Source organism: Harpegnathos saltator, unplaced genomic scaffold (assembly GCF_003227715.2).
Source record: "Harpegnathos saltator strain DR-91 unplaced genomic scaffold, Hsal_v8.6 scaffold80, whole genome shotgun sequence".
In the NCBI taxonomy this organism is placed as follows: domain Eukaryota; kingdom Metazoa; phylum Arthropoda; class Insecta; order Hymenoptera; family Formicidae; genus Harpegnathos; species Harpegnathos saltator.
In genome coordinates, this window is record NW_020230649.1 from 41358 (window position 1) to 113446 (window position 72089).

The 72089-nt window shown below is 40.9% G+C and overlaps 5 protein-coding genes across 10 annotated transcripts; 2 read left to right on the forward strand and 3 right to left on the reverse strand.

Annotated features, from left to right (window-relative positions):
• Positions 1-1155: 1155 nt before the first annotated feature.
• Positions 1156-58628, reverse strand: LOC105186743 (GRAM domain-containing protein 2B). Of its 4 annotated transcripts, none has more exons than XM_011147279.3 (8): positions 58432-58628; positions 51816-52107; positions 46101-46313; positions 8513-8689; positions 4708-4861; positions 2691-3211; positions 2040-2313; positions 1156-1922 (listed from the first exon to the last, which is right to left on the reverse strand). In XM_011147279.3, the coding sequence occupies exons 1-8, from the start codon at positions 58559-58561 to the stop codon at positions 1809-1811; spliced, it is 1875 nt and encodes a 624-aa protein (XP_011145581.1). In that variant the 5' UTR covers positions 58562-58628; the 3' UTR covers positions 1156-1808. The 4 variants fall into 4 exon arrangements, with proteins under 4 accessions (XP_011145581.1, XP_011145498.1, XP_025162608.1 ...); XM_011147196.3 differs by having other exon boundaries at positions 2691-3232; XM_025306823.1 differs by lacking the exons at positions 51816-52107; positions 58432-58628 and adding an exon at positions 49428-49712 and having other exon boundaries at positions 2691-3232.
• LOC109504063 (uncharacterized) lies at positions 10765-13230 on the forward strand. The gene is made up of 2 exons (XM_019842607.2): positions 10765-11811; positions 12887-13230. The coding sequence occupies exons 1-2, from the start codon at positions 11492-11494 to the stop codon at positions 12942-12944; spliced, it is 378 nt and encodes a 125-aa protein (XP_019698166.1). The 5' UTR covers positions 10765-11491; the 3' UTR covers positions 12945-13230.
• Positions 58629-61709: 3081 nt separating the features above from the next.
• Positions 61710-67141, reverse strand: temp (protein prenyltransferase alpha subunit repeat-containing protein tempura). The gene is made up of 2 exons (XM_025306813.1): positions 66814-67141; positions 61710-63862 (listed from the first exon to the last, which is right to left on the reverse strand). The coding sequence occupies exons 1-2, from the start codon at positions 66891-66893 to the stop codon at positions 62461-62463; spliced, it is 1482 nt and encodes a 493-aa protein (XP_025162598.1). The 5' UTR covers positions 66894-67141; the 3' UTR covers positions 61710-62460.
• Positions 67142-67566: 425 nt separating this feature from the next.
• Positions 67567-69250, forward strand: LOC105186421 (NFU1 iron-sulfur cluster scaffold homolog, mitochondrial). Of its 3 annotated transcripts, none has more exons than XM_011146636.3 (5): positions 67567-67901; positions 68020-68094; positions 68212-68633; positions 68706-68809; positions 68921-69250. In XM_011146636.3, exons 1-5 carry the CDS (start codon positions 67825-67827, stop codon positions 69143-69145), a joined length of 903 nt encoding a protein of 300 aa, XP_011144938.1. In that variant the 5' UTR covers positions 67567-67824; the 3' UTR covers positions 69146-69250. The 3 variants fall into 3 exon arrangements, with proteins under 3 accessions (XP_011144938.1, XP_011145100.1, XP_011145028.1); XM_011146798.3 differs by having other exon boundaries at positions 67568-67661; XM_011146726.3 differs by lacking the exon at positions 67567-67901 and adding an exon at positions 67929-67947.
• A 38-nt stretch (positions 69251-69288) lies between these two features.
• On the reverse strand, positions 69289-71460 carry Rack1 (Receptor of activated protein kinase C 1). Its single transcript, XM_011147002.3, has 5 exons — positions 71219-71460; positions 70585-70793; positions 70106-70312; positions 69775-69885; positions 69289-69654 (listed from the first exon to the last, which is right to left on the reverse strand). Exons 1-5 carry the CDS (start codon positions 71325-71327, stop codon positions 69331-69333), a joined length of 960 nt encoding a protein of 319 aa, XP_011145304.1. The 5' UTR covers positions 71328-71460; the 3' UTR covers positions 69289-69330.
• Positions 71461-72089: the final 629 nt, after the last annotated feature.

A 72089-nucleotide genomic window follows, 5' to 3' on the forward strand; every position in this document is an offset into this window, starting at 1 on the left:
GAACAGTCGCGCACGTGAGAACATAAATTCTCACGTATCTCTGAGTCCATCCAAGGGGGTGCGCAGTTTAACCCTTTCAGTACCTAAATAGACATAGGACAAATCCGTCCTTCTGTTTTCATGGATTCATTCGGTTACCTTGTAACAGGCTTTGTCACGTAATGCTAAGTAAATGTCCTCTCAAAGCGCGATATATGGGATACGAATATACAAATATTAATATTTTAGACGAGAGTTATCGTTCTCTCTTCCGTTTCACTCAGACCTTTCTTGATTTATAATTTGTGTTGCGCTTTAAATTACGCAAGAAAGTGAGAAAACATATAGAGATTTGATTACGTAATGTTACGTAAATTAAAATTAACGATAATAAAACGGTGTTTAGTTTAAGAGAATAAGTGAAAGCACTTGAAGGAATCATTTTACTCGATTTGCAAGTTAAAAAAGAAACAGAAACAACACAGAAGTCGACTTGTTTGTGAAATTAAAATGAGGAATATCATAATCTCTTCTTATTATATTTCTCGTACTATTTACACATTTCTAATTTTATCATTATTTAATTTAGAACACGTCAAGCGATTCTCTTTTATCTCCATTAACAATGTACTCTTGAAACATTGTCTAGTGATAACGGGGAAAATGTAAGCTGAGGATAACCAACATTTTCCACTAAAATTTGGAAACGAACGGGAGAAAGAGATGGGGTGGTCTAAAGTTGAAGTTTTACCGTTATCAAATGCGAATTTGAAGGAGGTACTGAAAGAGCTAATGTGGCGGTTAAAGAAAGCAAATTCCTTTATACCTCGGTCGATACTTATCGAGGATAAAATATCGTTGCTCGACGTATATCGCGAATGCACGCGCTTGATATCGAGATACGATTAATCACGCAATTGAGATGCGCTATGTAATAAGTGTCGATCTTTTAGTACAGCAGCGATGTGAAATACAACAGTGCCCGACTAGCTCGAAATATATAATTAACGAACAAGTTTAATCGCGAAATATACGTTATCATTTTATGTCTGTATGTATAGCTCTATATATATATATATATATATATATATATATATATATATATATATACACATACATACATATATATATATATACATATACATATATATACACATACATATATATATATATATATACATATTTTGCTTCTTTTATTATACCCCGGGACTTAGGTACATACACGTGACTAGTTTATGATGAAAAGAAAAGATAACAAAAACGACAACCTCTGCTCGCCGCGCATTTACCCTCGTCGCTTCGCATAATCATATGTACGTGTCAATTCGTAACACATATATGTGCTGTTGAAGCAGTCTAATCGCGCAAACGCTCGATTTCACCTGGCCATTCACGCGTGCTCGGAGCTCGCTTTCAAATCCGGAAGTTCGTGAACGATTCGCGCGCTCACAAAATCTCGTTTTACGAGCTGTGTGTCGTTTAGCAGCAGATTCTGTCTCTCTCTCTCTCTCTCTCTCTCTCTCTCTCTCTCTCTCTCTCTCTCTCTCTCTCTCTCTCTCTCTCTTCTCTCTCCCTCTTTCACTCTCGTGGGCTCCAAAAGTCTGTCATAATAACAACATGGATAACAACGACCAAGCGCGCGTGATTGGCGCACTGTAACGAATGTCTGTAGAGAAATTGTCTTGTTTCGCCGTGTCGAGACGCGATGGCGACGAAGACGATGACAACGACATTGATGATATTCTTCAAGAGGCAATACCTCGCTCGACAGCGAGGTGACGGAGCCTTGTGTTATTCGGCTGGATTAAGTCGTTTAGCTCGGTTGTGGGCTAACTCGGTGCGTCCTCCGGCTCCACCACGTTGCCGGACATGGTCGGGCCCGTCTCACTGCCTTGGCTCATCGTCACGAACTGCTGCGACAATGTCTGCAGACTCTGACGCACCTACGAGCCAAGCGGATTTGTAAAATAAATGTCAAAGAGAAACACCCACAAGTCGAGAGAGTCGTTTGTCGATAATCGATTGATTGAGCGAACGAATGAACGAACGAAACGTCTCACCTTGATTATTTGATCCAGATTCGTATTAAGATAATGCAACAGTCGATCGTGCGTAAAGCGCTCCGGCGAAACGAGGGGGTGATTGACGTACACGGTGTGCAGATTCTCAATGCGCATCAACATTACAGCCGCCAATACGTAGAGAGCCATCAAGAGAGTCGCCAAGAACACCAGTATCGTTATCAACGTGCCAGGCTTACAGCCGGCGAACAAAGATCTTAGCATACCGAATCGGCCTGGTATCTGCGGCCTCGTTAATATAACGCCCTCTAATCTGCGGATGAGAAGGAAAATGAGATCCCATGAATTCACTTGAATCTAAATTCCTTTATTTATTTAAATAGATTGAAAAATTGCTTTCATATAAGAGAAACCACGATTTTGAATAAAATGCGCATTTTCTTGTTTGAAAAACAATATTCTCTTATTATATTATATTATAGTGTCAAAGTATATACATATGCAGCATAAATAAATATATTATTAGCATTCAACGAATAATTTAATAATTTAATCAACCGTGTCGTATAAAAGATTTTAGCATGAATATATATATATATATATATCATATTCATCCCGGTTATGCGATATAATAAAAAAGATACATTATAGAAATAAAACTTTTCCTTGTGTAGCAGAAAGAAAACTCACCTAGCGACCGGCAAACTCGGTCTGTTCAGGCCCATGGGCGCACCGTCGGTATCGGTGCAGACAGTCGGCGGTCTCGAGATAAGATCGGTGCCGCTCTCAGACATACTCGATTCTTCCTCCTCGGCGTTCACCTCCTCGGAATCGTCCACCAGCAGAGCGTCAGGTGTGAGGAGCTTGTTGTCATTGGCGAGCGACGGCAGAACATTCGGCGTCCGCGGCTCCATCGCCGCGTCCCAGACCTGCTTCATCAGCTTGAAGGTCGAGTCCCTCGAGAGCAGCGAGCAGAAGACGTGACGCTCCTCTTCGGTCGCCACCGCGACCGCATTCGGTATGATACGCGCAGTCTTCTCTTTGCTGATCTTGAGGACCGACACCGTCGGTATCAGCAGCTTGGTCACGTAGCCGAATACATTGCTGTAGAATGCAAAGTAGTTGGGCGTGATGTACAGATGACCCTGCAGCAGGATGTCGCCGACCAGCGCGCAGCTGTAGTAGTTGAGCACGCGTTCGTCCTCCGCCACCTGATCGCGAAATTTCGAAGACTATGCATTAGGTCGATACTGCTCTTTCGCTGACACAATGAGATGAGACACGATACGTGACGAAAAGAAAATTTGTAGCTTTTTTTTAATTCTCGAAATTTAGAGATTATATATTCTTTGTTTCACTTCTTAAATAACACTTCTTGACATTGATTGCCGAATAAAGTCTCGAAGTTAAAATTTACTGTGAAAAGAATTCCTTCTTTTGTATGTCAACGACGAGTTAATTCACGTGGGTTCTTTTTTGCCAAGCGCATTTCTCTCAATAATACATATAATTAATTAGCATATTAAAACAACAAATTTTTAAATAACATCGCAAGCAAAGTTCTCTAATGTCACAACGGTAGTCGAGAAAGCGAAAGAATCGAAATGAATCCGCAAATTTGTACTTGGATATTCCCTTCTTACTCAGCCGATACCTCTCGTGTATTGTGACTTTAGCTATAAGTTATTACACTCTGCGATTGGAAATGGACTTTGTTTCAAATGGATATGTGATATGAAACATATGTGACATGAAACATTCCTTGAACAATCAGGCATTGCGAAACACCCGTGTAGCTCTTGTTCGTTTGTATTTTTATACCCTTTACTTCACCTAATTGATGCAGCGCGATGTCATCGTATGCTACTCTCGATCGACTAAACCAACAGCTGCTTCTACAATACTGGAGAAATTTCAAACCCTTGAGATGTATCTCAATCTCTTGTATTTGTCCTTAGCGTATGAGACAATCACAATCCCGTCAAGTCCACGTTGAATTGTAGAAAGCGACAACTTTCGGAATTTGACAACTTTTCAAGACTCTCTCTCTCTCTCTCTCCCTCCCTCTTTCTCTTCCCTCCCTCTCTCTCTATATATATCTATCTATCTATCTACCTATCTATCTACCTATTTATCTACCTATCTATCTATCTATCCATCTATCTATCCATCTATCTATCTATCTATTTATCTATCTATCTATCTAGCTCACTCGCTCTCTCGTTTGACGAAAGCGGTAGATCTTTTGTCTCTCCAAAGTTCATCGAGAGAACAAGAGAGGTATTTTTATATTGCATACGCAGAAGCAAACGCCGCGTGCTACGAAGCGAAGCGTGCAGTGACGTGCGCGCGTTCACATCCTACATTAATTTAGGAGACGTTAATTTATCGTCCATTGAACGCAGATGGAACAAATGATACACAATAATGGAGTAATTATCGTTCGAATTGTCGTTCGCATTTTCTCCGCGACAAACTTTGATAAAACCTGAACACATAGGAGGAGCAATCACGGCCAGCCAGCAATATTTCTTCGCGAAACAAGATGATTCCAATGAAACTCCCAGAACGACCGAAGTACCGAAACCGTAAGAGTGTCGCGAATCACGCAACAAACGAGATCTTCGTGTGTACCTCGTACAATACACCATTTACGCGCTTTACGAAACATCCTTGCAACATGTGAAGTAACGATCATCGTTCCTACCTGGCTGAAGTGCCTGTGGAATTTTTTCTGTCTCGCGCTGCTAGTGGAGGTCGGTGAGGACCTCGACGAGGATCTGCTGACCTTTGCTGGAGTCTGCGCACCACCGCCAGCTGCCATCGATGGTGTGCTCCTACTCAGCGGCTTTGAAAGGTGACTGAAAGGGGAGCAAAATTACAGGCTGTATTAAACTTGTCGATACCATGAACGAATGTTATCTATTGTATAAACTCCTTGTTTTATAAAATGATACACAAGCTCGATTTTGGGAAGAAATATTAACTTGTTATAAAAAATGTATGAAGGCAAGTAAGAACCGACGCTGCTGTTCGAATAGAAATTCAAACGTGAAGGAAAAATCTGCTTTTACATTTCAGTTCAGCTGGTGTTTGTAATTTACATATTGAGGAGACCCCAGATGATAGAACATTGGCACTGAATGTAAATAAATGTATATACTTTTTTCTTTTATTAAAAGAAAGACATATTAAACGTATTTCGTTCGATTATATCTATACTAGGGAGTTTATTTATTTCGTAATAATTATCATGACATGATATGATAATTAAATTATATAATGATGTGGTGGATACTCGCGGATCAATGTGCACAGAGAGAACGATTTAGTTGAATCTAACAAATGCTTATTTGGAATAGTCGAAATAAATTTTTTGACTGATCGAACAAAATTTTATTTGACGCAACAAAAACATTTCGTTGGAACTAAGCTGCAACAAAATATTTTTGTTGCGTCAAACAAAACTTCGTTCGATCAATCAAAAATTTTAGTTGGACTATTCCAACTAAGCATTTGTTAAATTCAACTAAATCGTTCTCTCTGTGTGTAAAGTTTTTCTTTCTTTTCAAACGATCTCGCTAAAACTGCACTCTCGTCACTTTAGAAGGAAATACAAATCTATCTAATTGTACATGTTTAATAAATCATCGAGCAATTCACATACTTTTCAGTTAAACGCTCCGCAAATTCACTATGCTTATAGGTTGTTTTGCTTATTTTCCTCGGGAAAGTAATGCTCCACAGATCGTTGCCCCACATTTCGTACGATTGTCCCATTGTTGAGTCTATCCTCAAGTTTGTCATAGATTTCAGGTATCCTCGCTCGAATTTCATTCGAAAAATAAGTGCGATACAATGAAATACGGATCCTTCCGCACGGCCCACGCCTCAGACGATTCACCGTCGTGTACAAATTCGAATATTCTGAATTTCGCGTTGAATATCGCCAAGAATATCGCTCCCGTCTTTCAGCTAGCGTAGTCTTCGACTCAAGGGACAACGATCCACGTCTGTGACATTATCCACCAACGGACAACAGTGTTTTTAGACCACCAGTCGCGGTGTTTGCACGACCGATCGGCGCGCGGCATAACGCTTAACTGGTGCACGCCGAGCACCGTCCCGGTAGTTTAAAAATCCGCAGCCGATATCGATAATAACACGTGGGAGGGAATGTCCGGAGCGTCTGCACCATCGGCATCGATTAAGCAGATTGTTAAAACCCGCAAAAGTTCGCAACGATAACCGTCTGTACATGATAAGTACAGATATGCGATAGATAACAACACGTTAGATACAGAGCAGATGAGAAAGATGCGATAAGGCGGACAAGAAGTGAGGAAAAGAGAGGTATTACTGGAAAGAGAGGAGATATATCGATAAAAATGCAGGTGTGAGCAACGGTGGTAGACGCGACGATTCTGTCGACAACGTTATTTCCAGACATTGATGACCGGTCCACGCGCTCGGAAATGACGTCGCTTAAAGAAGAAAAAGTCAGTTTACGCTATAATCGATAAACCTCAAGCTTAAACAACGTCATTCCCCTGGTGTACTCCTTTTTCTCTTTTTGCATGTTAATCTGGATTCTTTATTTCTCGCAACGCGGCACATATAACTACTAATCAGCGACAAAAATAGTCAATAAAATATAATTTTTCCTCTTAAATATCAAAAAAACATCGAAAAAATAGTATTTTTTTTAGATTTTAGATTAAATCACGTAGAAATTTTAAAATAAAAATCTTCGCAAGCCCAAAAAATCTTTAAAGTCCACGAAAACATCATGCGGAAATGGCAATTACACAAATGCTAATTTCTTTCAAGAAATATTTCTGCAAAAATAATTATTCACAAGCGTCATAATGTTGGCATATTTATTCCTGAAATTTATCGATTATCAATTCGCTTATTCGCTTGAAAGATTCCACGTAATTGAATACTCGAAAACTCACTCATACCGTGAAAATACCGCTTTATCGAGTTTGCCAAGTCCTTTGAGTCGATTCGCCAAGACTAGATTCACGGATTTTATCTTATCCGTGATAAAAAAGAAAAGAAAAACAAATCGATATACGATATCGGTTTATGTACATCTGGCATCAATTGCCGGTTTACTAAAACTACTAAAACTTACTAAAACTAGTTCCTTGAAATTAGCCTTGCGTCACTGCTTTCGATCACACTATTAAGATAATTTAAACGCTACGAGAGACGTGTCACTCAACGATAACATTGTATATCAGATGTTACAATGCGTCAATTGCTGTGGGGACCCCCCGCTTCCCAATAGACAAATTAATTACACGCTTTATCTCTCTCGGGAGCAAGTAATATCTTATTTTTCGCGACAGCTTTTCCCTCTTCGTTAGTCTCCCCCACCCCTTCTTCGCTTCTCTTCTCTCTCGCGTTGTATGCCCAGGTGGGCAACGTTATCAACGATGAGTGCTGATAATTTTCAAGAGCCGATAGGGTGCCGATTTCATATACGGACTCACGTCGCAGAAGCAAAGATACAAATGGATTTTACGTCAATGTGGATATTATCAAAAACGTATCGTTGCCGGCAAAGTTACCATCGTTGACCGGGCGTCGTTCTGCTATTAGCAGAATCGTTCGTGGAAAAGCACGGGAGACAGGCATGCTTTCGCTCTTCTCGACGGAAAAATCTGACCGACCCCAACGACTATTTGCGCTGAAGCGCGAAAAGAAACGTACAATCATCGTCAAACTCGCTATATATTTACTCGCGTTGAATGATATAGATACATCATAGAAGTATTTCCATTAAAAAAGGTTAAATGCAATGCATTGCGTCGGTCACGAAATTCAAGCATCGATTTCAAGTCTCGACAGAAGATCAGCCACGATCTTTCATGAAAAAGAGAACGACTATACGGCGACTATATATACATATATATATACATATATATATATATATACATACATACATACATATATATATATATATATACATACATACATACATATATATATATATATATATATACATATATATACGTATAATTGGTTAACATTAGAAGCACCATGTACTCACAAAAAATAATTGGTCCGTAATTTTTACAGAAATTGCTTCAATTCATATGACGATACATTTTATATTCTTAATGGGTGTTGAATAAAACATAAAAGAATAAGCGCATAACATATTTTGTCAAAAACGCTCCGATAGAAGTAAATAGATCGTACTAATCGTCGCTAGTCATATCCTAGTGTTAATGAATAATTTATTTCCATCGAGTGCGATGAAGACAAATTTGATTGAAAAATCTTAAATCGGTTCTCTCGATTGGCCTGTCTTATTAATCTTATAATGTAATATAACATTTCAATCACGAAAGTGTTATCTGAATCCAGGAAAGTAGAAACGCTACCACTGAAAATAACGAAATATGATTTAACATCCTAAGCGTCCTAACGAAAACACACGCGCGGACAAATGTAAAAGGAGTTTCTCGAGGGCTACAAGGACACACGAGGTGTCTCACCTGTCGTTACATCTCAAAGCCGCGTGGCTGGGACTCCTCGGAGGCTGAGGATAGCTGGCGCCGGCTACGGTAAGTTGGGATCCGCTGATCGATTGTTGGCCCGCGGTCTGCGGCCCATCGGGGACAGCTTGTAGAGGTGTGCTTGGTGCCGATCGCGCGCCTATGGACCCCGCAGACCTGCAAATTAAAGTAGTAAAATCATGATAGGGACGTAACGAAAAGAACCGTGTGCACATTAGTGGCGTTATCAACGGCATTTAATAAACTCATCGTAGGTGCACAATGGTGCACAAATCCTTTATCCTTTAATTATCCTTAATTAAATAATTCTTCAAACAACAGCCATACGCGATAGTACCTTGCCCTGGTGAGTGGGACAGAGGGAAAGCAGAGGTCGATCAACGCTCGAGTTTCAAACTCCATCATCGTTGACGTGAGAACGACAATCGTGGTATTGGCAGATATCGTAATCCTTCCATAGAATATTTCTTCCTCAAAAGATATCGAGTATTGAGACAGCTTCAACGGCGGTTGCCAGCCAGTCGGCAATCGACGTGAGCTCGGATCAATCGGACGAAAATCAATAGATGCTGAATGTCTTCGATAAAAAAGATGCTTGCCATAACGTACGAGCGCACAAAAATCAGCTGTATAATCGTACGACAACGACAACAACGATACTCGGCGACGTAAAGGACGGTAATAGCACAAAATCGACGTGATATATTTATTTTATCTGGCTTATAGCTCGAGTTGGGCTATGATTGAGCACCGAGAAGACCGAGAAGATAGTGAGACGGTAGAAGGTGGTAATTGATGGATGAGAATAATAGGAGAACTATGTATGCGCGCGTGTGTGTAGCGATCAACGCTACGGTAAATTTGAAGCGCTGATTGGTTGTTTGGTTGCTCGCCAATTTCCGCGAGAATGAAAAGGAACATATAAAGACCAAACCGCGACAACACGAAAAAAATGTCTTTTGCACTCGACTAGAGAGAGCGAGAGAGAGAGAGAGAGAGTATGTGTGTGTGTGCGTGTGTGTTGAATAGAGGAGAAAAAGGAGAGAAACTATCGATGCGACGTAGACCAAACGGGCCGAAAAAACGCAGCGGTGACTAACGAACCAGTTTTGACCTGTTCGTAGTGCACTGCGAGAATAACCACACCTCATGGGTTCAACGAGCCGCAGCAGGTTGCTTTAACAAGCAGCTGGACCGCAGCAATGCACAATGAGGCGGACGTGAGAAGGGTGCCCCAACGACCAGCCGTCCTGGCCGTGAGAGGATGAGCGGAATTGATCTCTTCAATAAAAACCACGCTGGTATCGATACTTCCTGAAGATCCCTCTTTTGACCTGCCGCCGCCATTTAGCACCTAGCGATTGCAGGACCAGCCTCGCGAGGAAGAAGATATTCATGTTGATGTTGCAGATTCTCTTCGATCGGAAACGACGATCCGAAAGCGGCGATCAAGAACCACTAACCTAGAGGATCTTCAAAGACTGTGGCGAAGTGAGAGCGATCGAACCGAGCCAGCGGTGATCGTCTTGTCACGAAGATGATGAAGAGTCAGTCAGAAAAAGATGAAGAAGAAAAAGAGGAGCGGAGGAATGGAACGGAAAGGATAATGACACAGAGAAGATTCTTTTCACAAAAGAATCGACGAGCAACGAGAGAAGCAACGCGAATCCGGCACTTCCACGGGCCAGCCGGGATGTCAGACTGGCCGCTGTTAGACACGTCAAACTGTCTTTACTCGATGCTCGATTACGCGACCTTTTTCATAATTAACGAATTCCGCGGTATATCTGCGTGGTAAGGCCGTATAAAACGGCCTATAGTAGGCGTTAGAGTTTCGAGTCTAACACTTTCGTTGGTATGCACCGGCGCGACCAAGGCTCGAGAATCGAATATCGCGCACGCGGTGTAATGAGTACGCGCGCACGGAAAAATGACGCTCGAGCAGTGAGACAGCGAATGGTCGCAAAGTGGTATGAGTAGTCGCTAAATGAAAAAAAAAAAATGTCGCTTACTCGTGATAGAAATTTCGGTGAGCGACGATTCGCGTCGCGGACCTTTAAATAAACATCATTCTGGCAAATTGGTGTACGCGGAAACGACGCATGAATCAAATTATCCTCGACGCGACGCGACGCAACGCTTCACCGAGCCGAGAGAAAGGGAGAGAGAGAGAGAGAGAGAGAGAGAGAGAGAGAGAGAGAGAGAGAGAGAGGAGAGAGAGAGAGAGAGAGAGAGAGATTTTCACTACTTTGATAGCTTGAAATTCTACAAAAAATGCGCGCGCTCTTTTGTCTTCCCCGAGTCAGTATCGTTCTCGCCTGTCAAAAACTCTCCAAAGGTTCACGCGTTTCTCCATTTCGTGCGATAATATATGTGATCACGATTTATTCAAAGTTAATTTTGATTTTCGTGATTGTATAGTTATAATCTTGGAATTTAGTCAAGCAAAATTTCAATCGATTAATGATCAACATCTCTTCCAAGCGCGTCTAATGAAAATAATAAATTTGAAAAAGATTCTACTGATAACGGATCAAACAGGAAATATAGCCCGCGAGAGTTTATGATGTACACGCGGATCTTATAATGTACAGGTTCTTACAAATCCTTTATATATGTAATGAAAAAGAAACTACTGAACATTACATTTGATAAAATTCTAATGCTACATATAGTACATGCAACGGCTCGCCCATCCAACTCGTTAATTCGTTAGGAAAATTAATGAGCTGTCAAGATTATTAATCTTCCGAGATGCTCGATTGACTGGCAGTTGCTTTAGCATAGTTCCAACGTGAGCAAAGCGCACGTACGGACTCTACGAATATATAAGCGGCGGAAAAGTATAGTTTCCTATGGTTATTATCTTATACCGCACGTAGCGGTCATGGACATATTCCAGAATTTGATTAGAGGCTTCGTCCGTGGAGCGCGAACCGCGCGATACCGATAAGGAATATGCTCATCGTAGTGTCGCGTTGTCTTGCATTATTGATGACATGCGCCAGATGCGCCACGATCATGCGGAGCCTTGCCGAAGGCCGGGGACAAACGTCACATGACACGACACTCCTAAGTTCCACGGACGACGCTTCAATTCCGGAAGAATATCTGAAAAAGTTCCGTCCCTCTGCCGTCAGACATTGGCAACGCAAACACGCGATACGACAACCGACGGTGTGTCTCCGACCACCCGCGATATCGCACTCGCGAATCGTGCCGTGTGAGCTGCACAGGAGACTTCAAAATCCGATTCAAATACTATTTGGATATATTAGGTATATAATTAATTATAATAATAGTGAAAAGAAAATAACACGTGGCTCTCTGGGGAATATTATAAAAAAAATAATATCAATATACACGTGGCTTATGACAGTCTATCTTCCAAGACGTTTCTTCGTTGTGAGCTTGCATTTACTATAATACATTGTAGAGATGTGCGAGTCAAGAATTTTTATGTCGAATCGAATCGAATCGAATCTCATTTTTTTAATTCGAATTCGAATCGAATCGAATCTATGAAATTTCATTCGAATTCGAATCGAGTCGAATCATTAAAAAATTTAACATGACTATTAAACATGCACATAATGATGGAAGGTTTTAATACGAAAGGGGATATTGATATTGTAATATCATCTTAAAGTAAAATATATATTTAAATATTTAAAGTAATTTATAATTAAGTTATTAATTATAAGTTAAGTTAATTACAAGTTAAGGGTTCAAACATACAGGCCCAGATGTCTCGTTTTGTACTTGATGCATGCAAATATAATGCACGCTAATATATTTGATTCGTAATTGAATCTTCGATTCGAAATTTTCGAATTATTCGGATTCGAATCATAGGAATTCAGATTCGAATCGAATCGAATTACATTAGATTCAATTCGATTCGATTCGAATTCGAATAGTTCGCACATCTCTAATACATTGTTACGTGCGTACGTACATCTAAGATATGCATCTGTTGATTGAATTTAATTTTTGATTCCGATATTTGTTAACTTGTTTCGCGCTACGGACAGTATGCGATAAACTGAAACGTTTCATGTAATTTTGAAAAAAGTTTCCTATTTCGAGAGGAATGTATTAACATTAACTAAGAAAAGTAATGTAATTTCGAAGCGACGTAAATATGACGTCCATTAATCGTGTGACGAGATTTCTCTTCTCCTTTCGGGATTTTTATGGTGAATATTTATTCGCAATAATATTGGTTATGTCTTGCCGACAATGTTCAAATTAAAAATGAAACATTGAACGTATCTCAAAACGTACGCATGTGTCAAATCCTCGTCCAAAGATTAATCCAATTAATTTCGTCTGGTCTGATTTCGGTTCCAGATACCGATCTCGGTTGGCATATAGCAGTATGCAGGAAGAAATTCTTTTCGCACGTTAACTATGAGATATCTCTTATTTAGCAGTCAATGTATTGAGGAGATCTCGATGTAACGATTAAATATATTTTCGGACTTACTGATCAGCGCGAATGTACAATGGTCGAGATCAACCGTGAGAAGCGCGCGATCACGTTTCGTACTGAAAAATATCGTGATATTATTAGATAACGATAAGACGATGCGAAATTTCTGTTATAGAATTCTCCATTTACACGTGGTGTCTTTTATGATAATGGTCGTACCGTGATAAGAAGAAAAAAATCTCTGTAAACCAAAGGTAATAGATAAGCATGTTCGATGGATGGTACTATATTAATATCTCGACGAGATTAAACGAGTATGAGATGGAAAAACAAATCGCAGAGTCCTTCTTGAGACATACGTCTCCCCACCCGCAGAGTTATGTTTTATTTATTTAGTACATGTTCATGTTATGTGCATGTATGTCCATTTGATATACGAATAAGCGAGATTTCATCGCGTCGCGTATACAACGCGCGCCCGTTATCACTCGTTATGGAAGCAACAGTCGACCGACTGCGTATAGAGTATTAATATCCTCTTCGAAAGTGGGAAAGGACCAACGAAAAAATATTCACAACATGTCATGGAATATCTTCTTTCTCGATTGATTGCGCCATTTCTATCGACGAGGTCAAAGAATCTTAGTAGCAGAATTAACGAACAATCCATGTTGAGCCGGAACAACTGAGAGAAAGGCAAAGTGTATGAATGAATGAATGAGTGAGTGAGAGAAAGAGAGAGAGAGAGAGAGAGAGAGAGAGAGAGAGAGAGAGAGAGAGAGAGAGTGTGTGTGTGTGTATGTGTGCGCGCGCGCATGTGTAACAGATTCTCGACTAAAAATGCTACGTATCATCAGAATCATGGAAAAGAATGCTCTCTAACGAGTTTAGTGTCGAGTATCAGAATCTCGACTTTTGATGCAATCATACAAAATCTTTTATATTTTTAATAAGTTTTGCTTTACAATTTTTAATAATTTTAATAATTTCGTAAATGCGGTTTCTGTAGGAACAAGTCAGCGCTAATCATGTCGTACAACTAACTCGTACATAAGCGACTTAAAACCGTTAATCATTAACGAATGAGAATAATTTACGAAGATATATACCTCTCATGTGATATAAACGTTGAGATTAGAGATATGCGAACTATTCAAATGCGAATCGAATCGAATCTAATGTAATTAAATTCGATTCGAATCCGAATAATTCGAAAATTCACGAAGATTCAGATACGAATCAAATAAATTAGCGTTTGCACGCATCAACTACAAAACGGGCTATCTGGGCCTGTATGCTTGAACCCTTAACTTAACTTATAATTAATAACTTAATTATAAATTACTTTACATATTTAAATATATATTTATATTTTTTTTAAGATGATATTACAATATTAATATTCCCTATCATATTAAAAACTCCCATCATTATTTGCATGTTTAATAGTCATGTTAAATTTTTTAATGATTCGATTCGATTTCATTTGATTCGATTCGAATTCGAATGAAATTTCATAGATTCGATTCGATTCGAATTCGGATTTAAAAAATGAGATTCGATTCGATTCGATTCGATTCGCACATCTCTAGTTGAGACGTACGATCGATCCTCATTAACGGAATTTCGTCGAACGAAACATTTTTTTATCTTTCGATTTTCCTTTAATATCCCTTAATCATACACTTGGTTACAACGAGCCTCCGTTAAAGCCAGTTATAAGCCATAAAAGTTTGCATTATGTTTCATTGTACACGCAAACGTATTACATGCCTGTGTCTAATTCGATTATCCGTAAAATTCACTCGACACGACTTTTTCACGATATCGCGGTATCTCGATTTATACTCCTTTAAATCGCGTGCGCGTCTGCTAGATGGAAATTGCCACTTGAAACGCAGATTTACACGGTACGTGGAAGCCAAGACGGCTCACGATACACAGCGGATGAAGAAAGTATAGTAACGCCAAAGTTTCTCCGATATAACATGCTGCGTAATGCCGATCAGAATATTTTTCCGAAGAAGCTCGACGAATTGGCCAAATGATTGATTTATTAACATTTGCTCGAATATTCGAATCACTCTCAAATATGATTTCGCGTGGACACTTTTATTTATGTAAGAAATGCTGGATATATGAACTCAGATTAATATGTACATGTATATGTACCATATATGTGTACAATATAAGACTTGTGACAGACGTAAAGTATTATCTATGACTGTGAAGAAGGGACACGTCGGAGTCGACTAACCTTCGAAAGTAGATTGAAGAGGATCGTCGTAATATACGTTTGTATCGTCGAAATAAATATTTCGACGATACGCGAGTGCATTCAATCTTCGCGATAGACACTCGCTGCTGTTTCCGCACATCAGAATTTCATATTGCTCAATCAGGACTTCCGTATAATTTCGCGCATTTCGATTAAAGAGTCTCACGGTATCAATCTCTTGTGTAATATTTCAGATCGGTAATCGCGTTAAAAAGATAAAGCCTCACGTTTACGATTAATATTAATCAAATCTGTTTGACATATAGACAAAATATATACATACAAAATATAGACATAGACAAAATGTAATCACGACGAAGAGAAGCACAGCGATCACGAACCGGATTCAGAGTTTAAATGACAGATTGGAAAATACTCTTTCTTTCATCGGGAAATTGTGTTTCTTTTATATTTTTTAACGATTATCTGTCGATTGACTGAGACGATTATGTGAGAGATTGTTGATTGTTGATTACACAGTGACTGTGATTGTTACATCGATGTTACGTCGATATGAAAAAAGCACGGATATATAAAATTCCTCTCTCTTCGCGCATAAATACGTAAATAACGCATCTGAATGTTATTACAATATTATCCGGCGTCCGCCAAACCTTATCCTACGAAACATTTATAATTGTCACTGACATACAATCAGAGACCCCGTTCTACACAACGGCGATACACATACATATACGTATGTGCGCGCAATATATAGAATTACACGTATACACGCGCCTGTACTCGACCTCTATAAACCGTTCGATATTCTAACTTGAAATTTTAACGAGTGCCCTCACACATCCTCTTCTTCTCTCGACATCTTCACTTCTCTCTTCCTTTCTTTCTTTCTTTTTCCATTACTTTGCGCTATTCGTCTTTCCGTTCACTATCCCAATTACCTCTTGTTTGACCAACCCCGAATGCATCTTATCAGATCTCAAGTTAAGATTCTGCTGTTACCTATTTTTGATCTTAATTTTCCAATATTCACAATCCCTAGAGAATTACACATCGGATTTAATTTATATGGGAGATTCGAGCTCCTACTCGCGGTTTTCCTAGAGTAAGTAGAAAGTAAAAGAGAGAGAGAGAGAGAGAGAGAGAGAGAGAGAGAGAGAGAGAGAGAGAGAGAGAGAGTCGCGAGATGAAAATTTAAATTAATATAATTGAGGAGAAAGTCAAATTTCCTTCTTTGTGAAAATTCAAATCCAAATAGAATTTGATAGATTTGAACAGAATTTTATCAAGTTAAGTGGGATCGGGAAAAATATTGATCCGGCTGTTCAAAATATGGAAGTGAAAGTTAAATTTCAAACGCAGTGCGGAGAAAACCGAAGTGCAAAGATGAAAAACACATTTCGACTCGGAATATTCAGATTCAGAAAGATACTGACTTTTTGTTTCGTCTTCCTAAGTTGTTACAAGATTACAGAGGATCATAAATTTTGATGAAATTACACTCGAAGATTTCTACCGAAGGAATTTTTTTAAAGGTGTATTCTCTAAACATGAATTATTTCAGGACCTTTCGTTATTCCTCATTGCAGAGGAGGATATAGACACGAAAGAAAGACCACTTGATAGAAAATAGTGTATTTCGATTACATTTCGACGATCTGACTCGCTCCTTCGTAGTATTCGCAAACTTTGAAGAGCCAATAAAATGGCGGCTGATTTCGATGTGTGCATCCACTTTTCACCAAAATCTCGGCAAAGCTCTCGTCGAACTTGTCAAACATGGAGAAATAAACGAAAAATAATTCAGGATAAAAGGATCGCGTGGCATCAAACAAAGAGGTGCATTAAGTAAGGAGGTGATGGCGTAGTCAAAGTTACTTCACGGCAGAAAGTTTTTGGGGGCGCGTGTGACAAACGCATTAAAATATATCGCTCGCAGATTAGCCAGTTACAGAAACTATAACAGGAGTGACATTTCGTTTGACGATCAACGCAAGTTGAATTATCTTTCAGAATCTTTTCTCAGAGAAGATACACATAGTGTGCTTTGTATGCTTGTTTTGTGAATAATTCGTTTTGGACGGATGAGAATTATTAGGTAAATCGGAAAGTTCCGTCCGTTTAGCGACAAGTAGTTATAGCTAGAACTGTCGTTAACCTGTAATGTCTAAACGAAGCTTAATAGTTTGTTTTGACATCTGTCAATAACATTCAGTACATAAAAGTATACGTTTACATCAATAACATTATTTTTCACTGCATCGAAAATGTCGAAATTTGAGCCAAATAAGCGTCATTTACGCGAAGTGTTAATCTTTTGCTTCAATTGGAAGAAAACTGCAGCTGAAGCTCATCGAATGCTTGTAGAAGTTTATGGTGATAATGCCCCTTCCGATAAAACATGCAGAGAATGGTTTCGACGCTTTAAAATTGGTGATTTTGATGTAGAGGACAAAGAGCGTTCTGGACGGCCAAGAGTATTCGAAGACGAAGAATTACAGGCATTGATGGACGAAGACCCATGTCAAACGCAAAAGCAACTTGCAGAAACATTAAATTGTGCTCAATCTGTCATTTCCGATCATTTGAGAACCTTAGGAAAGATTTACAAGGAAGAAAAATGGGTCCCGTATGAACTGAAGCCAAGAGACGTTGAAAGGCGAAAAACCACCTGCGAAATTCTGCTCGCTAGGCAACAAAGAAAGGGATTTTCACATCGTATCATCACTGGGGATGGAAAATGGATTTATTTTGACAATCCCAAACGTCGAAAAACTATTTGCGATCCCGGCCAAACCTCAACATCGACGCCAAAGCGGAATATCCACGGAAAGAAGACAATGCCCTGTATGTGGTGGGATCAGAAGGGTGTGTTGCACCATGAGCTGTTGAAAAGTGGTCAAACAGTCACAGGGGATCTCTACAGAGAACAAATGATCCGTTTGAGCCGAGCATTGCACGAAAAACGACGAGAATATGAAACGAGACAGCATAAAGTGATTTTGCTTCATGACAACGCTCGGCCTCACGTCATAAAATCTGTCGAGGAAACGTTAGAAGCACTTCGCTGGGAAGTGTTACTCCATGCGGTTTATTCATCAGACTGTGCCCCTTCCGATTACCACTTGTTTCGGTCGATGGCACACGCACTTGCTGACGAATGCTTCAATTCTTATGAAGACGTCGAAAAATGGGTCTCTGACTGGATAGCCTCCAAAGATGAGTCATTCTTTCGCCGTGGAATTCGCTTGCTGATCGAAAGATGGGAAAAAGTCATCCCTAACAATGGACAATACTCTAATTGATGTACTTTTTCATTTTGTTTCTTAAATAAAGCCATACGTTTTGCAAGAAAACGGACGAAACTTTCCGATTGACCTAATATATATGGCCAAACATGGACAAATCATTGACAAATAATGTCACGTAAGTTTCATAAAAATTCGCACTTCAGGATGCTATCTTCCATCCTTCGAATTGTTTCAACGATTTATCAATTATTTGCCTGAATTAAATTACCCTGCTGTAAAATTTTAAAATTAACCAATGTCATTCAGAATTCTATCCAATATAATATTATTACATTTAATAAGTAATGTTCAGAGAGAGAGAGAGAGAGAGAGAAAGAGAGAGAGAGAGAGAGAGAGAGAGAGAGAGAGAGAGAGAGAGAATGAGAGATGGAGAGGGAGAAGAAAACGACATGCGAAGGTTAAAGGTCGCAAGTGACTCGTCTCTGGGATCCAATAAGGGTAGAGTATGTTTGCTGATTAAGTTGTATATACATGACAGAGCTCTTGTTTCCGAATAACGACACGTGACTTCTTCCCTTACCGTAACCTTGAGAATTTTTTCTCGTGACATGGCTATCACCAAAGAATTATAGGAAATTGCAAGGCAAGCATAAGACCACAAGTGTGTGGACAATGTATCAAGGATGAAGTATTGGCAAACCTCAACGAAATTATTCCACAACAATTGTGCTATAATTATTAAATTAACCACATATAACCACATATATTATCGTCAATACATGCCGATACATGCAAACTGCATACGACAATTTATCTATTTTATCCCCTACTGAGAAAAGACATGCAAACTCATTACAGCTTTTTGTTCCGCGGAAATTATGAGATCCAACAGTTCGAGTATCATGAGAAAACACGAAATGACATGAAATAACACTCGCAAGTATTAGTCTCAGAGCGCTAAAATTCGTCGTATACTTTTCATTAAATCGTTAAGTGCCGTTAAAAGATTCGCAGTCATGATGCGATACGATGCGGAGCGGTAAGATGCTGTATAGTAAAGTGCGATGAAACGAAGAGCGACCGTTGTAAAGCGACGTTTAGATAGTTAGGAGACTGGACAGATGATGAACAACGCGGTTGAAATGCCGCGACAAGTCTCATCGGTGGACTGTACGTTAACGCTAGATATTAAAGTAGTGAGTGTACAATTTGTACATGACGTAGTATATGTTTAAGCATATAATCGCATTGATTGTCGGTGAGAAAACTCATCGGTAAAGTGCGAAACTTGCGTATATGACGGATTATATGATTTCATGAGAAAAGAAAAATTTAAGGATCGATTTAAGATCATATATGATGATGATGCTTCATAGAAAAATAATAACTAATTTTATATATAATAGCGCGTGCGCACGCTTGCAATGTCAATACTTTATAATCATTTAACTTACAACACGACAAAGCCATGTATGTACATACACACATACACATACATACACACACTGATGCTCTACATCTTCTACCGATAATACGGCCGTGCCGTAGGCATTACACGCTAAATTATTTATCAATCTTCATCTCTGTCATTCATCTTCATCTTTGATCTTTGGTCGTGCAATTAAATGTCTGAGTCGCTAATTTACATCGGGTCACGTCATGGTAATTTTCCGCAGAACTGCATCGTTTCCGTGAGTCTCATTGCGTCCGTGATGCAGACAAAGCAGTGTATCGCATGTCTTTCTTCGATACGATAAGTAATAATCCATTTCGCAAACGTGGAACCGAGATTCTAGTGCAGCGTGTCGGGGGGAGATGGGAGAAGGAGGAGAGGGACAAAACGCATTTCTGGAAAGACCGGTATTTTCATAAGGTACAAACAAATGTAGCAAATGTACTAATTTACTGTTAACCATATTATTAGGTCGGACTGAATCCGATACCCGGTAAGATTATCGCATAATATCGTCGCGAAAAGATCGCTTGTCCCCATACTTCGTTTTGGCAATTCGTTTTTGTGTCTGCATGTTCAACCAGAATACCGCGGCTGTTCAGCGAAATTTAATTAATTTTTACCATATCTGCAACGTAGCCGCGAATAACGAGAATCTTAGAATAGAGCCGTGATAGCTTAATTATTCAAGAAATATATCTCACAATTTTAAGCGAAGTCAGTAACGTAAATCAATGACATTAATTACAGATGAAAATGTAATACAGATCAAATTATAATATAGACAAAAGAAAATAACGTCGCTAAAATTACAGCTATTTTCATGGCGTCAACTATATCCTTTTTTGTTGTTCTAACAAAACAGCAATAGTAGTAACAGGCATATAAGTGTAGTAATAAGCATATAATGTTAGTATCACTGACATTATGGTAACTGACATTATGGTAACACTTACTACAAAAATAGCTTTCCTAACTACAATTATTTCACTGTGCAACTATAATTAAAGTACTGAACACTTTCTCTCCCGAGTAGATCTATTTAAAGAGCACCGCGTCATAGAGTAGCGCGTATCTTTTTATCCGAATTCTATAATTCACGAAATTACGGATGTCGCAATAATTCTTTTCCGAACAGCGAGAGGTGGTGAAACGCGACAAATTTTAAATCGCGATTTTATTTTCCGAATGAGTTCCAAATTTCATCAGTGACGTTGTCATCGGCGATCATAGTTCGCGTTATCGTCGGTTCACTGTGAATGAAACGCGGAATCTGGAGCGCGGAAGTTATGACGATCGTGGCATACGGTCGACTAGTCGGTCGCTGGACAGCAGAACGAGCACGTGAACGCGTTGTAAAAACGAGTCAGCGATGACTGCTACTGCTGTTGCTGCTGCTGCTGCTACTGCTACTGCTACTGCTGCTGCCGCTGCCGTTGCCGCTGCCGCTGTTGCTGCACCGCTACCGCGGCCGCTACTGTCACTGCGAAGCCACCGTTTATTCGCGAAGAAACGACATGTCGACCCTACGAGGTCGTCGTTCTACGTACGACCGGATAGCTTAGCGGTACTTTACTTCTGAGCCTTGAAATCGCCGTTGATTAATTCTAAGAAATCCTAAAAAATCTAGGCTCGTGATAGAATCATACCAATGTGTGTGTGATCTCGGGGGAGAAACCTCGCAGAAAATGCAAATATGCAAAATCGCCGCAAAGAAACGCAGCGCGAATCGCAACGGAACATTTGTACGAAACGCAACAATGTGGTTATCAATGTGGAATAGCATTGCAAAAGCGATGGCTAGGAAAAATTCATGAAGCAAATAATTTGTTGATTGTTGTTGATATCGTGTGTGTGTCTTTAGCTTCATATATAATTGTAAGAAAATGATTTCGTAATTTTCATCTCGTCATTCGCAGCTGAATTGCACGACTGCGAATTCGTGTTTAACGATAAAAAAGAAATCTACACACGTACATCTTCTAAGGTTGTTTTTCAAACGATCATTGTCTTAATCACCATCGGCAGACGCCGAGTTCAAGCCGAGCCACGTATAACTATAACGGTAGTTGCGAAACCGTTTTGCCTCGAGCGAAACCGTACGCTATTTCGGGTTACGAACTGCGGGGTATGAGACTCTCGATCGTTCACAAAGTGGGTGTCCCGATCATCAACGCGTCGAAACGAACGGTACAATCTTAGGACAAGGTATCTGCCAAAATAGTACGGAGAAAAAGATGTATTCCGGAATTGGACATACGGACGCGCAACATTATTGTGATAAAGTGATATTCGGCGTGCGAATATATGTAATAATCATCGATTTTCTCAGGCAAGATCTAGCCAGAAATTTCGCGACCTCAAAATGTCAATTATCGCGCCATATTTTGCATAGACAATCTGGAGACACTCCAGGAGATATCGTGACGATAACTAATCGTTGCATCATGACAGAGGATTCTGTATATACTGATAAATGAAATTAAAAAGAATAAGAAACCATATAATCAATTGCTCCTTGTTCAAACGAAATAAAATGAATACTTATGGCCATTCCCACAAAACGAATTAGTCGCAGTTATTAATTAGACGCAAAATCGGTCGCGATGCTAGATTATCGTGTCATTAGTTGGCCTATGCGTGGACAGTCGGACGTACAAACGCGGACTGTTCCGTCGCGACTCACGTCGAGATTTGAAACAATCATTTTTCTTCGCAACGGCAAAACAAAAACGCATGATGAATCGGCAGCTTTTTTTGTGACCGCCGCACTATTATTTCTCTTCGTTTCCTGCAATTAATTAGGTGCTCGCGGATCCATCCTTACACCGTCGGCAATCATGTAACGCCGGCGTGCGTTGCGCGAGACCTTTTGCCGATCATATACGCAACTCGTTCTGCTCATCTAACTCGTGTGAATCCCCATGTCAGGGATTTTAAATGTTTTATTTATACCCGTTCGAATGAATCGGTGAAAATGTTTCCGATTCACTCGGTTAACGGAGTGTTTCGCCGTTGGACCAGAGGTCCACTACAAATTATTAGTCTGAGAGGAATATGAACTTCTGCAAAATTTACGCAACATTCGTTAGTTGACACGATTTGCCCACAAATAATTTTTTTTTCCTCAGATTATTCTTCACGCTACGTATTGGTGTCGATCGATTGTCTAAATTGTCTGTGGAAGAATCGTGAACAAGAATGAATACCGCGTCAATTTCATAAAAACTCGCACTTTAAAGTTGCACTAATTTTCTAATTATAGGAATACTATTATAGGGTAACCAAGAAAGTTTGTGCGAATTTGTATATTAAAAATTAAACATGGGCAGAAATTTTCAAAAAATTTTATAGTTGATATATGAATATTGTAATTGATATATGCATAAATAATTGATAACTCTTTGTCATCAATAACGGGAGGTTTTCCTGAACGTGATACATCTTCAAATGTGATTCATCACTAGAAGAAAAATTTTTAAACCACTTCCGTGCAGTCCTTTTATTAATAGTACATACATCTTCTCCAAACGCTGCGCATATCTTACGACATGTTTTTATAGCTTTCGATCCGAGTTTAAATTCATAAAGCAATCATGCTCGAATTGCACTCGATTCAACAGACATTTGAAAAAGGTGGATAATCGCAAACCAAGAGACACAAACTATGTTACAACAAAATTCCAATTTCGCACCAACGCGAATTTGTGCTGTATGATATGCATAAATACGCATGCTCGACAAGTTTCAATAACATTCAACAACTCATTGCATCGAACTTAAATGAAAATCGTACAAATTCCTTCGGTCATCTAATAATTTCATAGACCTATAACCAATGAGCATTTGTTAACTTTTATCTTCACTTTATAGTCCCGTCTTATTCCATCTTAAATCTCTACTAATTTTGACTAGCCGAAGTAAGATTTCACCGCAAAATATGCCATACACAAATTCGTGATATACTTTACCAGATCGAACTTTTCGCGATGAACTTGTGACGATGAAATTAATGACTTTCGTGCGCATTGCGTATACTGACCCTGTCTATGTTCGCAAACAACATCAATATAATAAGAACAGCCATTACTGATCTTTCCAGTGAGATTTTACAGTGATAATTTACAGTGTTATAATAATAATTAAATCACTTAAATAGCATTTCAGTAAAGAACACACTGACTATACTTTAGAGAGTATGCTTCCGAGCACATTTCCAGATATCGGTCGTTTTCGCTAGCTGGAGACGAATCGTAATCATTCATATCACGACAACTATAATATCGTAACCATTTACGGCTTATGATTACGATTGAATCGTACAATCGAAAGTTGTACAAGCTATACAAAATATAGAACGTCGGCTAAAAGTCGGCACAGAATACATGTAACAAATTGCGACTCGTCGCAAATCTGCCGGAGAATTTGGCCAATTGAAGGCGGTCAAAATATATATGAAATAGAGGGGAGTGGGAAGAAGAGAGAAACGGCAAGCTAAGGCTGCAGAATCGCGTTCAATCTCATCACGTTAAGCATCGTCGGCCACTCATCTCCTTCATGCACAACGTGTGCCAGTTGTTACACGCTGCGACGTCAGTGACCCAAATAAGTCATACGCCGCTAGTTAGTAGAGGAAAGAAGAAGAAAGGAGAGGAGAGGAGAAGAGAAGAGAAGAAGAAGAAAAGAGGAGAGGAGAGGACAGAGAAAAGAGAAGAAAAAGAAGAAAAGGAAAGAAACGAAACATGCTTGTCGAAGCTATTAAGTTAAATTTCTTAGGTACCTTAAATTTCTCCTCAAGAGAAGCATGTACTTGTAAGATACGCATTCTTCTCTGGTGTGATACGAAATTCCGAAAAAGCAAGATATAACAAATCTAAATCTGAATATTAAAACCACTAAACGACAATTCTTTTGTCACAATTAAATTTCAAAAATTATTTAGCAAAATAATCATTTATTTGCTGTTCGTGAAGAATTACATATAGGAGAAAAGTTTCTTCTTTACTCGATAAAAGTCGATTATAGTGACGCAATGATTTTTTAGAAGAAAGAGATCTGAAAGATACTGAAAAAAAACAAGATGGAAAGTGGTTACTGATAATATATAGTGTAAGAATACCGCGCCGAAATTTCGCTACATTAACTCGCTCGTAATAAATATTGCTCATTGTTTTATTTGCTTCAGCGAGAGAGCCACTCGCGAGTGAGATTCGTTACTTCAATGCGCGAAGGATTCAAACTATTTCGAGTCGGAAGAGAATTACGAGATTTTAGCAGCTAGAGCAAAAGACTTGTAGATCAATCTTACACTTGCATCGAAAGAGAGAGAGGGAGGAGGAGGAGGAGGAGGAGGAGGAGGAGAAGGAGGAGAAGGGAGAGAGAAAGAAAGACACACACACACACACAGAGAGAATTTGTATGCGTATGCGTGCGTACGTGCGTGCGTGCGTGCGTATGTGTGCGTACGCGCGCCCAGATGTGTTACTTTCATTTACCTTTTGCTCCGTCGTAACTTGGACGAGTCGTCCCTCGCGTAGATCCCTTGCACGAAGCAAAGCATTATAGGTTCCCTGGGAGGATTGTGCACCTTTCCCATGCACTTCTTGAAATTCCCGGCGTACCGGACTTCCGTCTTCCCGCGATAATAAAAATCCTAACGCGATTCACCGTGGACCGGACGTCTCCGGGAGTCTCGCTCTCGAAGGCACTTTCTTGTTCCCAACAACGTGTCGAGATTTGTTATTATTTGGATAGATTAAATTCAATTTCCTATAATTTATACCAGAGGCTTGGAATTGGTGATATCTCAGTCGACGATTCGGACTTGAAAATCCGGATAGCCAGGATCGCCAGGATCAATGACTTCGCTGGAAATCTTAGCGGAACGGCTGATTCGAAGGATCTCGATCAGCTGACTCTCCGGTTCTTTCTGGAATGCCTGTTCTTTACGAATCGACTCGGCTATTTCTCGAAGCCGATGAACGAGACGAAGAACTGCGCCGCCGTCGTTGCCGCCGTCGCCGAGGGGTGCGAGGGTATGGGTGTGCGTCGCGCCCTTAAGGTAACGCCACGCGGTTGCCAGGCCAACAACCAGGAAAGGGCAAAGCACTCGCCGATGCGTACTAACGACAAGAAGGCACGAAGCCTGTGCACTTTATTGATTCTCTTCTCTTTCTCTCTTCCTAGCCATCCTCTCTCTCTCTCTCTCCCTCTCTCTCTCTCTCTCTCTCTCTCTCTCCCTCTCCCTCTCCCTCTCTCTCTCTCTTTCTTCGATAAACGTTAGTTAAAACTCGAGAGAGTCATCGTCATTAACAGATTCTGTTCTCACTGATTAGAAACTGATCGGATGTCAAACCGATCGCTGTATCAAAAATAAGCAGCATCAATATTCTGATACCGGCAATATTGGTTCGACATTCCGAGATACTTCATAGTCAATACCCTATTCTTCGTTTCCGACTTTAGTGCATTCATACATTGATTCGTCGGTTTAGTCGCGACAGGTATCAATATTTTACAGTATAGTTGGTTGGGCTTTTCTCTGTCAGTCGCTATCAATCGGCCGAGATACTTCGGGGGTGCGATTATTAGGATGAAATAGATAGAACAACTGCGAGAATAATTTCGGTTGCTGCATCGCAAGCGAGATCTTTCTTATCTTGTGAATGACGTTTCGGCGCATAGAAATTTTCTTATCTTGATATACAACAGCGCGATACCTGCTAATGACTTCACGGGAGCATCCGACGAAGAGCTGTGCGGATTTTCCTTACAGTTTTAGCGCACCTCGTTCCTCGAGGCATGCGCGTATCCGTCCTCCGATAATACCTCGTTCTATTTACGATCTACTTAACTAATCCTGACCAACTCTCGAGAGATAATTCGCAGGATCATCTCTAAGGGTGACTACTTAAGTGACATAAGGATATTTAAGTCCTCGCTTTACCCCCACAATCTCGAGTAGTCGTTCGATTTACGTCACGTTTTTTATCCATCGCAGCTTCCGCGAAATCTGTTCACAGGATATTGATTGAAAATCGTGAATATCTCTGTACCCTCCCTCCCTCCGACAACACTCAAAAGCCTTCAAATCGCTGCATTCCGTCCTTCCGAACAACTCACTCGATTCGGACACTAAACGAAGCCAAGTTCCATCTTGAAAATCCAAATTCGATTAAAATCAACGCAACATCTCGAAACTGCCGGTTCGCGCCAATCCGTCAGGATTTCCGCCGAGGTCGTCGGGGGTTAATGCTCTCTCTCTCTCTCTCTCTCTCTCTCTCTCTCTCTCTCTCTCTCTCTCTCTCTCTCTCTCTCTCTCTCTCGATCGATCAATCGATCGATATTGTTCCAGTAACGCGACACCGCGCAAATTCTTGAAAATTCGGAATGTGCGACGAAGAAAGAGAAACGTTCTTTCCCTCGTCTGCGAAAGAAGGTGAGCACGCGGTCGTCGCGACACGACACGAAAGACAAGACGACGTGAACGAACCGTGTCTCTGTCCAACACTGGTGGAACGCCGCCTCCAATCCGCAGAGTTTCTCCTCTTTCCACGCCGTCGTCACTGCCGCCAACGCCACTACCGGCAGCGGCGGCAGCGGCGGCAGCGGCGGCGGCGGTGGCGGCGGCGGCGGCGGCGGTAGTACCGCTCGATACGTCCGCTCGTTGCCCGTCTCTTCCTATACCGCATTCGCCCTAACTCGGCAATCTGACATCGAGCCTCACACGTGTGTGCATGTCTCGATACACCTGCGAGCACCTTTGTTCATTGCATCGAATCTGAAGAAGCAGCGGCTGGCCGAAAAGCAAAGAGCTACCGATAAGCTCTATCAATATGGCTCGGAAAAAATGATTGGTTGATGTGACGACGTGCGAACCACACGCGTTTTGATTGAAGGAAACGGAATTTCTGGATCTTAAAAACGAGTTTGGCTCAAAAGCCAAAAAGGGACATTTTCAGGCTCGCGGATTCGCATTCGAGTACGAATGCACAAAGAGTTTGACTATCTCGGTAAAAAGGAGTATTATTCTTCTAAAAGTTATAAAGCTATATTCTCGCTTTTCGACTTTTCAACCTTGCAACTAAACGCGATAAAACAAACGGTAGCGATTAATTAACGTTCTCATGATCGCTGAATTAGATTCACGACCGACCTCGAAGATTTAACTCCTTTTTATCATTAGGAGATTTGAAAAGTATATTTATGTGTCAGTGAATTTTTTCTCTTCTTTAACCCTTTAACATCCGACTTTTTTATAAGTGTTTTAAGAATAAAATTTGAGTTTTTTTGAACTGAGACTATAAGTAGTGATAACAAAAACAATATCAGAATTTTATATCTACGAAAAACTACCTTCTGAATAAATGAGTACATGAAGTTTCCGCTTTTCGTTTGTTGATTTCGTTAGTTTGATTTTTTTATCGCTCGTTTTTTGTTTATTGATAAATATGACTTGGATCCTAAAAGCATATACGAAATGAGCAACCTATACAGAGAAAAATGAAGGGTAATCTATACAACATAACTCTGATAGTCAACTTGACATTTTTGAGCTGAAGTTTTATTATATTTGTGAGTGAAGTTTATCATTCAGAGCGTCAATCTTACTATTTCAGAAGAATATCTTATAGATCACCATTTAGATAGTCAATCGTCTCTTCATTTTTCGCCACATAAAAAATTGTAGATCACCAGGTTTCACGAAAATAACTTGTTTTCTTGATTTTCGTGTCCACCATATTGGATTCGCCATTTTGAATTTCTGTATTCGTTTAATTTCACATTTTGTATCTGAGAAAGCTTCCAAATGTATAAAATTATAACAGATACCAATCTATTCATTTATAGTGCACTTCTAGATGTCAATAACAATGGCTATTTGGAATTTGACAAAACATATTATCATTAAAACTGACCTAAAAACAGATTCTCTTCGAATCTACATACAATCTATATACCATTTTTTAGAAAAAGAATTCACTTTTACAGTGATGCAAAGAAGACGAAAATATCTCCTTTTTTGACTAAGTTATGGATTCTTAAATGCATTTCTGGTAACTATAGTTACCAGTAGGCGTTAAAGGGTTAAATCGATGTGAAATGTATGAGGTTACATATCAAATAATTTCAAATTTCTCGAGATAAAATTTTATGAAACAATTTCATCTATATGATGAGTCCTGTCATGCTTCGTATACACTCATTGAATAATAATACGATATAAAGATGTTATCGTTTCATTTTGCTTGAAAAATATGAGGAATTTGAAATTACTTATTGTGCAGCCCAATATAATCATAAAACGGATTAAAAACGCATGATTTTTGAGATTCGACCCATCCACCCAGTAAGGAATCGGAGACGAATCAGAGAAATTCCGGTTGAGATGAAGAAGTGATGTATTATAATATGTGCTTCTGATGTGCAAATGAATTCAGATTTGGCACGCTTGGAAATTCCAGGAGTTTTGTAGTTGAAAACGTGTACATCATTATTGCTGACTGAAGAGAGTTGAGGAATTAGCGTGGGCGGATTCTACTCGCGATACAATTTTGCAGCAACAGCAGTAATAAAGTTCTGGCACGTCTCGTCGATACGCAGCACGCGAATAGTTTGACGTGTACAGAGAGCCAAGAGATCCAATCATTTAAATAAATCATCGCAAACCGTGCAGTGTCGCACGGCTTGCTTATAACTCTTTCTCTTTCCTTCTTTTCCTTCTTCCTGGTAAGAGGGGATTTCGTGTGAAACGCGAGAATATTGACTATGTCTCACTGGTTAAATCATACATCGTGCAAGGAGTTGCAATCTACGCACTTGTAGCAAACTTCGAAAGTAAATCACGATTAAGAGAGACAGTAAACGCGTAGTAGTTGATTGCGTTACGCCACTTACGCTCCATATCGTTTTAATATTTATCCACCGCGACTTTGATCGCATGTAAACTTTAACGCTATTTGTATATAATTTCGTGTCTCACAGGGAGAACATGAGTGTGTTATTCCCGAACGATATTCTTCGACCGTTATTTTCCACATACGTCTTTCTACTTCAACAAAAGACATAAGTTTTATACATGCTTTGTCCATTGTGGTCTGTTTTCCGCGATGCCAATTGACTATCGAGACGCCGAGTCGTTTACCATAACTTTGTCATTTATCATAAACATCCCAGGTATCATATATTTCGATAGTTTGAATGTTAACGGGAGATTAAGTATTGTAAAATAACGCGCAATATTGATATTATGACGTGGAGATTGTTAAATTAACGAATAAGTAGCGTAACACGGGGTACTCTCCAAGGCGCGCCTCGCCGGCTATAAATTACGTAGCCTCGAATTAATGACATGCGTACATACAAATGTGTGTTTGTAGCAGTGTTATCAACAGATCGTAGACTAAACGATTTAAAATCGTTAAATTATTTGTAACAAATTATTAAAACAAATTAATCATATTTGCTAGTAACTAATTTCTTTATTAATTGTTACTTCTTAATTGTTTATTTTTGGAAAAGAAATGTTAACAACATTAATTTTTAACATTTTGTGGAAAACAAATACTATTGACTAAAGTTAATAATTTTGGTAATATGTTGATAACTGTCATAAATATAGTGAATAAAATTATTTTCGCAATCTGTCACTCGACAGCAATATTAATAGCAGTGACTAGTTATTTGCTCAAGACCGGGAAAAGATAGTAGGAACAATATGAATAGCGAAAAACTAATAACAGAAATGTTTTTAGCAAAATTATATTCTCTAAGAAATAATTTACCGAATGTTTCTAACGGAATATATTTTTTATTTGTCGTTAATATTTGTATATTCCGCCTTGTTAAAAGCATATTAGTTAGATACATTCAGTAAATTATTTTCTGAGGAGAGAAAGAGAGAGACAGAGAGAGAGAGAGAGAGAGAGAGAGAGAGAGAGAGAGAGAGAGAGAATATGGTTTTGTTAAAAATATTTCTTTTATTAATATTTTATATTATATATATGTGTGTGTGTGTGTGTATACAGGGTATTCGAAAAGATATGTAAAAAATTTAAGGAGATATTCCTCGCGCCTGAAGGATGAAAAAATGTTATATGGACGTATGTGCGGAAATGCTTATTTCAGGAGTTATGTTGAAAATACTGTTAGCTATATTATTTACACAAGGAGAAATTTAGAATTAATTATTGTAGACGACAATCGTTTAATTAAGCTTGTTTACATTTGGTTTTGGTTTTAATGTTGAGTTAGTTACAATAAATGTTAAAAATGTTCGCCATTCGCCTGAATACAAGCAATGACACGTCGACGCATTGATTCACGGTCATGTTAAAAAATGCCCATCTCGGGTAAACTGTGCCTTATTCGTAAATACCAATTAGAAACTTACGGTGATCGATGGATAGGAAGAGGTGGACCTACTTTCTGGTCTCCATGTTCCCCGGATCTCAATCTGATAGACTTTTATTTGTGGGGACATTTAAAGGCAATCGTACATGCTACAACAATGCGTGATATTCAAGATCTCCGTGACCGTATCACTGTAGGTTGCGAGATAATCCGTTGTACGCCAGGCATTTTTGAACGTGTCCGTGAATCAATGCGTCGACGTGTCACTGCTTGTATTCAGGTGAATGGCGAACATTTTCAACATTTATTGTAACTAACTCAAGGTTACATTAAAACCAAATGTAAATAAGCCTAATTAAACGATTGTCGTCTACAATAATTAATCCTAAATTTTTCCTTGTGTAAGTAATACAGCTAACAGTATTTTCAACATAACTTCTGAAATAAGCATTTCTGCACCTATGTCTATGTAACATTGTTTCATCCTTCAGGTATGAGGAATATCTCCTTAAATCTTTTTAGAACACACTGTATATATATATAATATATATATATATATATATATATATATATATTCTATTATTAGTTTCTTGCTATCTACATTGTTGCTGCTATTTCTTTCATCGTAAATTAGTCTTTACATTTACATGCATTAGTGATACTTAATTTATCCTTCTTTTCTTTTCATTTTCTTTTTTCTTTTGTATGAACGGTATATTAAATTGAAACAGAGATATATAGTTCGAACCAAACAAAATAGGGGAGACCGGGGATGGTTGATACTGTTGAGACACGTTGATACATTTAAAATTATTACAAAATGACAAACGGTAAAATTGCATAAAAATATAGTAATTCTGCAAAAACATTGCGGTCAGGTTGTAATAAGTTATTTCAAGCTAACTAGTGTCATTTTCAGAAATAAAAAACATTTCTAATTTTTGATAGTCAAAAGTAAAATAAATCAGACATATATATTATGTTATATTAATAAATCTGGTCATTATATTATGATTGCAACAGTTTATTTAGAATCTTTATTTTAAAAGTAATAATTTTTAGTTATATTGACGGCTTGAAATATACTTTTGTTTATACAATAACCAAAATATATAAATATGGTAAGCCGGAACTGATTGTTACGGGGTTTGTTATTACGGCTGTCAGCTGTTTACTATAACTTACTGCACTAGTTCAGTAAGTGCATTAGTTCAATAAGTGCACTAGTTCACTAATGCAGTTAAAATAATTGACAAATATGCTTTCATGTTTATATCATTGATAAATATATTTATGTTTACATCACATTAATGCTAATCATAAATACATATTTTATCTGCAAAATATTATTAGTTATGTTATGCACATTTTTCATTTATTTATAATCATTAAATATATTCTTTGGAATATGGAGATTTGTAACAACTGACTTCATATATAAGGTTTGTTGTTACAAATGTTGTCGCCTTATATCTTTCTTGATGCAACAAAGTTAATAGAAATATTCAATCGAAAAATAATTTGTGTTGTATAAGCATATAGTTATTAAAAAATTCTCATCCCGCTTATATCCCATTTGTTACTTACGCTTAAAAAATTCATTAAAAAAACTGTATCAACCAGCCCCGGTCTCCTCTACATATAAAATACATCTAGTTGAATAATTTCGGAAACAACACGGAATGCATCTAAATACATCAATCTAATTTAAATTACACCTTGTATGTAATGGAAGAATTTGTCTTCCAGCAATTTTCAATTTTCAATAACTAGGTTCTTCTACTTAATACCGAATGCGTTGCAAAACTCATCGGAAGAAAAATACTACTAACATTCAGCTTTCGAGTGTATAAACATACACACAAACAAATACCTCCCGATTAGATGCGCATTCTAATTTATGAATTGTTATCTTCGTCTCGTTAGAATGCGAAGCTTACAAATTTATGTAATAACATCATAATAATTAACAATTACAGTTTTGCAGTCTCATAGTTTTAATAAACAATGCCAAGTAAGTAGTTAATGAGCTCATAATTTAAAAGACCCCTCAATTCGATGCTCGAGTGTGTGAGAGTGTAAAAGAAATATTTAAAGAAGTAGTTTAAAAACAGTTGAACTGAAGAAATTCCCTCTTTTTCGCGTCCGGCACGTATGAGTCATCGCAATTCGTCGGAGCTTAAATAGTGTTGTGTATATAACTGGAATAATTCCTCACACACAGAATTCTGGGCATCGCAATTCGTCGGAGTTTAAATAGTGTTGTGTATATAACTTGAATAATTCCTCACACACAGAATTCTGGGCAAGTGGAAATACATATCTCGATCTCGCTCACAAATACTATGCGAGACACTCAACACATCGTTATTAGGTATAGGGATTAGAGAAGCGTTGCGTCTTCTCCGTAAGGGCCGTTGTTCCCATAAACGTCAATTAAAATTAACTGGGATTGAAATGATTCTTCATCCTTCTTGGAAGGCGACATTAAACGCGAACGAGAGCGAAACGAAACGACGCGCAATTAATGGCAACCGATCGATACAGATCAGAACGCCGTCCTGCAGAATGTCGGAAAGACGCTCGACACGTCGAAATGTGATCTAATATATAATATATGTTTCACACGCGACAAAGTTTACCTGTTTCGAAGATATTGGCCAATAACGCGTGATGCGGCGTTGCGATGCAGATGCGCGTTTATTTATTGCTAATCGTCACTGATCGAAAACGCAATATAGTGCGGCTCCAGAACCTCTGGAGATATGAGGATCTCTGATTTTCTCCTTGCCGAGAGCGACGACTGTTCGTCCGATGGCGTCGTGCTTCTTTTTCACCGCAGAATAACGCATAATGTACACAAACTTTACGTTCATACGCCACCAGTCTCCGTCATCTTCTTTATCGCGGGTTATCCGCACAAGTTATCCGACACAGTCGCATTCAGAATCTCAACCACGAGGCCCGACGAGACGCGACATGATGTAGCACCCGCCCGCGCATACAGGCGCATACAGGCAGATAATTTTCCGACTCGTCGGTAAAAAGTACAGTTCGAAGTACGATGTACATTACGATAAGAAGTGCCGGTCCGATAAAATGGCCGATCATCAACGCCATTCTTGCTCGGCCATCTTTGGGGATAACGCGATCACGGATTGCATAATTATGATAAATAATAGGGACTTGTAACGAGATCGAGTGAGACGTTAAGTGATCGTTAACCGAGGCTAAGCGATCAGAAATTGAAATTAGACAACGGGACCAGACGAGACGGAGGCGTTCGATTAATCGGATGGGCAACACGACTCCGAGAAGCCTCGCGCGACATCGACCACGGATTTGCGTCATGTCAGGCTGGCTTCATATCGTCTTTCGCTATGTGTCGTCGTTGCACACTGCAATTGACGTGAATTAGACAGTAAAATGCAGCATAGCGTCATGTCTGTATCCGAATAATGGATCCCCTTTCAAGCCGTCGTCCATGAAGAAAAAATGTGTTAACAAACATTGGCTTTTATATAAAACAAAAAAAAAACCAAGAAATATCAGATTTTTTACGTGATAGATCCGTTTTTTCTCTATTTCTTTTCTTTTGTTCTTCAAAATGACGATTGAAGGAGAATTATCGAGTTGGGTAGAATCTGAAATGGAAATATAGTAAGAACAAAATATTTCATACTTTCCGATCGATTATGTAACCACATGAAAGTGAAAGAGTCATAATGAGAAGAACCATTTTTGTAATAGGCGTTACTATAATGTTAATGATAATAACCTTCTGTAGATATTAGTATTCTGTAGATATTATTAGATATTTTCTTATTAGAGCAACATTGGAAGAGACGTCGCGGAAAACGAATATAATATATTTAATGGCATCAATTTCTGTTTCTTCTTCTCACACGGAAATTCCATGTGAAATTCTCGTACGAATAATTCGTGAGCAAAATGCGAGAATGACAAGACGAGTTGATTTAATCTGTAGGAATTATCAGCATTTCGAAACCGGATAACTTCGTTCCCGATTCTGCATGGCTGACACGTCGGACTTTTTGCATCAGTCTGAGATAGGAATTCCGTTAATACGTATTTCATAATTAACAGGCGAACACCGCCATGAATATTACGTAGCGCTCGATGCAATTAAAAAAAGGCACGATCGAGAGACTCGAGCGCAAGCATGATGCAATAATGCAACATTGGCTCCGAACGGAACACAATTGCGAATCGTCTGTTTAACAGTCGCGGGTGTGCTTATTAATGCCTCTTGATACTCGGCGATAAATGCAATGTGCAAGGCTAGCCTCCGCAAAAGCGACGCCGACGGTTCGTTGTACTCCCTTTTTTTCAGTCTCCGTCTCCCTTTCGCGATTTATTATCCAACAATAAAGTCCATAAATTATCGGTTTCGACCTTTCGCTTGCAAAACACTGTTATCGCACTGTGCGATAGCGCGGAATAACAATCCTCTGAACGATATCGAGCGATTACAAAAAACACGGCAATCACATGTCGCAGTACATCGCGACACGTATACGTTATTACATAATTGCGTTTTTTCCGTTTGATAACCGGGGTAAGTTGATATTCTAGAAAGAAACGATACCTTTCGATATGCCGTACACCTTCTTGTCACAGCTGTCGATATATATGCGTATATTTTGCGAAAATTTATGCACATGCATATGTGTATAAGGAACAGCGTGCTAGAATCTTTTTCTTCGCACGGAGAGAAATGTTTGGTTGAATTACCGTGACACAATAAACAAATTCAATCAAATATCAATCAATTCAATTGAGTGAAACAGAATTTCTGGTTCCTTCAGAACCAATTCGATTCTAAAAGTCAGAAATTCTGTTTTCTCTAACTAAAATGCATTTGGTTTGTTGATCATCATGTTAATTTGATCTATCTTTTCTCTCCGCAAATTTGTCAGTCGAACAATTTTCAGGAAACGAAACATTTAAAGCCGACATTAGCTGGTTCGTTCCCTTCTCATGCCAGTCTCAAAATCGAACAAATGAACGAATGAATCCGAAATCGAACGTTAAACGACGGACGTAAGTGTCGTCGTCGCTCGCGTTGTAAAGATCGAGCGGACAAGGCGAACAGAGCTACTGCACGAAACGATATTAATAGTGAAATGGAGGAACGAGAGCTTTCTCTCTTTTCAAGGCAGTTATTCGGCCACGGTATCGCGGAGTCGGGGCCACGTGATACCGCAGCTAAAATGGAAAAGAAGGAGGAAGGGAGAGAGAGAGAGAGAGAGAGAGAGAGAGAGAGAGAGAGAGAGAGAGAGAGAGAGAGAGAGAGAGAGAGAGAGAGAGAGAGAGAGAGAGGAGGAGGAGGAGGAGGAGGAGCAGGAGGAGTAGAAGGAGGAAGAAGAGGAGGAGCGGGGAGAAGGAGGAGGAGGAGAGAAGGTGGTTTATTACGGGAAAACATTTCTGTTTAAAGTCGGTCCGGATGTGTCTGGTCGCGGTGCCACTGATAAATCACATATGCGACATCCTTCCCGTGCATCTTAACCCTGGCATTAACCTTTCGACTGTCGGGGTACTGTTTATATGAGTCGGACTATTTTCATTAATTATCTCTCACCGAATATGATTACACATAGAATTTTTTCCGAAGGATGCTCTTACTTAGATCAAAAGTAATATGCATGTTATCTTTGCGTGCTACTTTTGATCTTGTAAATAAGTACCGAAATAAAGGACAAAGAGGGCGAGATTCTTTCACTATTATCAGTCCTTTTAGCTTAGATCAACATTAAAATTATCGAAGCGGTCGAAACCGTCGGTTTATAATTCCTTCAAAAAATTACTGCAACATGCAATATAAGGATGTATTTTACATTTTTAATGGACGTTGAATAGGACAAAAATAAATAAATAAAACTTTTTGCCTTTGTGCTTAATGTATTTTTTTCAAAAACATCTGTCGCTTCGATCGCCCTGGTGAAGGTAATTCGCGTTAGTTTTGTGGTGTTAAGAAATTCGAAGTTATTCGAAAATTATTATACGGTTCAAGAATACGATAGCCCCGTGTACGATAACCAATAGATAAAACAGAATTTTATCGCGTGTGCAAATCCTTTGTGGCGCAAAGATATATGCAAAAATGATTTTTCGCGCAGAAATCGTGACTCAGACGCGAAATACGAACAACATAGTGTGATGAATACATAGTGTGATGGGCATAGTGTGATCGACAGAAGCAGTATCGACGACGCGAAAATGCCCTCAATTAATTTCTCAAAGGACGTTGTGGCGATAAATATAAAACGTGCGCTGTGGTTATTTTATTCCGTGGTTTACTGACGGCACACGTGCGATACGCGAGCGTAAATAAACGTCGAGTCTCGACAATAAGTTTACTAGCGTGCACAAATGGAACCATGTATCGTCTTATGGAGCGAGAATGTTATATTGAAAAACTGACGAACATAAAAAGACAAGGAAGAAGAAAAGACTGTTGAGCTTCATAAGTTTAGACATAGTTTTAAGTTGGACATGAATATATGCGTAAATTACACGTTCCGAGCTTTGACATTTACGATGCCATGTATCATAACGGTTAAACATAGTGGGCAAAAATTCACACGGGTGTTGGTATGTTGTCGAAACGATAATACGAATCCTGGAGATAGAAAAGCTTTAACTACTAAAGGTTCCGCATCCTGCTTATTCAGCAAGCATCATATTATTGTATTTTTTTTGACGAGATTGTTTCGATGAAGGACAACTTTATCATCTTTTTTCGTGGCATCATGTTCTAACGTTGAGTCAAATCAACGCGACTTTTATGTCACACGTTATGTAATACATGGAAAGAATATTATAGTCTTAGAAAAAGAAAAAAAGGAAGAAGGAAGGAGAGAAGGATTAATTTTATCACATTTACATGATTTTGTACCGCGCAATAGACCGATAGTCGATAATTTATTTCTGAAATTTTGCTAAGGAATACGGTATTAATACAATTTCCGATTTTTTAAATATAAATAAGACATATGAAATGGAAAGCTAATCAATTAAGCTAGAATTTCGATACGTGTCTCAGTGTTATAACATTGTACGAATATAGAAATCTTTACTATAAAATCCTCGCTGTGTGTACGACAATGTTACGTAATGACGTTTCCGCAAGAGGCGGAGGGATTGCATCGTTTCCGACACATCTTTCCGCAGAATGATTTGCAATCAAATACAATAGAATGAAATCGAGTAGAACTTTTCGATCGTACGCATATCAAGAATAATTAACTCGCGTCGTTCGCGTTGGTCTCGTTTTCTCGCGAGAACGAAACCCGCTTTCCAACATGTGTATACATACAACCGTAGAGATTGAGAGCCCCGAATGTCTTTGAAGCACAAAACCGGTAGAAAACTAGATCAAGGAGATTAACCTTAATATCAAAGGCTTAGCGCTTGCTTGGAAACCTTAGGTTGCCGTTTCGCCTAAGAGGGTGAGGTGAAGAAAAAGTAGAGGGGGCAGAGAGAGGAAGAGAGAGGGGCAGAGAGAGAGAGAGAGAGAGAGAGAGAGAGAGAGAGAGAGAGAGAGAGAGAGACAGAGAGAGAGAGAGACAGAGAGAGAGAGACAGAGAGAGACAGAGACAGAGACAGAGACAGAGACAGAGAGAGAGACAGAGACAGAGACAGAGACAGAGAGAGAGACAGAGAGAGAGACAGAGAGAGAGAGACAGAGAGAGAGAGAGAGAGAGAGAGAGAGAGAGAGAGAGAGAGAGAGAGAGAGAGACAGAGAGAGAGAGAGAGAGAGAGAGAGAGAGACAGAGAGACAGAGAGAGAGAGAGAGAGACAGAGAGAGAGAGAGAGACAGAGAGAGAGACAGAGACAGAGAGAGAGAGAGAGAGAGAGAGAGAGAGAGAGAGAGAGAGAGAGAGAGAGAGAGAGAGAGAGAGAGAGAGAGAGAGAGAGAGAGAGAGAGACAGAGAGACAGAGAGACAGAGAGACAGAGAGAGACAGAGAGACAGAGAGACAGAGACAGAGACAGAGAGAGAGAGAGAGAGAGAGAGAGAGAGAAAGGAACATGCAGTTGGAGCACTCGAGGAACCCTACAAATATCTGTGGTCGGTCAAATTCATCATATGTACCTTTCTCTCTCTCTCTCTCTCTCTCTCTCTCTCTCTCTCTCCCTCTCTCTCTCTCTCTCTCTCTCTCTCTCTCTCTCTCTCTCTCTATGTGTGTGTGTGTGTGTGTGTATATCTGTCTTGTGCGTTTAGTTGCAGAAGCGCAATTGGTGGCAGGATGTTGGTCTATATTCGTGCGTACGTGGACGGCAGAGTCGCACAATGTTTGTTATTCGCCGTTATAATTACTCGTTGCGTTAAAAGAGCGAGAAGCTGCGAATCGTATAGACTCGATTCGAATCTTGTGAAAAATTTGCGGGAATCTCGCGACGCGTCGTTGCGACAGCGATTCAGCGTGTGAAAACATGGCCGACTTTTTCGGTGATAACGTAACATCATGATTAGCGCTCGCAATATACGATATTGCGCATCTTCCTAAACATGCAATTAGTGCACGAAAAAAAAAATCAATTTATCAATACTTTATCAATACAACTAAATTTCATTTTTTAAATGAAGAATTTAGGGAAGAATTAAAAACCATAGAGATCTCTCTTATACCGGACGCATGGAGGACATTAAGTAAGCTTTTCTGATGTTGAGTTCTAATTTTCTTGCATCACATATAATGTTGATTCAGCATAGCAATCAGAAAGGCATATTATATTTAGCATTATATATTATATATATATATATATATAAAATATAGCATTATATAGCATTATATATTTAGCATTCGATTTCATATCATAATTCAGTCGAAGGAATAGAAAAATGCCTTTAGGAGGTTTCTGTCAGTGCTGAATTTCGACTGAAGAATTCAAGAATTTCTGCTGGCTAAAATAATTCAAATTAATATCAAATAATTCATTTGATTTGAGTAAGTTTGATTTGATTGATTCGTATGCTGATGAATAATTAATTTTACTGAGCGATTAAGTTATAATACATAATTACGTACATGACGACTCATTAATTTTCATTGATTTGCCAATTATTTTGATCAACTAACATTTTTATCAATTAATGCTCAATAACTGCTTTCAGCTCATCAGTTATTTGTTTGCAATTAAACTTAAATGATTTTTAACATAGCTCTGATTGCTCGAACGGATATTTTCGATCGCGGTAACAAAGATATCGTTCCTCATCATCGAATCTTCGTCTGATGATATTCATCTGATATTCATTTGTACAAATTGAGATTTTTTTCCGTGTAAAAACATCGCGACCTTTCTTCCACCGACTGTGCAACGCAACGAAGCCCGAATTGCATCGTATTATTTTCAGTTGCAACGGCTCGGTGTGCGCCAATTTTGGCGTAACTGGTCGCATATCGATTGCACCTTAGAGATATTCGTCATGAATTCTATTAAAAGTCGGGCAAGGGCCAATGCGCTATAGAGACAGCTACGTCGCGACAAATTAATAGCGATGAATTCGTCGGCGATGCGCTTTGGTTGACGACTGTTTAAATGCAAACTCATTTCGGCGTCAGCGACGGTTCAACCGTCGCCTTTGGCCCGTCCAGATTGTCGATGTCGGGTCCAAATTGTGAATATCGTTGCACGCAAACTTCATCTCTCGTTATTGCCCGCCGAATTTAGAAACCCGTAACTTCCTACCGATCCAATTCTGTCCCCGCACCTAGAAATTCGCAAAATCGCTCGAAAAAGTGATATTTCAATATTAGCTGTGTCTTGATAATTGCAACGCTTTCCTTCTCTCTCTCTCTCTCTCTCTCTCTCTCTCTCTCTCTCTCTCTGTCTTTTTATTTATGTAAAGAATCGATAAATTCGCAATATTCAAGGCGGCGAATTTTCCGAATGACTTGACAATTGCTGCAGCATTGTTGCGTAAAAGCAGTGCTGATAAAGTTATAACCAACAACGAGAGAGATAACATGACGCGCCATACTTTTCTTCTTCATTTTGAAGAAGTGAAGTATCACTTTCATCGTGAATTATTAATGACGATCCGAGCGCGAATATAATGAAACTCCGCGGAATGACGAATATAGACGTCGTCAGTCGCATCTATACGATGGTATAATACTTCATTATCCGCGACGTTTCTACGACAACTATAGCACTAACGAAATTCATTCCTATATATCTGTTTTCCGATGTTGTGAGTTAACCTGAACCTGAATGTAGACCCCAGATAATGATACCTGTTATTTACCATCCACCATAAATTACGCGCACCTTGTCACGTTATCGCAGCTATCTGCGCAACATGGTGATAACCAACAAAGATATTTAAGCTCTCGACATAGAAAGAGAGAGAGAGAGAGAGAGAGAGAGAGAGAGAGAGTCATTAATATATTTTTAAACAGATCATGCATTGTTACATTTCTATGGTTCAATTATGATAACTGAGGTGACGCTGCTAAAATAAACCGTATTTGTCGTTGCGAAGAGCTGCGATTGCGTAGGCACGCGAGCGGATTGTACGAACGATGTTTAAACGCGCATACATACGGAGGAATTCTCTATTACAATTTATTTTCGGATCCCGCCCTTGAACGGAGAAAAAAAGACTTGCTCTAAAAATACGTATAGGCGAACGCGGGAGTATGCTTTGCGGGTCGTGAAACATGATCGATCAGCGATGCACTCGCCAATGGCTTATCACGCGTTCGCTATCTCTGGGCTATCGTCGTCGAATCCGCGAGATTAGAGCCGATTGTCACGATGCTTTCTGAGTCCATGCCGCCACATTGCATTAGCGGATTGACCGATCTACGCTACTTGTTCAGTTAATACGGCTATTACGGCCGATTGCAGGTGTGTAGTATTCCTTCCTTCGCATATCACATATCGTCGAATCGCCGATTCGTATCGCGGAAGCAACTCTGCTACCTCCTGGGTGACCGTGGCACAGCCTGGGCGCATAGTGAACGTTAGACTCTTTCTGATTCTCAGGTGCTATAGTTGTCGTAGAACGCTGATTCTCAGCGTTCTATATAACGCTACGTCCAGTCGCGAATTAAGCGCCGCGAGATCTTTTCGACTCTATAAAATTGGAAGCAGGAATTTGAACATTTAATCGAATTTGATCTTTGCTCTAATCTGATCTGAGACTCTAATCGCCGTACGTTCTGCAAACGCACACGGAGAGAATTTTTCTAAAAGATGTGTGTGTAACGTTCCTACATGAAAGAAAACAATTCAGTTAATGTAAGTGAATTGCCTGGAGACAATAGGGACTAAAAGGACTGGTGAAAAACTCAACAGACGTATTCCTTTGCAAGATGCTTCTAATCAGCCGATTGCCTCCCGTTGTCTCAACTGTATTTTAGTGCAACCAAATTGAAACGAATCTTTTCGGAGTTGCAGTAACGGAGATATCGTTTCTCGTCGGATCTCTATTTTCGTCTGATCCCTATTCAATTACATGAAATGATATCTTCTTTCCCGTGTATACTAGAAAGTATCACACTAACTTCTCCGTGGTTAACGGTAAGATATACTCACATTCTTTAAAACATTTGAAGCTAACATATTACGTGTGATATTACGTATGATATTAATTATAACTATTTTATACGGAGAATTATTTTATGTGCGATATAAATTTTCATATTTTGAAGTTAAGAAGATTTTGAGGTTAAAGAGATACTCGAGCAAACTATTAATCGTTGCAATATATAAATTCGGACTTTGGTATGAATATATACCGTATTACATACGATATAGTACGACATATTATTGAATAGAACTTCTTTCCGTGTATATAAAAAATAGTAAGTGTGATATGCGCCCAGAATAAGACCGCTATCGAACGAAACTTCGCACGGGAAACGATTAACGATCTGATGCGAGCGGTACTCTGTCGTGTGTAGTAATTACATCTTCTCAAAAAATGATGACATTACTTTCGGTATACGCAATTACATCGATAACTCAATTGTTCGGCCATCGAACAAAGTTAAAGACTTCGCGGACGTCGTAAGCTTTGTCCGAAAATAAAGCTGCACACTAAATAAAGTCATGAAACGTTAAATCTGTTTTCGCATTTCTTACGAAAGTCAATTTGCCGAATTACTGTCTTCTCTCATCCGCTCTTTATTAGCAGTTCTTAGACTGAACGCTACAAAAAAAGAAAAAACACCGTATCCTCGCCTACATCAACTTTTTCTCACGAGAAGGATAACACGCGCGGCGCAATACTTGCCATTGATAACGCAAACAGATCGACCATCGACAGCTTGCGTAAGTTGTGATAAGCCATCGAGAATAAAATTGTCGGGACGTAAGACGCAAAAATAATATCAATCTTAAACGTCGTGGTCTACATGTCGCGCGAAGTAGCGGCCTTTGATAGCGTTTCAACATTTTTGTCAACTTTCATCGTTATACTTTCGTAACGCTCTGTATTATAGATGCAAGTTTTTTTATATATGTTCGCGAAATTATACGAAAGCTGAGATCGCAACAATGGGAAAGAAATATGAGAGAGTATACACGAGAAAGTTTTATTACACGTGCCACGTCATTCGAATAATTCATATCGATTTACGTCAAGCATTGGTCTCTCATTAACGAAATGATCAGAGCTGACTTCTCCACAATAAAAAATTATTTGAATCTGATGCTTATATGAGAAACATCGTGAACGAAGTATGAATAACACATACGATAATCAGTTATATTATCGAGAACGTGGAAGAGAGAGAAAGAAAGAGGGCAGGAGGGGGAATATATCGTTTAGATCAATTTAGTAATAGTAATTATTTAGTAATAATAAATTAATATATATATTAAGTACGTAGTATAAATATGACACGCTTCTTTTTCTCGGACAAGTTGGATAAATAGATAAAAGTCTAGGATGATTATCGCTCAAGGTTCGAAATGTATTGCGTGCCGCTACGCACTCACCATTCCGATGCACATTCGCACGTCGCCCGCACATGCAACTGCGCCTCCTCCTTGTGATACACGCACGATATTCGCTCGTCGTATATCACCACACGTTTCTTAATTCTCAGCCAATGCAACACAACGTTGCAGTTCCTCAGGAACCGATTTTTGCAGCTCCGGGAGATTCTCAGTTCCGTCGAGATGTTTTCCTTGCTGCTATACACGCCGAATCGCTGAATTCTTGACAAGGTCCTTGCCTTGCGAGTTTCGTTCATCTTGCCGCGTCGCCCGACTGTGATATAATACTGGCGAGATCCGTATTGTGCGAAAGAGAAGAAAAAGAAAAAGAAGAAATACAGGAGAAAACCACACGAAATTTCCGTTCGTACATGGAGAAGATATCATGAGGAATCTCGAATTTTTCGCCGACTTCGGCTCTCTCGATCGTCGCAGACAGATCGCGCCTCTGAGGAATTATGTCTCATCGTATCCGACTTGTTTTCCTGTCCGGCGAAATTCACGAAAGGCTAGAGACTAGAATCTGGGCAACGCCTGCCGACCAACGGAGCGGATCATTACGAGGTACGTGATAAGGAAACGCGGTCCTGTTATCAGCGCAGTACGTTGTGCCACGCCGGGCCGTACCGACGATATGAAAATCGGGAATGCGGTATTGTTTGATGGCGCACGAGAGAGACGGTAGCTGAGCCTCGTGTCTCTCGCTTATTCTCCGCGGCATTTCGAAGCGCAAGCACACCTGTGCGACTTACGCGCTTACGCACCTGACACCCCCATTACACGCGTGCGCGCGCTCACTCGCTCGCTCGATCGTCGAGTTGTTGACTCGTTGAAATTGAATCGTGCGCATGTATTACGGAGATTAAACAATATCTCGCTGCGGTGTACCACATATCGTCGATATATTCGTCATTATAATTTCAACTACTATAATAAGTTCCGATAAACGCGTAACCAAGTAGTGGATTTGCAATCTATATCTTTACTATGCGAATTGAACGGAGAATCAATAGGCGGCCGTGATTTGAAATTATTGGAATAACTTTGTTAAGAATCGCGAGATTGAGCGCCGCGGGATTTCTCGATGATATTAGATTGGAAAATGTTTGATTAAATAATATTTGATATGAACGGACGAAATTTTGTCTGAAAATTCTAAAATCGTTTGCTCGCTACACAGTGATTTCGCGGATATAGACACGAGCGAGATATTTGTTCGGTGCTTAATCAATTGATTATTTATTTTCAGTTACCTGTGTTATCAAGTTCTTTATTTGTCTCTTGTGGAATAATTTGTAATGGCATTTGTAATGGTATTGTTATCGTATTCCGTATTCGAAAAAGCATTAAGTAATTTTCTGTGAGGTGTTTCTATGAACGCAACATTAGTCGCAATTCAGATTTAAAGCCATTCACCGCTCTTGCTTATTATGGTATATCTCGTCCAATTAATTAGAATCGAATCAGCCGGATCATTATAGCGGAAGTAGTAAAGAGAATAACTTTGGAGCACACTCGAAATTCTCCACTTATCCTCTCAAGGCGATGAAGCAAAGCGACTAATAAAATGCAAACTTACTTAATGTTCAACCTTAAATTATAACATTCTCCAAATTTGTTCGTATTTATACATTACGTAACATCATTTTCGACTTGTATATATGAGAGAACTCCTAATGCGTGATCACACATTCGGCGATCAACAGTTGATAAAAAAATTTACACAAAGGAAAAATCCGACAGAGTCAAAGTGTTGATCTACAAGATCTGTAGGAACGTGCGCGCTAAAAAACAGTTCCTCATTTACTGATAATGCGAACTTTCGAAAATGCCTTTCGAACAGTTCATTCTCACTCACCCATTGACGATGGAAGAGGATTCATCGGCGTTAGATGGGCCCGACACCTGGACCTTGGGTACGGCATAACTGTCCAGCTGTCCATAGCCCTGTCCATGACTATGAGCGTGACTTTGTAAGTGTTGGTGATGATGCTGTTGCTGATAATTGGCGGTGGAATAGTCATCGCTATCGCTGCTCGGCGGTTGCTCCGATCCGACACCGCTACGAGGTCTGGAATGAAATGAGACATGTCGACGGACGAGTGGATGTCGACGGACGAAAGAAGAAGAAGAAAAAGAAAAAGACCAAGAAGAAGACGCGAGATATTTTGGCCAAGTCTCGCGTTTTCTTCTCCTTCTTCTTCTTCTTCTTCTTCTTCTTCTTCTTCTTCTTCTTCTTCGTCTTTTTCAACGAGTCGAGTCTTGCGTTCGGACTCTAGAAAATGCTACTAAACTGCATGCTTTTCGATCTAATAGTCGCAGTCCGAGCTCTCGCTTCCGCGGATTGATTGATTGATTGATCTATTCGGTCATTATCTGCGCGCAACATATCATCGCGGACGTAAGTGCCTCGTCAAGAGTTCGCAAGCAGCAAACAGTTCTGTCACGATTCAGAAATCGAGGAGCAGAGAGGTCGAGATTTCAATCAGATTCCGCAATTCCACGATCGATCGTCGTAGGCATGTGCTGCTTTTCTTCCAGCCATCGCGCGACATACAGGATGACCCATTTTAATTGTCCACTTGAAATATTTCGGGAGAAATCCGTGTTATTCGAGAAACATGTCGCAGAGAAAGTTTAATTTTATAAGGGAACAATAAAACAGTGATTTCGTTCAAACTCTGTCCTCAGACTCAGAAACATTTTTCTGTAATAATGCACTTCTTCTGAGATATTTTATCATATTTCCGTCGATCCCGCATTTGAAATAAGCCATCTTGTATAAAGGGATAAGGGATCGATACTATCGAATACGAAAGATTACACGGTGCGTCTATGGTATGTCCCATGTATTTCGAACGCGCATCATAGATGCGTGTACGAAAATTAGAGAAATATGTAGCACGCGTGAAATAACTCGCGTAGTAAATCTCTGTTGCGAGAGGTAGCATTCAAGTGCACAACAGAAAAGTACGAGACTGAAAATATTTCGACTTTGCCTCGGGGAAGCACTTTAGTTTCTGAACTAGAGAGACCGGGTCATGTTCCAGACACGATGACCGATAGTCCGCAACAGTCGCCACGACTAGCTGCATGTAAGCAGAAACGCGACGAGCCCTGTGCGGGGAATGCGCGAATTGCCCAGTTAATTAAACCGCGTAATCGCCTCCATCCATCGCCTCGGCGAACGGTTCACACGGACAAAGTACGATGTGCCTCTCGATAACAGAAGAGGAAAAGATTTCAGTTTCTTGTAAAACGCGCCCATCGCTCGTATTAGCGGGATAATTTTCGCTCGTGAATCAGTTTGATTTCCTGCACCATCGTTATGTCCACCATCGTGTGTTCACAACGAAACATTTATTAATTTAACAATGTCATTCGCGTTGGCGTGTACTTTAACATGATCGTTTTCTATGATCGATCTTGCGACAGTTCGGCCCCCGTATTCTTATGTCATCCATTTCGCGCAGGACGGAGCGCAAGACGCGAGTTACCATACGATCGCGGAATCGATCGTCCTCAACTGGCGTTTTGCCAGTGCAAGGCGCATTATTCCGGAAGTATATATTTCCAGAATGTGAGACGATGTATGTATGCCCAATAATGAGCGTTGGGAAAAATTATTCGCGACTTCTTGGTACGTTCCACATGCACCCTGATATATACAGCGAGGTATCGCGATTGAAAGTACTTCTAACGGTTCTATGCGTTCCATCTCAATAAAGACAGAAGCTATCCCAAGCAGTGTATAAACTTTTTCAAGACGTTTTAAAAATGTCTAAAAAGATAGGGTGTTTCTTGAGTAGCTTTGAGACATCTTTTACAAATTGTCGTGAGACTGCCGTCTCTGTGTATTTTCATATTTTGTTTCATTTTTTGTTTAGTGACAAACAATGGCCGCGTTCAGCAGAAAAAGTTACTTACTAAACACTTGGTGATTATTATCTATGATTGGAGTATTCTTTTAGATCTTTAACAAATTCAGGGGAATGAACCAATCAGAAACGATAATCACTGATAATAAGTGCTTAGTAAGCAGCTTTTTCTACTGAACGCGGCCATTAACGGTTCTTCCGTTTCGAATCGCATTGTGCCTCGATGATATTGTTCAACTGACGACAACAACAATTCGCTCGAGACCTATTCGCTGTAGCTGTTCTAGAAAGATACTTCTTTGAAAACCCGAGAAAATCGAATAGCTTTCTCTCAACATTAGGCGTCAATTATCTCAGGTTCGGAAAGGCCGGTCGCCCCGTTGTCGCGACCAGAGCCCCCGATTCCGTTCCAGAATCCGTTACACGCACTTTCAGATCGCCGGTGTGTGTTCACGTTCATGTGTCGAGAGATGAGTTTCGTGTGGTCGATCGTGAATCGAACCCGTATACAGTCGAGCAAGTTATATCTTGGAATTATGCGGTTCTACGCGGCATCACCACGACCGAGCCGTATTACGGAAACCGGTTAGTCGGTCGCAACGTGAACGAGAACCGTCTTCACTTCGGCACTCGTACAAAGTTCACGAACCGCGGCTCGTTCACGCGGCCTTCGTTCGCACCTGCGGTGAACGTTATCGTAGCTGGCAGTCCAGTAGAGAGGCGCCACTGTCTCGCGTTGCTGTTCACAGCGGACACATGCAAAGCCGCTCGTCAAATTGGAACTGGGTCTCTTGCCCCACACGCGAGAGAAGCGCGGCTTCAATTATTCCAATCTTCCCGCATCCTCTTTCCGTTTCTCGCCTCGTCGCGTTGAGAATGCCTCATGTGACCCGCCGGCGACCTCGACGGCCACCTAAGCACAGCCAGGCACTAGAAGACCGGATTCCTAAGATAGAGTTATCAGCCGCGTTACAGCACACGGCCTCCCTTCCTCCTTCTTCATTGATCTATCCTCCTCCGGAAGTTTCGCTCCCTCCCTCCCGAGACGGCGAACGGCGATCGTTCACGTAGCTTGTGAAGAATCTTCTCAGAATCCTCTTTGCCGTAGAACTTGCTCTTAACGTTCTTTTTCTCCCTTTCTCGACCACCAGGAATCGGACGCACACGAACGGTCGACGCTCGGTCCTCAACAAGAAGGACGCGGTCTGATCCCGACAACGACGACGAGATGGACGACGAGATGGAGGATAACGACGCCGCGTGCGCCGTCGCCACCGTCGTCTCCTCCGCTTCCTCCTCTTCCTTACTCGCTGCTGCTATTGCTGTTCCTCGACGTCGATCGTGCGTGATATCCCACGGCCGAGTCCCCCGTCGACTCCCAAGAGGAGGAATACGGCAATGCGGTGCGAAGCGTGTGGAGCATGCGAGCCGCAGTCCACACTCGTGCTACTCTCCGCGACGTTCTCTCGACGGCGCTTTCGCGGCTGGCTGGCTCTGATGGGTACGTACGTACGTGTGGCCGCGGCATGGTGTTGGGCTTCGCACATGTACGCATACACGAGCGCTAACAGCTTGGTACCGTCGCGTCTGCGCCGCGCGAGTCACCTATTGACCGAATATCATCGCGATATATATATATATATGTATATATGTATATATATATATATATATAGCAGATGATACATGCACACACACATACGTACACAGACACTAGTGTCTGCGAGAACAAAACGCGAGCCGCGCGCGTGCGGCGTGTGCCTGCGCACTTCTCACCGCTTTCAGGTGAATCTCAAGGTACTCTCCTTTCAAATGGGCATGGCGAACGCGCGGTAATCACCGGCTGATCGACATTGTGTCATAATCTGTCACTCACAATCTCAACGAACGCGTGAGATCGTCCTCGTCGTCTCGTCGTTGCAACATTGTCGCTCCTTACTCGTCGCTTTTCGTGGATTCATCGTGTCAGTTCTCACACGAAGCTCGTCTTTATCAGTGCCTACTCGTGACCGAATCTTATCGGCTCGCGTCGAAAATAGCCGCGCGATGCACGTGATCTTGTCAACGACTCGTCGACATTTTACACATAACATCTTCACCTTTCACCTTCTACTTTCGGACGAAAATTACGCGATCGATCCTCCGCTAGCAGAACCTATTGTATTATGCTCATCTTTTACGCTTCTATATTTTTGCTCTACACTCCCCTCGGAGAATTCGCTGTCTCTTTTCCGTTTTCCTTCTCACAAAAGGGAAAGCATATTTACTCACTCTTCCCCTACCCCCCCCTCTCTCTCTCTCTCTCTCTCTCTCTCTCTCTCTCTCTCTCTCTCTCTCTTTATGTCACGGCATTCTTTGTTACGCGGTGGTCGTCATCTATTTTTTTTCTTGTCTTCGCGCGTTCCTCCGCCAGTAGCCGTATTATTCTTCTCCACTGCGCGTGATGTACCTAGAGAGGAGCATTCTTCATCCCGCTCCTGCACGATCAATAAATTCCACTGATAGAATTGAGACCGTCGTTACATCTTTGCCGAGTTCGATTTTTTCGAGTTCTACGGAACTCGATTGTAGTTCCTATTCAACACGCCTTTCCTTCACTTCTCCTCTCTGTTCTAATGATGACGACAGGATGCGTGCATCACATCACGATCCGCCACTGTTACACGTCGGAGCTCGTGCCGCAACCGGGCATTTAATCGTCCCGCGAGACTTCCTCGATGAAGAAGGGGTTGCGCAACCACTAGCCGCGAGCCGCCCTTCCACTCGCTCCCATTCCAACCGGCAGAAACGGCCCGCGGAAGTTCGTTCCGACGTGCCGCACCAACATAGGAGGGTCGGTCTCCACGGGAATTCCGAGCGTTCGTCGGTGAGAGACAAGCCGCGCCGTCGTTCGCACCAAAATCAGTGCCGTTGCAACATGCGAGTGCACGTCGAGCGCACCGGTGTCGTCGTGTCGTACATAGAAATTCTCAATTTCTCGTGGTAAAATGGAAAAAAAGGGAGTAAAGAGAATTATGGAGAATCGATATAACGCGCGTTACGATGACGCTGACTCGTTTCTTGCAGACGACGCTTCTAATTAGACGGACGATTATTTCCGACGATTCTCTCCTTGCCATGACTATAATAACGTTACAGGCAACATTACGGTGATGTTGGTCTGTCGGTATTCCTGTCGCCCACCCGCCCATCCCTTTCTCGACCGATTACGTGGGCGGAAACAGGCCGAAGCACGTCGAAATCTTTCCGCCGTTTACCGGATTACGTCACACGCGATGGTTGCGCAACCAGGATCAACCCTCGTACAACCACTACGGCCGGTGTTCGACGTATATCTTCGTATACGCGCGCGCGTAAAAGAGAGAAAGAGAGAGAGAGAGAGAGAGAGAGAGAGAGAGAGAAAGAGAGAGAGACGTTAGCTTATAAAAAATCAAATAGCTACTCGATCCCCAATCGTCATGGACGAGACGTGAAAATTGTATCCTTGATGTGCTCTTAGCGACAGCGCAATGTAGCATCGACGTGACCGTTCGCGAAGGAGCGAACAACATGGGGGTGTGTCGTTCCTCAACGGAAAAGTGAGCGAGTAGGTGAAGGGATCGAGACGAGATTTTGCAGATCGCAATTTCTGCATCTCGACAAAAGGAGAAAGGAATAAGGAGCGAGAAAAATATCACAGAAAAGTGAGAGTGACTTACGTAGGCATTGACACGACGGGACATCCGAGTTGCAGGAGGCTTCTGGCGAGATACTCCGGCGCAGGTGCGTCGCTCGCGGCAGGTGCGTAGCGCCTGGCGGACCGGAACGATGTGTCGCAGCTTGCGCATCTGTCCGATACCGTCGATGACGATGACGACGAGGTCGAGGTCGACGACGGCGACGATCTCGTACTCGTGGTGCGCGCCCGCTGTCGCGCAACGACGCGAGCCTCGCTCGCCCGTGGGATCCTGAGAGAGCCGCCGCGACGTAGCTGTAGGCCCGACTCGTTCTCTGAAATGTTCAAGACGAGACATGTCTTTCTTGCAATCGTTCGTTCGCGTTGCTTACGATCGTCCTGACGGGCCTGAGCCAACTCGTCGGGCCTCGATCGTAAAACGGGAGACAGAGACTTGAGAGAGTTGGTGAGGTGAGAGGTCGAGAAAACGTGCGGGATCTGTCTCGTTCAGCAAGTTCAGCAAGTGCGTCCGAGACTGCAAGACTAGCAGGATGTTGCAGGAGATCTTACATTGATAATTAATGCGCGCCTGACGAATACATCGAACGAACACATACCTTGCGTGATCACTTTCTCTCCCGCGACGTCCCGGGACGCTTAGATCGCGGAGGTCGAACGGGAAGCGACTAGCAACGATGAAAGAGAATGTGAGAAATGGCGATGAAACGACGAGACACCGCGTGCTCGTCGTCCGATGAGCTTACTCAATCTCGTCGGCGACGGCGCTTTAATTCGTTTAAAGCCCCCGGTCGTGCGCGCGCGTGTTACAACTGTTAGTCCGCGTATTAGCTCTCGTCGCGTCTCTCTACACTACCGCTACCTGCATTACGTACATCATAAGCGTTCCTGCTGCTGCCTTTAGCTTAATTCATTTGAATCTCTTGTATCCGTCCCGCATTCGCTCACCTTGAATCTGATAAACTCCCATGATGTTACTGAAGATAGCCGATAGTCCACCGCCGCGCCGCCGCGCCGCTGCCGAAACGATCACCGGGAAATCAGGAATTCATTATCAGCGCGAAAAATCGCGAGCGATCGTTTCCTGGCCACGATGAGATCAAACCGTATCACCGAGGAGACTAACTTGGCACGTGAAACGAAACGCTTCGTGAAACGAAAAATTCTAAACACGTTCGACGCACGAAAGAGAGACGGGAGAGAGAGAGAGAGAGAGGGAGAGGGAGAGAGAGAGAGAGAGAGAGAGAGAGAGAGAGAGAGAGAGATGGATTTGCATACGATTCGAAAAATAGTCGAAGATTTGAGACGGACTTTCTTTGATACACCAAACTGGACCCTTGGATTCGCGAAGGTAATGCACTTAATTAATTGAACGCAGACAATAGAGATAATTCCCTCAAGAGGAGAAAGAACGACGTGAAAGGCGAAGACGACGAAAAACACAAATCGGCCTGTTTTCTCGGCGTATACAACCTCGCCCTACCCTTTTTGTAGCTATCTGTCTAAATATTGAAAATTCGAGAACGCGCGTGCACAGGCACCACGTTTTTGGCAAGACGCCACGCACCGTTCGGCGCGTGTGAGGCGCCCGGGAAATGCTGCATTTCTCTCTTTCTCGAAAGATATGCGACACGTAGCCGCGAAAACATGCTGGCCGGCGATCGAACGCGTTTCAGGAGTGATTTGCGGAGAGTGCGACGAGAGTGTGTACAATGTGTCACGTGCGGCGTGACAATACGGAGGAGCGCCTTCGTAGGCGGTTCGTTGGAAAACTGTCGCGTCCCGGAACTCCCTTCCACTTTCGGGCACTGAAAACTGCGGCGGAACGAGAAAAACGATGATACCGCATTTCACGAAACTCGACCTTGTCCGAAATTGTTTTCGCAGGATGAAGAGTAATATAGAGAATTGTGGAAAAGAATTATTGCAGAGAACCGATATTGAATATCACGGACCTGTGTACGAAATTTTACTAATATACAGGGTGCACGATTTATCTGAAGACATTGAAATATCTCGAGAACTATGCATTGGATAAAAAAAAGTGGTTAATGAAAGTTGTTAGTCTCGAAGGGGAACATCCAATGATACCAAACTCGACCTCCCATCCCACCCCCTGGGGGTGGGGGTTGGGGGCAACTTTGAAATCTTAAATGGAAATCCCCATCTTTTATTGCAGATACGGATTCTACGCCACAAAATACGTAAATTTTGTTCGAAACTTTTTTTTTTATTCGTGATAGATGGCGCTGTAATCGCAAAAAATTATATTTTCCGCAATTCTCCAGAAATGATCATTGGATTGAGAAATAAAAAATACCTGTTCAATATTTTTAAAAAACATAATAAAAGTTATTCCTCCCCCATCCTCTCGGGGTAGAGTGGGTGGTAACGTTCAAATCTCAAATGTGGATCCACATTTTTCATTGCAAAATTAGATTGTACGTGAAATTTTTATTGAAACAATTTTTTTCATTGAAACAATTTTTTATAATAAGCCGTAGTTCGCCATATACCCACAGTGGCGCGTCGAGCAGTTCCCTCTTTGATTCGGGTTCCCATTTGAGATTTGAACGTTACCACCCACCCTACCCCGAGAGGAGGGGGGAATAACTTTTATTATGTTCTTTAAAAATATTGAACAGGTATTTTTTATTTCTCAATCCAATGATCATTTCTGGAGAATTGCGGAAAATATAATTTTTTGCGATTACAGCGCCATCTATCACGAATAAAAAAAAAAGTTTCGGACAAAATTTACGTATTTTGTGGCGTAGAATCCGTATGTGCAATAAAAAATGGTTTCCATTTAAGATTTCAAAATTGCCCCCAACCCGTACCCCCAGGGGGTGGGGTGGGAGGTCGAGTTTGGTATCATTGGATGTCCCCCTTCGAGGCTAACAACTTTTATTAACCACTTTTTTTTATCCAATGCATAGTTCTCGAGATATTTCAATGTCTTCAGATAAATCGTCCTGTATAAAATGTAATATATAAAACTAATATATAATATATAAAATGTTAAAATATAAAAACACATGTATAAAATGTCATAAAAATATGAAAATAACGTTCGTATCAATATTTTCCGCCGTTAGTTCATGCCATACATTGCGATTAATCTACTTGCGATAAGTAGTCGATTTACGAACGCGCTCGCAAGTAGACACTTGAGACGGGTCGTTCGTATATATGTATATAGCGTGAATGGACTATTTACCTTCGATGTTAGTTAAAAAAAATGGATGGCTCGCGTAATTATACTTTTGTTGGATGCAGCTGTCGTTTTGCGAAAAGCAATAAATAGCTGTCTGTTATTGCATTATTACGTAATCCGCACGTGCGCTTATATGCGCGCGGGCATGTGTGTGTGTGTGTGTGTGTGTGTGTATGCGAGCGCGTGCATGTGTGTCCATCGTATCGATATTATTGTTTATATTCTTAAAAAAAAGATTCCCCCTGAAATTCGTTGAAATAAATTATAGTAGACACGAGTAGAACAAGTGGAATAAATATGGTGACATTTCCGTTATACTTTACATATATAATGAATATTCTCTATTTCACTTGGGTCATCGAGAGATATTTCCGATCATTCAACACGGTAAAAATGTAAAGAAGCAACGACTGTGGTGTGGAAAAGGTCCACATCCGGATGATACGCCAGTTTTCTTGATAAGGCGAACAAACGGACCTGTTTCCTGTTTGCAGAGACACATTATCATGCGCGGTTAATTGCTCATCGCGTAAGTCAAAGTTCGCGATAGCGAACAATAGCATCTTATGACGCGATGCTGTCTGTGCAAGCAATGTGTGTCGGCACGATACAATACGAATACGATCAATTAGCCATTGATCAGGACTCCACGATTGTAATATCGTATAACAAACGAAATGAAAAAACAAAATGGAGTAAAATAAAACAGCACCGCCAAAGATACTTCCACATCGCACGTTGTTGTGTGTGTGTGTGTGTGTGTGTGTGTGTGTGTTTTTCGTTGTGCGGCATTTGTTGGCATCGATAAGCCATTCAACACGATGACATGTTGATTATCTCACTATGGAGAATTACAATCATAAGATAATACCACAGACGAAATAATTTTGATGAAATAGCACGGCAGACTTAACGTGAGATAAATGTGATTGACGGAAATTATGAGCATTTCCTACCATCGAGTGATTTGACTTTGGGATAAAGAGGAAATGTCCAAATTGATTGATCAATACGAAAATGATGATTTTGTCGTGCTCGTGCGTATTATGTATACGAACCTCGACTATGCTTGACTACGGTTGGATAGCATTCAACGGTTTTATGTTTACAGTGACCTCGGTCGGTGACTAGTTATTCATCAGATAGTTATCGGGGCGTGTTACGATGAGAGCGCGTCGCGACCGCGTTCAATTTCGAAATTCCACAATATGGCTGGAACAAAAATTCTGTTCTTTGAAACTAAGCTTTCCGAACTAACTTGTAATCTTTCTATTTTCTTTTCTCTTTTTGTATCAAGCATCAAATATGTAAAGTCAGACAATTAAAGATTGCGATACTTTTATCTCGATAAGTTTCATAATGTATCCCATGTTAAATGTGGAAAATATATATATATCTCTCTCATATTTAAAAAAATTATATTTATTATTAATTAATAAAAAAATTAAAAAACAATGAAAAAATTATCCTACATAAAAGGATACACAGAACGCCGTTGCGAAACTCGTTCAGGTAAACGTATTTGCAACGATTAATCATCTCTGAATGTATCTATTTTAAGCGCAGACGGTGTAACTTAACGCAACTTTAAAAGACGGACATACACGAGAAGAAAGGATTGATTGAACTAACAATAAACTAACCGACATAGACCGAAATAGATTTCTTCTTGTTAAAATCAAACTTAGTTCATAAGAGCCAAAAATTCTATTTCGACCAAAATGCTTTTTATTCACTCATTATCACGTTGATTTACAGTCGATTTCTTTGCTCCGTATATTATAATCATGTGGTAGCGATCGAGTATGGAAGATTGATTATCAGGATGCCGCGAGAGTAAGAGATGGACAGAGAATGGAGAGGGGAGAAGGAAAGAGATCGTGCGAGGATTCCGGCAAACGCGAGAATTTACTTCTCGAAGTGCTCTTGATGGAGCGAACGATACGAGTAGGTTATCCCAGCGAGTGTGTCATGAAGGGAATCCCGTTCCTGGGTTTCCGAGAAAATGCTGTTGAAATGCCCGATAAAATTGTCTCGTCATAAATTAACATAAACTGTGCCAATTAACTTTGGGGAAGCTGATAAAAGCGGCTCTCAGGCAGTACGCTCAGCTCGAGACGAGCAATTCGATTCGATTCGAGCATTAAAGCAGAATTCAGCCGCATTGCGCGGAACGTGTCATGGCTTTGAACTACATTTGACCCGCGATTCTTCCGCTTCTGCCGCGGATCATGAAAGCGTGACGAGCGCTTAAGTGTGAAACGGTTGCTTGTTATAAGGACAAATCCTAATTACCTCATAGCAAATATTCGAGAATGGACTTTGAAAATCGTATGACGTACCGTGAATTACGAATGACTTTGTCTTATTGCAAAAAAAAAGGTCGCACAAAGTGCAACGAACGAATGCAATACTTCTTTGCATCAACGAAACGCGAAACCTGCTCCACGATATAAACTCATAAATAAGAAAATGTACGTTTTCTCATTGCCGTCGCGAGACGCAATGAGACGCGCTATTAATAAATCTACGATATGCATGATAGAGACGCGGTCACACGAGGAAACATAACGTGTCCGTGTCACGCGTCATTATATGTACACAGCTCCGATTTTTGTGCGTACACACAATAACATCGTTCCATACAGGACGAGTTTTCGTATAACGAGAGAACTCGAAATGTCGACATGAGACAATATCAATTAACATCGATTACATATAGCGAACATTCGTCAAACATGACAAGATTATTTTTCGTTCCGAACGCGCGAGTAATCTCACAAAACGTGAATAAAAATGAGAATGATCGCTCACCAACCTCTCAATTGATCCAATCGATGATTGATTCAACCGTTGTAGGCGCCACGTGACCAACGAAAAAGGAAAAGACAACGCTTTGCGTTGCATTCTCTCTAACTCTAAATTTAAAGTTTTCTCTTTATAACATAAACCTGAAACTTATGTCGTGTCACATATACACACACATACACACGCTTTCTTTCTCTCTCTCTCTCTTTCTCGTTCGCTAGCTTCCCTCTCCCTTCGCTTTTTTTTTCTCTAATAGCACTTGCTCCATATTGTTAGCGCAAATACAATTATTAATCCTTTCCAATTGAACGGCAATTTACATAACTATTATCGATGAGTCGTAGATTTAATCTTGTTCGTTTAACTGGAAAAGTCACTTTACGAACAACAAGCGGGTTTTTGAATTGTGAAAACTTTCGTTGAAATGAGAGAGAGATAGAGAGAGAGAGAGAGAGAGAGAGAGAGAGAGAGAGAAATAACATGCATACACCAGCGCCATAGTTTCGTTCCGGACACGAGAACGGAGAAAATTTAAAATTATAACAGCTTTAAACTGCGAGCTTTAAAGTTTTCACGCTTCTTTAGCGAATCCCGCTTTTCCGTGTTTCGAACTTACCTCTCGCAACGACGGTCGACGGTATTCTGAGACTCGTGCCTCGTCGCAGAGTGACGCCGGTTCTGTCGACCACAGTTTCCGTTTCCGGTTGCAGCGTTCCGATGCGCCCCTCTCTCTCCCCACCGTCCATTTCACCGGATTAAAGAGAGAACTTCCGTGTACAAGAGCCGGCCCGGGACGGCTGACACTGTTCGACGTCGTCGTCACTACGGGATTCCGTGGATGCTTATCGACCGGCTGGTAGTCGTCTCGTGGCACGATCGAGCGAATCGGCCAATGGTAGCAGTAGGTCGCAGTCACGTGCGGCTTTCGGCGAACGCGTTCTTCAGTAATCCGCCTTCAATGTCGCGAAAGGTGTCTCGTAACGCGGCGGACGAGCTTCCTTCAGCCGCCACGACCAAGTGAGAGAGGATACTGAAATCGCCACGTTCCTCTCTTGCCGGCTTGCCGCCGTAATCCTTCTCCATGCGAGACTCTTTGGTTTCAACCAACGGACAAAACGCGTAGCTTCTCTTCCTCCTCTTCTCTCCCTCTCTGTCGGCTCGTCCCGGTAACTTTGTAGTCGTCCGATTCGAATCTGAGATCGTACGTAGGCCGACGAGAAATCCTACACTGGTTATCGGCCAGTTATTACACGCGCGCGGATATATCGCGGATATCGCGGAGAACGATCTGGACGATCTGGACTAAGGACAGATACTTCAGCGTGATACGAAACGCGTTGGCGTAAACGCGAACGAGAACGCCGTGTTCTCGTGGACCGTCGCGCCGCGCCGCGCCGCGCTGCTTTCTCTCGCGTTCGCTTCCCGTGGAACCGGAACGTCAATCCGGCGGCATTCGACGGAAAAAGGAACTCAAGTTCCTGTGACTTACTTGGACAGCCTAGCAGCAAAGATACGAGCGAACGTGAAAACTGGAGCCAACGACGAATTCGGAAATCGTTCGATTCGGAAGTCGATCGCTCGACTTGCCGCACTTAACCATGTCTCGATCACCGCAGAGAATCGGCGTCGTCGCGTTCTCACGCGAGCTCCCGCGGCTGTCGTCATACTGCCGGAGATATCACTTTCCGCGTTTACCAGCCACTCGTTTGCTCACGACTTCGCCAGGTTAATGCGTCAGTGCCGCTTTTAGGAACTCGCTCACGGGACTCGCTCTCGCAGCGAGTTCAGGCCGTGACGTACATCGCGAGATCGTGGCGACGGCGTACTCAGCCGCACCGCCAAGTTGCTCAAACAGACGTTTCTCGTCTTCCATAACGCCGAAAGTCGAGCAGCGTGAATGTGGCCGCGAACGCGAGTGCGCGATCGGTGCACCTGGCGAATGTTGCCACACGACTGCCGTGCGCGGGCCCTTGATTCAAAGTCGATGGTTTATTTTCGCCGTGATACGTCGTGCCAAAGAACTGAACACGCCGATGTCTCGCGCGATACCAGTCGCTACCAGTACAGCAGGTATCGTTCGATCGCACACGGGTCCGTACGCGAAATAGCTAAACTTCGTTAGGAGCTCGTTTCCGTTGCGTGCGTGTTCGCGAACGTTCGCGAATATCGATCATTGATCGATTTGAACGCGCGAATTATAAATACCACCAGCGCCCCTCGCTCCTTTGACGCTGAAAAGTAAGACTATTTGCATCGAGGATGGCGGCTTCGCGTTTGTTTTCGTCGAAGCTCGACGGGGCAGATAGCACGCATGTACTGTACCGATCGTATGAATCGCGTGTTACGTTCTACGTACAATCAGCTGTGTTCAGAAATGAGGGTTTATTTTCGTTATTACGCTATCGTGCCAGAAGACGAACGCCGATAGCCACATTGACGACACAACAAGGCCATTGACGCAGAGGACTCGCGTTTCTTGGAACCGCAAAGCGCGAGTTTCTTTAGGTCGATTTTTTGGAAAAGCATTTTTCTTATGTACGAAACGGAATCTTCAAACCGAATGAACGGTTTTCCGCATGATCGAGTGTATCAATGATATATCTAGAGTATTTACATGGATTGCATTAACATGATGCAAAAGATTTGTCTTCTTTTATTAAATTTCTCGGAGGAAATATCATAAGAAGTATTCGTTAGAGATGTCTAGAAAAAAGATCGATTTTTATTTGTAAAAATTGTTAATCTTTCGAAATTGGACTTCGATTTGGACGTTGTCTATTTTATCTCACAAATATGAAAAACCTTTTGTACCAATCTAATAACACGCGATTTATTATCGGTTCACGAAACTATATCGAATCGTGCAAACAAGCGGGAAAAATAGTACAAACTATAATTGACATTCTTATAATTCGATCTTACGTATGTTTAAGATTTTGTCTTAAGTTCATCTTTAGATTCGCTCCGTAGCTAATTAAATGATCTGTATAGTATCTAAAAATACACTTGAGACGATCGTAAATATAACATGTGTACTAATATACTAACTATCCTAATATCAGTCTAAAGGCCGATATTTATAGTCAAATCTTATATTTAAAATCATCTCTTTGTGTGTGTGTGTGTGTGTAAACATCTTCAGATGTTGTACAGATCATTTAATTGGCTACGAAACTACATAGTATAGATATACTATGAATAATTTTCCCAAAGCTCTTAAACATCTGAAAAATATCCTCCTTGTTTCACATGTCTTTTAGACATCTTCAAGACATACTTTAGATGTATTTTACACAGTGACATGTCGTATATAAAGTTCACTTTTAGACTTGAGAATGACTAATCAGCTGCATCTCAAACATGTGTGAAATGTGCGCAGTCATGATCGAACGGGAGCGTGATCGGGATGACAGAAAAACACAATATTAGAAAACTAACATCTCTCTTCATTTCTCTCGTTGGATCTCATAACTATACATAATTATTTTTCTTACGACAAAACTTTCTCTCTCCTCTCGCAAAGGAATTCGCGAGGCACATTTTCTCTCTTCCTCTTTCTTCCCTTTCTTCTCCTCTCCTCTCCTCTCCTCTCTCCTTCTCTCTCTCTCTCTCTCTCTCTCTGACCCACACACTGATGCACACACGCACACGCATTCCATTATATATGCTTCGTATTATATTATATTTTACCTTTACGTATCACTGGTACTGATGTACTCGATGACTTATCGAAATCGTTACGCGAGTGAACAACATGGAATTAAATGTCAATAACGACACGATTTCGCCCACGTTGCGCCGGCCTTGTCAAGATCATACTTTTATCTGCGCGCGAAGGTAGCTACTTTACAAAATAAACAGAATAATCCTTTAACACGTTCCGTACCGTGTGTACCACCGTTCATACGGCACGTACACAACACGATAATTATTCTATATAAGCTAGTTACTTATCGATCAATTAATCAATGAGTATAATGAAATATTTTATAATACCTGCCTTTACTCAAAATATCAAATGGCCTGAATGGAAAGTCGCGCAAAAATGGCTCAGTACGGAACGTATTAAGTGCCAAGTTGCAATATCTCAAAAACACGATGTGAACTCTGTTCTACAAACAAGCGATATTTCTTACCGCTGATACAACAAAATAAATGTTAGAGTATCTCTAGACCATGTCTCTCAAATTTTCTTGCAAAAATAAGCAGCTTATTTTTCTTCAAAATAATGATTTGTAAGTGTCCTTCTGTGTTGTGAGAAGACACGCACTGCAGTGGCGAGAAAAACATTTTTATCGCTAAATGGCTTATAATGGAGGCGCATCGGATGTATCTTTAAAATATATATTAACGATTTTATAAAGAAAACAGATCTTTTTGGGAGGAAGCAAACATATTTTTTGTATACAACAAATACAGGTACCGAGTCGCACGTCCGATACGTCCCCGACGCCATTCCGGCGATGATACGAAATTCCGAAGATGAAGAACCGAGAAATCACGTGGACAGCAAGGAAATGATACAGACGCTATTGCACGATCCTCACGACAAGTATGCAAGGAGCTGTCAAGTCTTTCGGATAGCTTATCGTGCACGTACCGCGTCTTCCTGTCGAAAGCTCGAAACCTCGAGCGCCAATTCTGATCACGTAGCGGTGTCGAAGCCAAGAGCCGTGACGAAGCTGAAGAACCGGTCGACAAACATCTTTTCATGGGGGTCGCGCTCCCTTGCCACTCGGGCAATTTTGTCATTGGCGACACGAAAGGCCTCCAGGAGCAACACGTGAGCGGCAATCACCGGATCATCGCGCGCGCCGTTGTCGCGTACAAACGACACGACTGGCTCGTCGCGGTGTCGGGCGTCCACAAGTTCGTCCTCTACATAACGGCCGTGTCTCACATACATTGCGGTGAGGCGAATGAGCGTCTGCGCGAGGAACCTGCGATGACCCCAGAGCACCTCATTGTGCTCAAACATAGAGATGAGCCGCTCGTTCACGTAACACTCCTCCGCCCAGTACGACAATGCCCGGAGATAACGCTTGAGCTTGTCTTCGTAAGCGTTACGATCTTGCCGTCGCATAGACTCGCGTAGACAGACCAAGAATTTCTTGCGAAAACCGTCCACGGCCCCAGAGTCCATGTAAGCCAACAGCCGTTGTTCACGGTCGCAAGTCTCAAAGTCATGTTGACCGTTCGGCTGGTTGCCGGCAATGTCACTCGAAGCCGCTGCCGATGATGACGACGACAATGACGATGACGACGACAACGACGACGACGATGACGATGACGAGGACGAGGACGACGACGACGATGACGACGACGACGACGACGACGACAACGAAGAAGACAATGATAACGATGACAATGACGACGACGACGAGGCCGTCGCTGAGTCCAGCACGCATCGCCTCAGCAAGAACTGTCGATAGGAATGGCCGCTGTTGTCGGATACATGTCGTTGGCACCAAGCGAGGGTGTTCCTCCACTCGCTCTCAAGACTGGGGTGCGTGAGACCGCGAGACTTGCGGAGCGTCAGCAGATATCGACGGTAACTCCACGCGTGGTAATTGCTTGCATAGCGATCGGCACAGGACTCGACGAGCTGCACCTCGATGCAGAGCGGTGAGTATGCGGGCAGCGGGTCATAGGGACGCGACGAGTCCACCTGTTTAACGTCCAGCACCTGCGGCATTAACCAGCGTCGATAAGTGAACGCCTCGTAGGAATTCGGCTTGTGATAGAGCACTAGCCGTGTGAGCAGCAACTCCTCGCATGGGTCCAACCGATAGCTCTGCGCCAACTCCCGCCGCATGTTCCACAACATGATGACGTTCGGATTGATGAGAAGGGCACCCAACAGCCATCTCGCCACCGTTCTCGGCTCCGCGCAGCGACGACGGTTCTGCCGGAAGTCCAACAGCCGGCGATATACGTAACAGTAGAGTGGCTCTATGCACCATGATTCCAGGCCCAGGTAATTGAGCTCGTGGTACACAGGCGATCGGTTCTCGTTGTTCTGCGCCGGCACGATCTCGAAGCTGCTTCTGGACAGACATAAGTCGTGAACGTCAATAATTCTCTCCCTTTCCTCCGCCCTAGTCTTCGTGTGATTATAAGAAGAAAGAAAACAAGTCTCCGTCTTGGATGTAGACGATTTTATCTGATTAATTTGTGGTTGTTTTTCTTTTTTCTCTTTGCTACGCCGCGATGTAGGAAGTTAACTCGAGTCATATCCAAATTTCGCGGTTTTTAAAGGCGTCATAAGAAGTGCTCGCAACTACGCAACACGCAACGAGATACGCGTCTCTCCTTTCCAGTGGTGCGATTCTTTAACTCGTTATTGGAGTTAACGACACTTTCGTTATTGTTGCGCAGCTTTTGTATACCGTAGAAAAGCTGCGCAACGATAACGAAACTGTCGTTGACTCCAATAACGAGTTAAAGAATCCGCACCACAGCTGTGCTAATTACCGTGAGAGCTCGCTACCGGAATCCTAAGGCGACACAATTCAGCAGGCAATTATTTTGTCGCGTCGATCGGTCACCGCGTCACGGTAACCAACGCGGAGAGAACCCGATAAAAATAAGCGAGAGCGATTGAGCGAATATATGACATTACACAAACGTGACTAAAGACTTCAAATGATCCGCGGTTATTGATGATGCCCGATGCTGCTCGGATAGTACTACTTTACCAACACTGGACGCGACCGATTTTGTTTACCATGTGCATCTCGCTCTCATCCTCATTCCTCTCACATGCATTCTCTTTCTAGATTTTCCTACATCCTTCTTTTAATTGAAAGTTTGACACTAAATTAGGTTATAACTGCGTTAATGAGGCAGTATTTCCGTGTTACCTGATCCTGGAAGGCAATTACGAATCTACTCTTCCAACGTGAACTCGTGAAAAGTGAACACTTTCCATATGCCTTTGAGCTAAAAAAATCTATACTTTTCATGACTTCACGTTGTGCAAGGAAAGATTTACCATCAAGCCGCTCGATCGTATCAAGAATAACCTGACCTGACTACCCTCAACCCTCAAACATATATACAGTTGGTATGACTCTTGACATTTCTTGCTCACTTTATGTACATATAAAAAATTACGTTCGCGTTTAGTCGCATAAAGCGGGGAGTACATACTTTTACTTAACACATAATGCATAACGCATAGTATGGCACGAAGCAACGCACATACAAATGCGCATAAGATGTTTATGATAAAAGGTTAGGATATTTGTAATATGACTGGAAGAACGATCTATTGCCCATGTGTTTCTGATGAGCTATGGCTAGAATATGAAAAAGATATTTTGTATGAGAAAATAAGCACCGTAATATTATCGTCAATTTGAGAAATTTTAATTAGGAGTACAATAAAGAGAATAATGCATGCGCGATACTTCTCTCTTATGACTAACTTAACCATAAAAATTCGTCCTTATAAACTTTTCGATACTTTCTGTATTATGTTTTTTCTAAACTCTGCTAGATCCCCAGAGCGAAGAGTGGGGATGGAAATTAAAGGCTCTGCTTGGTTCATTTGCTTATGTATTCTGCATTATGCGTTCTGCAAAAGTATGTGCTTCTCGCTTGACTCTCTTTCTTTCTCCTCCACCCCCCCTCTCTCTCTTTCGGCGCTTGTTAAGACGAATTTCTCAACGCCATTGTACCATAAACTGACAAACTAGAATAAAAATATAGAATGTAAAGATGTTAAGTAAAAACAGGGACAACACGAATGTTGTCTCAACTACCAAAAATAATACGTTCACCAATCACAATTGATTATTGTTGAATCGTAAAGAAAAACAATCAACTGCAGTTGATCAATTTGCTTACTATTCACGTTTTAAACGCCCATTCTTCAATGCCCATTAAGCCTTTAGTCGCTTACTCAGTCCAATATTTTTTATCAGAAAATATTTTCCACAATGTCTTAACGGTCTGGAATCTGGCGCAAGTTCGTTTAAGGCTCAGGAATTATAACATTGGACAGCAATGTGAAACGTTTTTAGTCAGAAATTAAGTCACAGTTTTAAGCTTAAAACAAAGGGCTTACTACTTATTCATTATTTATTATTATGAGCTGAGACTCTCTTCCGATTGCGGCGTACTACCGTGTACCGTGTGCGCGCATAATACAAACATATAATATACGGCCGATATGTATGTCTCGAAGTACCTGCGATGACCACGATTCTCGATCGTATGTACTGCGTCCGCGCAAATGCATGCGGCATGAAAATTCTGGTGATCCTAACGACACGAGTGTCAAAATGTAACACGCCGAGCCGCCTGTATGCCCATATATGTGCTATGCTTCCCTCGCAAGACCCTTTCCTAACAACACGGTATGCGGTTAAGTCGTGAGAAATTTATGTTCGGTCGCGCCGGCTAATTCCGAAGAAAGCAGTGTCAACTCCGGAAAATGGAGTCTGCGTAAAACACGGGATTTAGGTTAGGGTTCCCTGTCGCGACTTCCACGGCAATTCTCAAGCACTCTTTCGACGTGTCTATCTTTTCCGGCTCACCCGCGTCGTTGCAAGTGAGACGAATGTATATAATATAGCGTTCGATAGGCCAAAAAGAAAAAACGAACAGTGAGGAGAACTTCAAAGGAGAGCAGCAGGCCTAACGTTACGAGACGTCGATTAGCCGTCAATGATAAACCGCAGGGGAGGATCGAAATCAATAAAATCAATGTAATGTCGCTCATGTTGATATGCTGCCTCACTGTTGCGCAGCATCGATACGGAATTCCCGTGTTTAATCACAGAGACGCGTAAGGGCTTTTTTTGCGTAACTATGACATCGAAAAATCAACCGGAGTGTCCCACCAATTTTATCATCTTTCACAGTGAGATTTCGAAAGCTGGGACAGGCATAAATAAACGACAAAACACGCCCGTACAGTGGTCGACGCGGCGAAGGACATCAGTCCATCGTGAGAGGACACAGAGGGAGGGAGGGAGAAAAAACTACTTACAGAGTAAGATTCCTCTTCAGCACATTCTCGATGTCGATGAGGATCTTTTCGGCGGCCGGGAACGATGCGTCGTCCAACATTGCGAGAGTCACGTCACATCTCTCCGGTAGAATATACTAATCGTCGTCGACGACGGCCACGCCAGTGATCGTACCACCCTCGCGCGTACCTTTTTCTCTTCCTCTTTAATCTAGAACCTAATAGCTCTGTCTCACTACCATACAGTATGGTCCGATGCGGCGTACAACGGTGCGACACTCCGCTCTGCGGAAACGTTAGCGAAATGCGACGGATACGCTTGATTGCGCGCGACTTGAAGTTGGCTATGGCCGGTATTCATAGTCGGATCTTATATTTAAGACCGTCTTAAGTTTATCTTCAAATGCGGTACAAATCATTTCATTGGCTATGAGGTATCTGAAAGTGAACTCAAAACGGTCTTAAATATAAGACTTGACTATGAATATCGGCCTATGAGTCGACCGGACGCGTCGCAGTCTCAGCACGTAGACCAACCGACGGGCGGGAAATTCGTGACCGCGTTTGCGATCTGATTCACAGTGTAGGGATATATTTGTGACTATACGTACACATATCGTTTGAGGAAATAATGGCAAAGTTCTGTTGCTTCTTTTTCAGCTGCATTATATGCTACATTCGTTATTTTATTTAATATGAAATAACTGTATATTCGAAGTTCAACAAAGAAGAAAGGAAGAGAGAATATACTAGAAAGTACAAAAAGTGCAGGAAGAATGAACTTTAGAATAGGGAGAGTGCAGACGTCGAAACATAACCCCTTTAACGGAGTAATCGAGATGGAAATTTGAGTTTTGCTGTAGTGCGACGTAATAACAAATACGTATTTCTCTTTCAGTAGTTTATTGATAATTTATTGAGAAAGAAAATTCACGAGTGAAGGGAAGCAAATATACGTTCTATTAGTAGCGATACGTAGTGCTCCATGCGAAAGGAAAGAGATCTTTGACAACTCAATGAAAAGTCAAAATAATGGATAAAATTTTTAAATATATTCGTGCAAATCGATTGACGTTGTTTAGAACTTTAACAAGCGATCAATGCATACAGTAAATAAACTAATATACTTTGTTAGATAGAGGTTCAGTTATTTTAGTTAGTTATTTCTTTTCTTTTTTTATTTTATTTTACGCATGTATGCACATGTATACATATGTCTTTTTTTAGGACATCAAATGAATTATATATGGGGCAATATGTACCTATAGTTAACAGAGTGTTAGCAGCACAGGAATATACAACGTAAGCTTTATAATCTGTTTCTTTAGAAATGATACAGGATCGATACTCACATAAATATTTTTGGATGAACAGATAAACGAGCTTATGATGCAGATGAACTATTTTTATATTCTATAGGGCTTTTCCAGTTAATGCCAGGTATTTGTACAGTGGAAATACAGAAAATGCAGTTTGCACACTATCTTCTAAACAGAAGCTGCTGATATCTAGTCAACAAAAACGCAATATGTTCATTCAGACGCAAGATACACCAAATCCAAATAGTTTAAAATTTATCCCAGGGGTATCTGTGTTAGGAGAAGGATGCACAAAAGATTTTCCAAATGCTAAAGATGCATATTGTTCACCACTTGCTAAGATGTTATTTCGTATAGAGGGAGTGAAAGCTATTTTCTTTGGACCTGATTTTATCACAGTTACGAAGCTTGATGAAGATATAGAATGGAAATTATTAAAACCAGAAATTTTTGCTACTATTATGGATTTCTTCGCGAGTGGTTTACCAATTATGGACGAATCTCAACTCGCAGCAGATACACGTATGATTTTTTAATTCAGTATCTATATAAGATAGCAAAGAAAAAAAAACTCATTTTCGTTTCTTCTTGTAGAAATTAGTACAGATGATGATGAAGTTGTTCAGATGATAAAAGAATTGTTGGATACACGAATACGTCCTACAGTACAAGAAGATGGCGGTGATATAGTATTTATGGCATGTCTTCTTTAAATTCTATGAAAAAATATAGATTTATAACTGATTCATATTACTTTAGGTGAAACGAGTAAATTGTTTCCATCATAGATACTTATTTTATTTTTATAGGGTTTTGAGGAGGGTATTGTAAAATTGAAAATGCAAGGTTCCTGCACAAATTGCCCGAGCTCGGTAGTAACATTGAGGAACGGTGTGCAGAATATGATGCAATTTTACATACCTGAAGTACTCGGGATTATACAGGTAGAAGATGAGACAGATAAAATTTCGAAGAAAGAATTCCAGAAATTCGAACAAAAAATCAACCAGAAAGAAAAAAGTAAGGACCAGTAAATTTTGATGATAATTATCAGCAGCTAATATGTATATGAGTAGAAGGAAATCGTGCACAGGCATTTTGGAGTAATCTTGTGCATGGTAATAAAATGTATATTTCGACATTATCGTTCGCAATATATAAATAAAAGAAACAAAAGTTTAGTCTCGAAATTCAGTTTTATATTTTTACTACAAAATACTTATCGAGACACGCTAGATACAGAAACCTGCCAAACGCGAATGGTATTGTCGGAGTAACCAGCAAACAAGGTCTGACCATCGGTAGACCACGCAAGTGATAAGCACTGAGGAGGTTCCGCCTTGCTGGTTGCAGACACTACCTCGGGTTTTAATTCCTCGACCATCTCCTTGGTCTCCAAATCCCAAATTTTGATCCATGGTCCAAAAGCAGCGCAGAGCCAATAACGGTTAGGGCTGAAGCACAGTGCTGTAATGATATCATTATGGTCCAAAGTATGCAAATGCTTGCCATCATTCAAGTCCCAGAGCATAGCTTTACAATCCTGCAAATAAAAATATATAAATTTAGATGATCAACTGATATTCGATTAAATGCAATGAGTGCAGGATTTAGAAAAAAAAGATATATATATATACAAACACACACACACACACACACATACCTTGCCACCAGAGGCACAGAGTGAGCCATCAGGCGATACTGTAACCGTATTTAGATATCCAGTATGACCGTTGTGATTGATCTTTAGTTTACAATTCGTCAAATTCCAAACCTGCAAAACGTACCGATGATAAAGTAACACTGATGTTTGAATTATGCAATTATAAGTAAATTATGTCAAATATCAGTCCCATATCCGCATACACTCATCAGATCTATAATTAGATCTATCATGAATATCACAAGAAATGTTCATCATTCTTATATTATGCATTTTATATTTCACACTTGCATCTATCTGTTATGAATATATTTAACATCTGCACATTTACCTTTACAACACGATCCCAGCCTGCGGAAACAATTATGGGGTTTGCATGGTTGGGAGAGAACCGTACACAGCTGACCCAATCTGTGTGTCCATCATCTTGTATGGTATACTTGCACTCAGCCAATGTATTCCACAACTTAATGGTCTTGTCTCGTGAACCAGAAACAATCTGACGATTGTCCACAGAGAAAGCAACGCTCAAGACATCCTGCCAACAGAAGTAAATCTTACAATTGATTAAACATGCAACCAATATATTATAAAACCAATTTGTCGACATCAATGCAATACTTACAACATTGCAGATTTAACATCCAACACTTAACCTCTTCTACTTACTCAAAGTAAAAAAAAATATATAAAAAAAAGCTTCAGTATATCTCATATTCCTTGCATCTGATGTAACAAGGGTAAAAATACGAAACAACAGATACATTGTATGTAGAACCATGCGAGCTCTGTATTATATTAAAATCACACCTTGGTATGATCTTCAAATCTTCTAGTTGTACGACCTGCTGCCAAATCCCAAAGGCGTAAAGTTTTGTCCCATGAGCCAGACAGCGCATAATTACCATCAGATGAAAGGACCACGTCGCTTATAAAATGCGAGTGGCCGTACAGACGCTTCTGTGGGATACCATAGTTAGCTTCATCACGTGTCAACTTCCACACAATCAAAGTCTTATCTGAAAGGAAAAAAAACAATTAGTGATATAATGATAATACTATTGTCACTATCAACAGCTCACTTCTTCATTAATTTATTCCGTATAAGACTAGGGAAGAGAGAAAAGATAGAAATTATGGAATACATGGGATATAACATGCAAAATGTAAATCTGTTCTTTTCAGCTGAATTAGACTGCACTTTGTGTTAAAGCGTCACTAAAATAAAACAAATATGAAACAATTGCGATAAATAAGAAAGGAATAAAACAGTATGGCATTAATAGAGCTAAAAAGAATAAACCTCGTATAAAAGTGGGAATTAGACTTTGAAGTTATATGTTTTTGCATAGCATATGAAAATTATACATACGCACTCGATCGTGAGTTGAAATAAAAAGAAAGGTATGAAAGAATGAGAACAGTTTCGAAATAGTAGCCTTACCACGTGAGGAGGATAAGATCATATCCGGATATTTCGGATTTGTAGCGATTTGTGTGACCCATCCATTGTGGCCACGAAGCGTGCCTCGTAGTTGTAAAGTCTCAGTCATCTTGAGTAGCTTTCGAGCACACTATATCCACGATGCAAATGGATTTCCTCGTCCTGCCGCTACACAATCAAGCGTCGAGCGAAAAGAAATGTCTCCCAGTAACCGCGTAGGACAGTGACCATTTTAAAGGTGGGGATGAACGCTAGTCGAAAACGGTGAATCGATGCTCGATTTGTCACGTCCACGAAATATAACTATCTAGGGAATTCAAAATATGAGCTGCGTTCCGAAATTCACTATTATTATATTAAATATTAAAAATACATAGTTTGTGTTACGTATACTATAGAATTTCAGTACTGGCAGTGAATATCGGAACGCAGCCATAGAAAAAAGCAATAAAAATCAAGGATTTACGTGGACAAATGACGGGGTGACTTCACATTCTTGTCATCTTGCATTCATTAGGTTTATCACGGAATCCTGAAATCTGGCAGAAAATTGATAAATTCAACGCAAATGAATCAGAGATACACGATTTCTCAGATAGATGATCGGAGCTCGTATTCTTGAAAAATGTCGTACAGTATTTCATGAATATCACTAGATATCACGATTCTCAGGCAATTAAAACCAGCGGCACACGGTGCTTGTTTTCATGCTGGATTGCTTGCTGGATAAAAATACTGCGTTCTGATTGGTGCATTTCCGAAGATGGATGAAAATACTGCGTTCTGATTGGTGCATTTCCGAAGATGGATGGAAATGCACCAATCAGAATGCAGTATTTTCATCCAGCAAGCAATCCGGCACAAAAACAAG

Excerpts from the sequence above, each read along its gene's own strand:
- LOC109504063 (XM_019842607.2), top strand. The coding sequence starts at position 11,492 with ATGCTCATCGTAGTGTCGCGTTGTCTTGCATTATTGATGACATGCGCC. Across the intron at positions 11,812-12,886 it reads ATACTATTTGGATATATTAG|ATACCGATCTCGGTTGGCAT; the intron begins GTATATAATTAA and ends TTTCGGTTCCAG.
- temp (XM_025306813.1), bottom strand. The coding sequence starts at position 66,893 with ATGTTGGACGACGCATCGTTCCCGGCCGCCGAAAAGATCCTCATCGAC. Across the intron at positions 63,863-66,813 it reads CTGAAGAGGAATCTTACTCT|AAGCAGCTTCGAGATCGTGC; the intron begins GTAAGTAGTTTT and ends ATGTCTGTCCAG.
- LOC105186421 (XM_011146636.3), top strand. The coding sequence starts at position 67,825 with ATGGATAAAATTTTTAAATATATTCGTGCAAATCGATTGACGTTGTTT. Across the intron at positions 68,634-68,705 it reads TCAACTCGCAGCAGATACAC|AAATTAGTACAGATGATGAT; the intron begins GTATGATTTTTT and ends TTCTTCTTGTAG. Across the intron at positions 68,810-68,920 it reads GCGGTGATATAGTATTTATG|GGTTTTGAGGAGGGTATTGT; the intron begins GCATGTCTTCTT and ends TTATTTTTATAG.
- LOC105186743 (XM_011147196.3), bottom strand. The coding sequence starts at position 58,561 with ATGGACGGTGGGGAGAGAGAGGGGCGCATCGGAACGCTGCAACCGGAA. Across the intron at positions 3,233-4,707 it reads TCCACAGGCACTTCAGCCAG|TCTTCGAAATTTCGCGATCA; the intron begins GTAGGAACGATG and ends CCTAATGCATAG. Across the intron at positions 1,923-2,039 it reads ATCTGGATCAAATAATCAAG|GTGCGTCAGAGTCTGCAGAC; the intron begins GTGAGACGTTTC and ends CTTGGCTCGTAG.
- Rack1 (XM_011147002.3), bottom strand. The coding sequence starts at position 71,327 with ATGACTGAGACTTTACAACTACGAGGCACGCTTCGTGGCCACAATGGA. Across the intron at positions 70,794-71,218 it reads GATCTTATCCTCCTCACGTG|ATAAGACTTTGATTGTGTGG; the intron begins GTAAGGCTACTA and ends TTTTCCTTTCAG. Across the intron at positions 69,886-70,105 it reads GCTGGGATCGTGTTGTAAAG|GTTTGGAATTTGACGAATTG; the intron begins GTAAATGTGCAG and ends TACGTTTTGCAG.